The 62,209-nt window shown below is 48.3% G+C and overlaps 1 protein-coding gene across 7 annotated transcripts; it reads left to right on the top strand.

The window, feature by feature from the left end:
• Positions 1 to 2,044: 2,044 nt before the first annotated feature.
• Positions 2,045 to 56,504, top strand: LOC144488332 (uncharacterized). Of its 7 annotated transcripts, none has more exons than XM_078206377.1 (14): positions 2,045 to 2,073; positions 2,786 to 2,850; positions 5,578 to 5,718; positions 9,370 to 9,474; positions 19,430 to 19,538; positions 27,687 to 27,770; positions 28,650 to 28,787; positions 31,706 to 31,758; positions 37,676 to 37,883; positions 40,857 to 41,003; positions 44,546 to 44,666; positions 50,911 to 51,023; positions 51,592 to 51,656; positions 56,163 to 56,504. In XM_078206377.1, exons 2-14 carry the CDS (start codon positions 2,804 to 2,806, stop codon positions 56,239 to 56,241), a joined length of 1,410 nt encoding a protein of 469 aa, XP_078062503.1. In that variant the 5' UTR covers positions 2,045 to 2,073; positions 2,786 to 2,803; the 3' UTR covers positions 56,242 to 56,504. The 7 variants fall into 7 exon arrangements, with proteins under 7 accessions (XP_078062503.1, XP_078062502.1, XP_078062506.1 ...); XM_078206376.1 differs by lacking the exon at positions 2,045 to 2,073 and adding an exon at positions 2,126 to 2,169; XM_078206380.1 differs by lacking the exon at positions 2,045 to 2,073 and having other exon boundaries at positions 2,285 to 2,850; positions 37,676 to 37,844.
• The last annotated feature ends 5,705 nt before the right edge of the window (positions 56,505 to 62,209 follow it).

Genomic DNA, 62,209 nt, shown 5'->3' with positions numbered 1-62,209 from the left:
GTGAGGGGGGGGGGGTGGGTGGGTGTGAGGGGGGGGGGGGTGGGTGGGTGTGAGGGGGGGGGGGTGGGTGGGTGTGAGGGTGGGGGGGGGTGGGTGGGTGTGAGGGGGGGGGGGGTGGGTGGGTGTGAGGGGGGGGGGGTGGGTGGGTGTGAGGGGGGGGGGGTGGGTGGGTGTGAGGGGGGGGGGGGTGGGTGGGTGTGAGGGGGGGGGGGTGGGTGGGTGTGAGGGGGGGGGGGTGGGTGGGTGTGAGGGGGGGGGGGGTGGGTGGGTGTGAGGGGGGGGGGGGTGGGTGGGTGTGAGGGGGGGGGGGGTGGGTGGGTGTGAGGGGGGGGGGGGTGGGTGGGTGTGAGGGGGGGGGGGGTGGGTGGGTGTGAGGGGGGGGGGGGTGGGTGGGTGTGAGGGGGGGGGGGGTGGGTGGGTGTGAGGGGGGGGGGTGGGTGGGTGTGAGGGGGGGGGGGGTGGGTGGGTGTGAGGGGGGGGGGGGTGGGTGGGTGTGAGGGGGGGGGGTGGGTGGGTGTGAGGGGGGGGGGGTGGGTGGGTGTGAGGGGGGGGGGGTGGGTGGGTGTGAGGGGGGGGGGGTGGGTGGGTGTGAGGGGGGGGGGGTGGGTGGGTGTGAGGGGGGGGGGGGTGGGTGGGTGTGAGGGGGGGGGGGTGGGTGGGTGTGAGGGGGGGGGGGTGGGTGGGTGTGAGGGGGGGGGGTGGGTGGGTGTGAGGGGGGGGGGGTGGGTGGGTGTGAGGGGGGGGGGTGGGGTGGGTGTGAGGGGGGGGGTGGGTGGGTGTGAGGGGGGGGGGGTGGGTGGGTGTGAGGGGGGGGGTGGGTGGGTGTGAGGGGGGGGGTGGGTGTGTGAGGGGGGGGGAGGGTGGGTGGGTGTGAGGGGGGGGTGGGTGGGTGTGAGGGGGGGGGTGGGTGGGTGTGAGGGGGGGGGTGGGTGGGTGTGAGGGGGGGGTGGGTGGGTGTGAGGGGGGGGTGGGTGGGTGTGAGGGGGGGGTGGGTGGGTGTGAGGGGGGGTGGTGGGTGTGAGGGGGGGTGGGTGGGTGTGAGGGGGGGGGTGGGTGGGTGTGAGGGGGGTTGGGTGGGTGTGAGGGGGGTTGGGTGGGTGTGAGGGGGGTTGGGTGGGTGTGAGGGGGGGGTGGGTGGGTGGGTGTGAGGGGGGTTGGGTGGGTGGGTGTGAGGGGGGGGTGGGTGGGTGTGAGGGGGGGGTGGGTGGGTGGGTGTGAGGGGGGGGGTGGGTGTGAGGGGGGGGGGTGGGTGTGAGGGGGGGGTGGGTGTGAGGGGGGGGGGGTGGGTGTGAGGGGGGGGGGTGGGTGTGAGGGGGGGGGGGGGTGGGTGTGAGGGGGGGGGGTGGGTGTGAGGGGGGGGGGTGGGTGTGAGGGGGGGGTGTGGGTGTGAGGGGGGGGGTGGGTGTGAGGGGGGGGTGGGTGTGAGGGGGGGGTGGGTGTGAGGGGGGGGTGGGTGTGAGGGGGGGGGGGTGGGTGTGAGGGGGGGGGGTGGGTGTGAGGGGGGGGGTGGGTGTGAGGGGGGGGGTGGGTGTGAGGGGGGGGGTGTGAGGGGGGGGGGGTGTGAGGGGGGGGGGGGGTGAGGGGGGGGGGTGGGTGTGAGGGGGGTGGATGTGAGGGGGGGGTGGGTGTGGGGGGGGAGGGGGAGAGGGAGGAAGGTGGGGTAGGGGGGATAGGAGTTCCGCTGCGCCACTCACTGCAGTATTCGCTCTGCTGTTTGCCGCTTTCTCTCTCACTCACCCGCGCTGCGGACATGATGCCGGGAGCGGGAAGCGCCGCCTCTCCCTTATCGACCTCTCCTGGGGGCCGCCATCTACCCAGAGAGCCCCGCGGCGTCGGACCGCGCAGGCGCACAAGGGACCGGGGCCTGGGTCGAGTCAAAGGCAGACCCCGCCCCCGGCCTCAGAGCCCCGCCCCCGGCCTCTGGCTCCGCCCCCAATGCAGGACTCCCAGAATCCACCGCTCGTGTTTGGAGGATCCACACCAACCAGGGAGGCCCCGGGGGGCGGGGAGAGGCTGCGGGCCGGGGCCGGGGCCGGGGGGCGCTGGGCTGGGGGGAAGATTGGGTGCGAGGCGGTAAAGGAGCAGGGGGCAGGGTGCGGCGGATGGGCCGGCAGGATGGAGCCGCAGGGGAGGCTCCTGGTGATGGAGGGGGATGTGGCTCAGCCTGTGGTGAGGATGAGGGAGAGGGGGGCCTGGGCCTGGGCTGGAGCTGGGCTGGAGCTGGGCAGAGGTTGTCTCTGATGTTACACAGCACAGGGACACTGGGGGGGAATGGGGAGCCTCACTGACACGTGTCAAAGTGGAGCCCAGCTCCATGTGAAGGGCAAGTGTTGCAGAAAGCGCTCTTGCGGCAGTTGAATTGGGGGAGTGTCATGGAGCAGTGCAGGGAGAGGTCTGGTCAGCCATGTGAAAGAGGTTGCGGGACAGTCAATGCCACTGCCCAGCCACACCAAACCCACTTCATTGGAAAACAACTGGGCCAAAATCCCAGAATGCCTGACCAATCTTCCCGCTAAATTGCATAAAGGCATTGGCTGCACAGAAGCCCCATTCCAGGATAAATACAGTGTATGTGACCATGCAATCAAACTTAAAGGGACATACACTGACAAAGCTTTCCCCACACAACTACATTTGAAAGGATACATTACTCCTCATCTATGATTGGAGTACCTTCATCACACTACCTCAAGAAAAAGGTTCACCTTCACAAGACAGCCAGGGCTGGGTAATAATCTGTGCTGTCTGCTGGACTTCTCTTTATTCTGAAATTTATTTTAAATAGGGTTTGAAACCATGATTCATGGCAAATTCTAAAACGGAGAAAGCCTGCAGTGATCGACGGGAAAGGTACAGAAAGTGCTAAAATACAAACCAAAAAACTGGAAATCTGAAATCAAAACAGAAAATGCTGGAAATACTCAGCAGGTCTGACAGCATCTGTGAAGAAAGTGAGAAACAGCGTAAAGCTTTTAATTCAAATCTGACTTCAGAACGGAGTTAGCTTCCTTTCAGATTGACTGAAGACATTAACCCTTTCTCCACAGAGGCTGCCAGACCTTCCAGAACTTTCTGTTTTCATTATAGATTTGATTTATTATTGTCGCATGTATTAGTATACAGTGCAAAGTATTGTTTCTTGCGCGCCATACAGACAGAGCATACCATTCATGGAGAAGGAAACAAGAGTGCAGAATGTAATGTTACAGTCATAGCTAGGGTGTAGAGAAAGATTAACTTAATGCAAAGTAGGTCCATTCAAAAGTCTGATGGCAGCAGGGAAGAAGCTGTTCTTGAGTCGGTTGGTACGTGACCTCAGACTTTTGTATCTTTTTCCCGACGGAAGAAGATGGAAGAGAGAATGTCCGGGGTGCTTGGGGTCCTTAATTATGTTGGCTGCTTTGCCGAGGCAGCAGGAAGTGTAGACCGAGTCAATGGATGGGAGGCTGGTTTGCGTGATGGATTGGACTACATTCACGACCTTTTGTAGTTCCTTGTGGCCTTGGGCAGAGCAGGAGTCATACCAAGCTGTGATACAACCAGAACGAATGCTTTCTATGGTGCACCTGTAAAAGTTGGTGAGAGCCGTAGCTGACATGCCAAATTTCCTTAGTCTTCATAGTAGAGTGCAATGCCTGTCGCGTGGAGAATAATTCACTCTAACTTTCCAGTGTTATTACAAATGGCACTGATGCTGCTGGATTTCATCAGTGCATGTGTGAAACTGAACTGTGTTGTGACCACTCATACTCAGCCTCCACTTCCTCCACCACTACCACGTGGCAGGGTGAATCTCTACCTTATCTATCTGGGATAATTACAGCCTGTTGTTGTCAAGCTGGAGCTTTGCCTGTGTGTCAGCTACATTGTAGATGACCCTGACAGGATATGGGTAGTAGAATACAGTAAATTGCAGAATTGAAGTCACTCATTTCCACAAGAAAGGAGATGGGAGATACCTTTGGCCCTTTCAGAAGTCATCCATTCACAATATTGGGCAAAGAGCTGGAATATGGAATGAGGATAGTTGGGTGGTTTGACTGACCAGCACAGATGCAATGGGCCGAAGGGCCTTTTCTGTGCTGTATACCTCTATGACTCTAATATTATCTGTTAAAGTACTTAATACTTGCCATTTGGTTAGATGCCTACATTATGGATCCAATTCTTTAAATGATGATATGGAAATTTGAGTCTACTTTTAGTGGGCACCTGTCATTTTTAAACTGATACTGCCTTAAGGCCACTGAAACTTTTATCCCTTTCATTTGTCCTTTCTTTCCAAAATGCTTCACTTGCTCTCCTGCTGCCTTGATGCACCGGACTGGCAAATATAGAGTTTCCTGAAGACGTTAGACATTCCTAAACTTTATGTCAGTATTGCTTTTCTATCTTCAACTTAACGTTGAACCAATACAGACTCAACACCCAGTTATATCAAGAGGAAAGAGAACACCATCATATTCAGGGCAAGAATCATCAGAGGAAACCATCTGATAAAGCTTCTCTGCTTGAGAGGAGAGAGGACTGGAATGACAGGTCCTGCAGCCCCCTCTCTCACTGCGGTTGAAGGCTTCTTTGGATTCCTGCACTTTACAATTAATTCATGAAATCTCTCAATAGTCTTGGGAAATAATGTTGGATCTGGAACATTTTCAGACTTTAAAATTAATCTATTTAGATCTTAAAATTGACTTCTCTTTCTTGTTACATTTTCATTCAAGTTATTGTTCTTTGTGGCAACCTTTTTTATTATTTCATGGGACGTGGGCATTGCTGGCTGCACCAGCATTTATTGCCCTTACGGTCCAGAGAATACCTACAGTGCAGAAGAGGCCATTCGGCCCATCGAGTCTGCACCAACTCTCTGACAGAGTATTTTACCCAGGCCCTCTCCCCCACCCTATCGCTGAAATCCCACATTTCCATGGCTAATCCATCTAACCTGTACACCTTTGGACACACAAGGGCAATTTTACCATGGCCAATCCACCTAGCCTGCGCATCATTGGAAACCAGAGCACCTGGAGGAAACCCACACAGACACGGGGAGAACGTGCAAACTCCACTCAGACAGTCGCCCAAGGCTGGGAATGAACCCAGGTCCCTGAAGCTGTGAGGCAGCAGTGTTAACCACAGGGCCGACCTTGAACTGAGTGGCTTGTTTGGTCAGTTGAGAGCCACATTGCCGTGGATCTGGAGCCACATGTAGGCCAGAGCAGATAAGGGATGGCAGATTTCCTTCCCTAAAGGATATTAGTGAACCAGGTAGGCTTTTCAATCGATGACAGTTTCCATTATCATCATTCTAGCCACTGTGGGATTTGAGCCTGGGTCCCTAAGCCTTGCCCTGGATCTCTGGATTACTAGTGCAGTGACAATTCCACTTCACCAGCGGGCTTTAGATCCATACAGCAGTACATCACTGTGAGTGTTGGCTTAGACTTTGCTCAAGTCTTTGGAGTGGCACTCAAACCCACAACCTTCTGACCCCAGCGAAAGGGCTAGCAGCTGAGCGTAGGTTGGTCAGGCAGTGATCCTGCGCAGACTCTGAATACATCGTCTGTTTCTCTGCAGCTTCAATCCCATTCGACAGCAGGTTGGCTTAGTTTCCCGGGCAGGATGGGATGAATATCTGGCCAGAGATCCTCATCGACGTGTCCATTCAACCAGTCAGCGTGACAGGCAGAAGGTGCACTCCCCTTCGTACCTGCCCAGGTAAGCAAGTTATTCAGTAGCTTGGGTCTGGTCCCTCAGTTGATTAGATTGTGGCTGAACTGTATGTCAACTCCATATTCCCGCCGTCACTCCATATTAGAATCAGTGCAGAAGAGGCCTTTCGGCCGATTGAATCTGTACCGATACGTGAGAAACCTGACCTTCTACCTAATCCCATCTGCCCTGAATGTTATGATGTGCCAAGTGCTCATCCAGATACTTTTTAAAGGATGTGAGGCATCCCGCCTCTACTACCCTCCCAGGGAGCGCATTCCAGACCCTCACCACTCTCTGTGTAAAAACGTTTTTCCTCATATCCCCCAAACCTCCTGCCCCTCACCTTATCCACTCTGTCCATGTCTCTCATAATCTTATACACCAAGCGAATCAGGATATATAAATCCCCGGGACCTGATGAAGTGTACCCTCGGACATTGTGGGAGGCTAGGGAGGAAATTGTGGTCCTGTAGCACAGATATTTGAATCATCAACAGTTACAGGTGAGGTGCCTGAAGATTGGAGGGTGGCAAATGTTGTGCCTTTGTTTAAGAAGGGCTGCAGGGAAAAGTCTGGGAACGACAGGCCAGTGAGCCTAACGTCTGTAGTGGGTAAGTTGTTAGAAGGTATTCTGAGAGACAGGATCTAGAGGGGATTTAGAGAGGCAGGCACTGATTCAGGACAGTCAGCATGGCTTTGAGAGAGGAAAATCATGTCTCACAAATTTGATTGAGTTTTCTGAAGGGGTAACCAAGAAGGTAGATGAGGGCAGTGCAGTTGATGTTGTCTACATGGACTTTAACAAGGCCGCATGTTAGGTTGTTGCATAAGGTTAAATCCCACGGGATCCAGGGTGAGGTAGCCAATTGGATACAAAATTGACTTGATGACAGAAGCCAGAGAATATTGGAATAGTGTAGATTAGAGGGGCTTTAGATTGGTACCACTGGTCGGCGCAACATCGAGGGCCGAAGGGCCTGTACAGCGCTGTAATGTTCTATGTTCTAGAGGGTGGTTGTAGAGAGTTGTTTTTCAAACTGGAGGCCTGTGACCAGTGGTGTGCCTCTGGGTCCACTGTTATTTGTCATTTATATTAGCAATTTGGATGAGAATTTAGGAGGCATGGTTCGTAAGTTTGCAGATGACACCAAGATTGTGGCATAGTGGACAGTAAAGAAGGTAATCTAGGATTGCAACGGGATCTTGATCAGTTGCGCCAGTGGGCTGATGAATGGCAGATGGAGTTTAATTATGATAAATGTGAGGTGATGCATTTTGATGGATCGAACCAGCGCAGGACTTACTCAGTTAATGGTAGGGCGTTGGGGAGAGTTATAGAGCAAAGAGATCTAGGAGTACAGGTTCATAACTCCTTGAAAGTCAGTCACAAATGGACAGAGTGGTGAAGAAAGCATTCGGCATGCTTGGTTTCATTGGTCAGAACATTGAATACAGGAGTTGGAATGTCTTGTTGAAGTTGTACAAGGCATTGGTAAGGCCACACTTGGAATACTGTGTACAATTCTGGTCACCCTATTATAGAAAGGATATTATTAAATTAGAAAGAGTGCAGAAAAGATTTACTAGGATGCTTCCGGGACTTGATGGTTTGAGTTATAAGGAGAGGTTGAATAGACTGTGACTTTTTTTTCTGGAGTGTAGGAGGCTGAGGGGTGATCATATAGAGGTCTATAAAATAATGAGGGGCACAGATCAGCTCAATAGTCAATATCTTCTCCCAAAGGTAGGGGAGTCTAAAACTGGAGGACGTAGGTTTAAGGTGAGAGGGGAGAGATACAAAAGTGTCCAGAGGGGCAATTTTTTCACACACAGGGTGGTGAGTGTTGGAACAAGCTGCCAGAGGTAGTAGTAGAGGCAGGTACAATTTTGTCTTTTAAAAAGCATTTAGACAGTTACATGGGTAAAATGGGTAGAGAGGGATATGGGCCAAATGCGGGCAATTGGGATTAGCTTAGTTATAAAAAAAAAGGGGCGGCATGGACAAGTTGGGTCAAAGGGCCTGTTTCCATGCTGTAAACCTCTATGTTCTATGACCTCGATCAGGTCGCCCCTCAGTCTTCTCTGCTGCAACAAAAACAACCCAAGCCGATGCAACCTCTCTTCATAACTTAACTGTTCCATCCCAGGCAGCATCCTGGTGAATCTCCTCTGCACCCCCTCCAGTGCAATCACATCCTTCCTATAATGTGGTGACCAGAACTGCACACAGTACTCCAGCTGTGGCCTCACCAAAGTTCTATACAACTCCATCATGACCTCTCTGCGTTTGTAATCTATACCCCGTTTGATAAAGGCGAGTGTGCCATATGCCTTTTTCACCACCCTATTAACCTGCCCTTGTGCTTTCAGATATCTGTGACAAACATGCCAAGGTCCCTTTGTTCCTCAGAACTTCCCAGTGTCCTACCATTCATTGAATATTTCCTTGTCAATTTACTCCTTCCAAATGCATCACCTCACACTATTCAGTGTTAAACTCCATCGGCCACTTATCTGCCCATTTCACCATTCTATCTCTATCTTCTTGTAGCCCAAGACACTCTGCCTCACGGTTAACCACCCAGCCAATCTTTGTCATCCACAAACTTACTAATCCTACCCCCCACACATAGTCATCAATGTTGTTTATATAAATGATGAATAATAGGGGGCCCAGCACAGATCCCTGTGGTACACCACTGGACACTGGCTTCCTGTCACTAAAGCAGCCTTTTGTTATTACCCTCTGTCTCCTACAACTGAGCCAATTTTGAATCCACTTTATCAAATTACCCTGTATCCCGTGTGTATTTGCCTTCTTTACAAGTCTCCCATGTGGGACCTTGTCGAAGGCTTTGCTGAAATCCGTATAAACTACATCGACTGCACTACCCTCATCTACACACCTGGTCACCTCCTCAAAAAATTCAATCAAATTTGTAGGCATGACTGCCCTCTGATGAAGCCATGCTGACTATCCCTGATCAAGCTTTGCCTCTCCAAGTGGAGATAGATGCTCTCCTTCAGAAGTTTCTCCAATAGTGTCCCACCACTGATGTGAGACTCACTGGCCTGGAGTTTCCCTGGCTTATCGCAACAATTCTTTTTAAATTCTTTGATAGCCTTACCCAACATCTCTGAATGACCAGGCTCTGATTTTCTCCCTGTTCTGAATTGGCTCCAGCTGAGGAAATCATTTCTCTCTATCTAACTGATCAAATATTTTTTTACCATTTTAAACAGGTCAAGTGAAAAACACCCTTAATCTTCTGAAATGAAGGGAATGCGCACCAAGCTTATTCAATCATTCTTCCAATCGGAATGCAAAATGAAGCTTGCTGTTTGGGACAGATGCTGATCATAAACTTCAATTTAAGGAAATGTAAACACTCAACACTCTCAAAGAATGAAGGAAACATGAGACCCAAAATGGTTTTCATATTTGCTATTCCCATGAAGCTCTGAAATAATGCTTACTTCAATAGTGGCTTTCAGCCACATCTGTCTCTCCCTCCCCGCGTAATCCCTGTCTGATGGTTCTGTCTCTCCCATGCCTCCTCCCATTTGGCTTTGCATTTTGCTGAATATTCTCTTGCCTTCCTGGAATTAGCTGGGTGATCTTTTCCTTCTCTGCACTAACTAACTCTCTCCTAGGCTGTTGGTTACACCTGATGGAGTTCCAAACAGACCCATGACTGATCTGAGACGGGGTCCTCGGATAGTTGTCCCTCCATTGCTCAGTGAAAAGGCCAATGGCAGGTAAGGGGCACAGACACTCGGTTTGAAGACAGTCAATATCTTGTTAAAATATTATTGGATCATGATAAGATTTTACATGAAAGAAGTTTCACACTCTGTACGACATTCTTTGGTCGAAGGATGAGAGAAGGGAAAGATCCTGAAGTCGTGAATGTCACAGCTCGTTGAGTTTGTACAGATGAATTCCGGAATTGTCTGGTGTTTCTCCAGAGAGGGCCAGAGGTGAAGTTTCATTCTCACTGAAAACACTTCTCGTTAACTTTCTGCACCCTCTGGTTTTCTGAGGCAAGGAGCCCAGCCAGATCAGTCACCTCTTCGAATATTTCCCCACGTGTAACAATGATGACAAAAGTGTTTCTCTTATCTGTACAACATTCGTAAAAGTTACAGTGTGTGACATCTTGAGTAATGTTGAAGCATCACGGTTGTTATTTATGAAATGCGACAACCATTCTGTAATGAGCTGAACGACCAACCTTTTCGCAAAGGTCGGGGAGTTTAAAACCAGAGGGCACAGGTTTAAGGTGAGAGGGGAGAGATACAAAAGTGTCCAGAGGGGCAACTTTTTCACACAGAGGGTGGTGAGTGTCTAGAACGAGCTGCCAGAGTTAGTAGTAGAGGCGGGTACAATTTTAGAACATAGAACATTACAGCACAGTACAGGTCCTTCGGCCCTCGATGTTGCGCCGACCAGTGAAACCAATCTAAAGCCCCTCTAATCTACACTATTCCAATATCATCCATATGTTTATCCAATAACCATTTGAATGCTCTTAATGTTGACGAGTCCACTACTGCTGCAGGCAGGGCATTCCACGCCCTTACTACTCTCTGAGTAAAGAACCTACCTCTGACATCTGTCCTATATCTCTCACCCCTCAATTTAAAGCTATGTCCCCTCGTGTTAGCCATCACCATCCGAGGAAAAAGGCTCTCACTATCCACCCTATCTAATCCTCTGATCATCTTGTATGCCTCTATTAAGTCACCTCTTAACCTTCTCTCTAACGAAAACAGCCTCAAGTCCCTCAGCCTTTCCACATACGATTTTCCCACCATACCAGGCAACATCCTGGTAAATCTCCTCTGCACCCTTTCCAACACTTCCACATCTTTCCTGTAATGCGGCGACCAGAACTGTACGCAATACTCCAAGTGCGGCCGCACCAGAGTTTTGTACAGTTGCAGCATGACCTCCTGGCTCCAAAACTCAATCCCTCTACCAATAAAAGCTAGCACACCGTACGCCTTCTTAACACCCCTATCAACCTGGGTGCCAACTTTCAGGGATCTATGCACATGGACACCCAGATCCCTCTGTTCATCCACACTACCAAGTATCTTACCATTAGCCCAGTACTCTGTACTCCTTCCAAAGTGAATCACCTCACACTTTTCCACATTAAACTTCATTTGCCAGCTCTCTCAGCCCAGCTCTGCAGCTTATCTATGTCCCTCTGTAACCTGCCACTTCCCTCTGCACTGTCTACAACTCCACCGACTTTAGTGTCATCCACAAATTTACTAATCCATCCTTCTACGCCCTCATCCAGGTCATTAATAAAAATGACAAACAGCAGTGGCCCCAAAACAGATCCTTGCGGTACACCACTAGTAACTGAACTCCAGGATGAATATTTCCCATCAACCACCACCCTCTGTTTTCTTACAGCCAGCCAATTCCTGATCCAAACCACTAAATCATCCTCAATCCCATGTGTCTGTATTTTCTGCAAACGTTTACCATGGGGAACCTTATCAAACGCTTTGCTGAAATCCATATACACCACATCAACTGCTTTATCCTCATCCACCTCTTTGGTCACCTTCTCAAAGAACTCAATAAGGTTTGTGAGGCACGACCTACCCTTCACAAAACCGTGCTGACTATCCCTAATCAAATTATTCCTTTCCAGGTGATTATAAATCCTATCTCTTATAATCCTTTCCAAAACTTTGCCCACAACAGAAGTAAGGCTCACCGGTCTATAATTACCAGGGTTGTCCCTACTCCCCTTCTTGAACAAGGGGACAACATTTGCTATCCTCCAGTCTTCTGGCACTGTTCCAGTAGACAATGACGACACAAAGATCAAAGCCAAAGGCTCTGCAATCTCTAGCCTCCCAGAGAATCCTATGATAAATCCCATCCGGCCCAGGGGACTTATCTATTTTTACCCTTTCCAGAATTGCTAACACCTCCTCCTTATGAACCTCAATCCCATCCAGTCTGTCAGCCTGCATCTCAGTACTCCCCTCGACAACACTGTCCCTCTCCAGTGTGAATACCGACGAAAAATATTCATTTAGTGCCTCTCCTATCTCTTCAGACTCCACGCACAACTTCCCACTCCTGTCCTTGACTGGCCCTAATCTTACCCTAGTCATTCTTTTACTCCTGACATACCTGCCAAAGACTTCTCATGTCCCCTCCTGGCTCTTCTTAACTCTTTCTTTAGGTCCTTCCTGGCTAACTTGTAACTCTCAAGCTCCCTAACTGAGCCTTCACGTCTCATCTTAACATAAGTCTCCTCCTTCCTCTTCACAAGAGATTCAACCTCCTTAGTAAACCACAGTTCCCTCACACGTCTGCTTCCTCCCTGCCTGACAGGACGCGTAGTAGCTGTTCCTTGAACAAGTTCCACATTACAATTATGCCCATCCCCTGCAGTTTCCTTCCCCAACCTATGCCAGCTAAATCTCGCCTAATCGCATCATAATTTCCTTTCCCCCAGCTATAACTCTTGCCCTTCGGTATATACCTATCCCTTTCCATTGCTAAGGTAAACGTAATCGAATTGTGGTCACTGTCACCAAAGTGCTCACCTACCTCTAAATCCAACACCTGGCCTGGTTCATTACCCAATACCAAATCCAATGTGGCCTCGCCTCTTGTTGGTCTATCTACATACTGCGTCAGGAAGCCTTCCTGCACACATTGGACAAAAACTGACCCCTCTAAAGTACTTGAACTATAGCTTTTCCAGTCAATATTTGTAAAGTTAAAGTCCCCCAGTACAACTACCCTGTTACTTTCGCTCCTATCCAGAATCATCTTTGCAATCTTTTCCTCTACATCTCTGGAACTTTTCGGAGGTCTATAAAAAACTCCCAACAGGGTGACCTCTCCTTTCCTGTTTCTAACCTCAGCCCAAACTACCTCAATAGACAAGTCCTCATCAAACGTCCTTTCTGCCACCGTAATACTGTCCTTGACGAACAATGCCACACCTCCCCCTCTTTTACCACCTTCCCTGCACTTACTGAAACATCTAAACCCCGGAACCTGCAACAACCATTCCTGTCCCTGCTCTATCCATGTCTCCGAGATGGCCACAACATCGAAATCCCAGGTACCAACCCATGCTGCAAGTTCACCCACCTTATTCCGGATGCTCCTGGCGTTGAAGTATACACACTTCAAACCACCTTTCCGCCTGCCAGTACACTCCTGCGACTCTGAAACCTCATCCGTGACCTCACTACTCTCAACCTCCTGTACACCGGAGCTACAATTCAGGTTCCCACCCCCCTGCTGAATTAGTTTAAACCCTCCCGAAGAGCATTAGCAAATTTCCCCCCCAAGATATTGGTACCCCTCTGGTTCAGGTGCAGACCATCCTGTTTGCAGAGGTCCCACCTACCCCAGAAAGAGCCCCAATTGTCCAGGTATCTGAAACCCTCCCTCCTGCACCATCCCTGTAACCACGTGTTCAACTGCTCTCTCTCCCTATTCCTCTCCTCACTATCACGTGGCACGGGTAACAAACCAGAGATAGCAACTTTGTTTGTTCTCGCCCTAACCGGATGTGGGCTGCTAAGGAGTCTGGGAAGGGTTTTTTAAGTGCGCGAAGTAAAAGGTCGGCTGCAGTATACAGCGGGCAGCGTCGGGAGCGGGCAGTGGAGTGAGCAGGGAGCAGAGTGTGAGCTATAAGGGCTTTGGCTCACAGGGCTTCGGGGGACTGGGCGAGCAGGGGTGAGTTTTTTCATATTTACTTTTCTCTGTGTACCTTGGTATAAAGGGGCAAATATGAATGTGAAGCCAGTGTGTTGTTCCCAGTGTAGGATGTGGGAGGTCCTGGAGGCACCTGGCCTCCCGGACATCCACAGCTGTGAGGGGTATGTCGAGCTGCGGTTCCTGAGGGACCGTGTTAGGGAGCTGGAACTGCAGGTCGAGGATCTTAGGCTGTTAAGGGAGAATGAGGAGTTGATAGACAAGAGCTATCATCAGGTGGTTACTCCAGGGTCACGGGTGGAGGCCAAGTGGGTGACGGCCAGGAAGGGTAAAGCTCGGGTGATTGAGAGCACCCCGGTGGGTGTGCCCCTACACAACAAGTACTCCTGCCTGAGTACTGCTGGGGGGAACAGCCCGCCTGGGGGAAGCAGCAGTGGCCGTGTCTCCGGAGTGGAGTCCGGCCCTGTAACTCAGAGGGCGAAGGAAAAGAGGAGGAAGGCAGTGTTAATCGGGGACTCGATGGTAAGGGGGTCGGACAGGCGTTTTTGCGGAGGCAGGCGGGAGTCTCGGATGGTGGTCTGCCTCCCTGGTGCCGGGATCCAGGATGTCGCTGGTCGACTCCCAGAAATCCTGAGGTGCGAGGGAGAGGAGCCAGAGGTAGCGGTACATATTGGTACCGCTGATGTGGGGAGGAAGGGGGAAGGGGTCATGAAAAGAGAGTATAGGGAACTAGGGAGACAGCTGAGAAGGAGGAAAGCAAAGGTAGTAATCTCAGGATTGCTGCCTGTGCCACGGGAGGGTGAGGGCAGGAATGAAGTGAGGTGGAGGATGAATGTGTGGCTGAGGGACTGGTGCAGGGGGCAGGGATTCAGGTTCCTGGACCATTGGGACCTCTTTAGGGGTAGGTGTGACCTGTACACAAAAAACGGGTGGCACTTGAATCCCAGGGGGACCAATATCCTGGCGGGAAGGTTGGCTAAGGCTACTGGGGAGAGTTTAAACTAGATAGGTTGGGGGGAGGGGATCGAGACGAGGTGACTGAGAGCGAGGAAGGTAGCTCGCAAACAGAGAAGGGTTATAGGCGGTGCAAGAGGGCGGATGGACAGGGAATAGAGAAGGGGAGAGCTCAGACCAAAGGTTTGAGATGTGTTTACTTTAATGCCAGGAGTATAGTGAATAAAGGGGATGAGCTCAGAGCATGGATCGATGCCTGGAAGTGTGATGTGGTGGCCATTACGGAGACTTGAATGTCTCAGGGACAGGACTGGATACTACAGGTGCCAGGATTCAGATGTTTCAGGAAGGACAGGGAGGGAGGCAAGAGAGGGGGTGGAGTGGCACTGCTGATCAGGAATAGTGTCACAGCTGTAGAGAAGGTGTATGCTGTGGAGGGATTGTCCACAGAGTCTCTGTGGGTGGAAGTCCGGAGGGGGAAGGGGTCGATCACTTTGCTGGGGGTTTTCTATAGGCCGCTCAGTAGTAACAGGGAGGTGGGGGAGCAGATAGGGAAACAGATCCTGGAGAGTTGCAATAATAGCAGAGTTGTTGTGATGGGAGACTTTAATTTCCCAAACATAGATTGGAATATCCCTAGGGTAAGGGGATTGGATGGGGAGGAGTTCGTTAGGTGTGTTCAGGAGGGTTTCCTGACACAGCATGTGGACAAGCCTACAAGAGGAGAGGCTGTACTTGATCTGATACTGACCAATGAACCTGGACAGGTGTCAGATATCTCAGTGGGAGAGCATCTTGGGGATAGCGATCATAAATCTATCTCCTTTATGCTTGCATTGGAAAAAGAGAGGATCAGGCAAGCTAGGAAAGCGTTTATATGGAGTAAGGGGAAATATGAAGACATAAGGCAGCAAATTAGTGGAGTAAATTGGAAGGAGATATTCTCGGGGAAATCTACTGAAGAGAGGTGGCAGTTTTTCAAGGAATGTCTGTCTAGGGTTCTACAGGACAATGTTCTGAGCAGACAGGGAGGTGTTGGTAGGTTAAAGGAACCGTGGTGCACGAAAACTGTGCGGGACCTAGTCGAGAAGAAAAGGAAAACGTACAAAAGGTTCATAAGAACATAAGAAATAGGAGCAGGAGTAGGCCATCTAGCCCCTCGAGTCTGCCCCGCCATTCAATAAGATCATGGCTGATCTGAAGTGGATCAGTTCCACTTACCCGCCTGATCCCCATAACCCCTAATTCCCTTACCGATCAGGAATCCATCTATCCGTGATTTAAACATATTCAACGAGGTAGCCTCCACCACTTCAGTGGACAGAGAATTCCAGAGATTCACCACCCTCTGAGAGAAGAGGTTCCTCCTCCACTCTGTCCTAAACCGACCCCCCTTTATTTTGAGGCTGTGCCCTCTAGTTCTAGTTTCCTTTCTAAGTGGAAAGAATCTCTCCATCTCTACCCTATCCAGCCCCTTCATTATCTTATAGGTCTCTATAAGATCCCCCCTCAGCCTTCTAAATTCCAACGAATACAAACCCAATCTGCTCAGTCTCTCCTCATAATCAACACCCCTCATCTCTGGTATCAACCTGGTGAACCTTCTCTGCACTCCCTCCAAGGCCAGTATATCCTTCCGCAAATAAGGGGACCAATACTGCACACACTATTCCAGCTGCGGCCTCACCAATGCCCTGTACAGATGCAGCAAGACATCTCTGCTTTTATATTCTATCCCCCTTGCGATATAGGCCAACATCCCATTTGCCGCCTTGATCACCTGTTGCACCTGCAGACTGGGTTTTTGCGCCTCATGCACAAGGACCCCCAGGTCCCTCTGCCCAGCAGCATGTTGTAATTTCTTTCCATTTAGATAATAATCCAATTTGCTATTATTTCTTCCAAAGTGAATAACCTCGCATTTGTCAACGTTATACTCTATCTGCCAGATCCTCGCCCACTCACTCAGCCTGTCCAAATCTCTCTGCAGACCTTCTATGCCCTCCACACGATTCACTTTTCCAGAGCTTTTCAGAGAGCTTGGCGAAGATAGGGATCTAGATGAGTATACGGCTTGTAGGAAGGGACTAAAGAAGGAAATTAGGAGAGCCAGAAGGGGTCACGAGAAGGCCTTGGCAAGTAGAATTAAGGAAAACCCTAAGGCGTTCTATAAATATGTGAAGAGTAAAAGGATGAGACGTGAAGGAATGGGGCCTATAAAAGGTGAAGGTGGGAAAATCAGTACGGAACCAGTAGAAATGGCAGAGGTGCTTAATGAGTATTTTGCCTCGATTTTCACAGAGGAGAAGGACATGGGTGGATGTACTGTGGGCGTGCGGTGGACTGAAAAGATTGAGTATGTGGACTTTAACAAAGAGGTTGCGCTGGAATCTTTGAATGGCATCAAGATAGATAAGTCTCCGGGTCCAGATGGGATGTACCCCAGGTTACTGTGGGAGGCAAGGGAAGAGATTGCAGAGCCTCTGGTGATGATCTTTGCGTCGTCGATGGAGACGGGAGAGGTGCCAGAGGATTGGAGGATTGCGAATGTGGTTCCTATTTTCAAGATGGGGAATAGGGATAGCCCAGGAAATTACCGACCGGTGAGTCTAACCTCAGTGGTTGGTAAGCTGATGGAGAAGATCCTGAGGGACAAGATTTATGAGCATTGAGAGAGGTTTAGTATGCTCAAGAATACTCAGCATGGCTTTGTCAAAGGCAGATCGTGCCTTACAAGCCTGGTGGAGTTCTTCGAAAATATGACTAAACACATTGACGAAGGGAAAGCGGTAGATGTGGTTTATATGGATTTTAGCAAGGCGTTGGATAAGGTCCCCCATGCAAGGCTTCTGGAAAAAGTGAGAGGGCATGGGATCCAAGGGGCTGCTGCCCTGTGGATCCAGAACTGGCTTGCCCAAAGGAGGCAGAGAGTGGGTATAGATGGGTCTTTTTCTAAATGGAGGTCGGTCACCAGTGGTGTGCCCCAGGGATCTGTTCTGGGACCCTTGCTGTTTGTCATTTTCATAAATGACCTGGATGAGGAAGTGGAGGGATGGGTTGGTAAGTTTGCCGACGACACGAAGGTTGGTGGGGTTGTGGATAGTCTGGAGGGATGTCAAAAGTTACAGAGGGACATAGATAGGATGCAAGACTGGGCGGAGAAGTGGCAGATGGACTTCAACCCAGATAAGTGCGTAGTGGTCCATTTTGGCAGGTCAAATGGGATGAAGGAGTACAATATAAAGGGAAAGATTCTTAGTACTGTAGAGGATCAGAAGGACCTTGGGGTCCGGGTCCATAGGACTCTAAAATCGGCCCCGCAGGTGGAGGAGGTGGTTAAGAAGGCGTATGGTGTGCTGGCCTTTATCAATCGAGGGATTGAGTTTAGGAGTCCGGGGATAATGATGCAGCTATATAAGACCCTCGTCAGACCCCACTTGGAGTACTGTGCTCAGTTCTGGTTGCCTCATTACAGGAAGGATGTGGAAAAGATTGAAAGGGTCCAGAGGCGATTTACAAGGATGTTGCCTGGATTGAGTGGCATGCCTTATGAGGATAGGCTGAGGGAGCTCGGTCTTTTCTCCTTGGAGAGACGTAGGATGAGAGGAGACCTAATAGAGGTATATAAGATGTTGAGAGGCATAGATCGGGCGGACTCTCAGAAGCTTTTTCCCAGGGTGGAAATGGCTGCTACAAGAGGGCACAGGTTTAAGGTGCTGGGGGGTAGGTACAGAGGAGATGTCAGGGGGAAGTTTTTCACACAGAGGGTGGTGGGTGAGTGGAATCGGCTGCCGTCAGTGGTGGTGGAGGCAAACTCAATAGGGTCTTTTAAGAGACTCCTGGATGAGTACATGGGACTTAATAGGATGGAGGGTTATAGGTAGGCCTAAAAGGTAGGGATATGTTCGGCACAACTTGTGGGGCCGAAGGGCCTGTTTTGTGCTGTATTTTTCTATGTTTCTAAGCTTCCACCCTAACTCCCTGAATTTCTGCCTTACATCCCCAGCCCTTTTCCTACCTATGTCTTGAGTGCCTATGTGAACCACAACTTGGGGCTAGTCCCCCTCCCCCTTAAGGATTTCGAAAACACGATCCGAGACATCGTGGACTCTGGCTCCTGGGAGGCAACACACCGACCGCGAGTCTCTCTCGTTCCCGCAGAATCTCCTATCCGTCCCTTTAACTATGGAGTCCTCAATGACTAATCCTCTACTCCTCTCCCCCCTTCCCTTCTGAGCCACAAGGACAGACTCTGAGCCAGTAACCTGTACACCATGGCTTACCCCTGCTAAGTCGTCCCCCCCCCCAACAGCATCCAAAAGTGTACTATCCCCAATTTCTACTACATTTCTTGTTTCTCCCCCCACTTGGACGGCTCCCTGTACCTTGGTGCTGTGGTCAGTTTGCTCATCCTCCCTTTCCCTCCCCTTCTGAGCTGCCGGGCCGGACTCTGCGCCGGAGGCACGCCCACTGTTGCTTCCCCCAGGTAGGCTGCTCCCCCCAACAGCACTCAAACAGGAGTACTTATTTGTAAGGGGCACAGCCACTGGGGTACTCTCTAGTACCTGACCTTTCCCCTTCTCATTCCTAACCGTGACCCACTTGTCTGTCTCCCGTGGCCCCGGTGTGACCTCCTGCCCGTAGCTCCTAACTATCACCTCCTCACTCTCCCTAACCAGACGAAGGTTATTGAGCTGCAGCTCCAGTTCCCTAACGTGGTCCCTTAGGAGCTGCAGCTCGACGCACCTGGCGCAGATATTTTGTCTTTTAAAAAGCATTTAGACAGTTACATGGGTAAGATGGGTATAGAGGGATATGGGCCAAATGCGGGCAATTGGGACTAGCTTAGGAGTTTTAATAACAAGGGTGGCATGGACAAGTTGGGCTGAAGGGCCTGTTTCCATGCTGTAAACCTCTATGACTCTATTTGTATTTCGAGGGTGCAGGGTGAGAGATCTTTGTCACACTTGGTGAAGAATGACTCTCGTGGCGATATAGTTCAGCCTGATCCTGTGATTCTTTTCCATCAATCTGCTTTTTGAACAGAAAAGAAACTCTGAGGAAGTCGGTGAACTTTCCGCAGTTTGTCACTCGATCAAAATATTCCAACATGGTGGCCACTGCTGGGATTCTCTCCTCGGGCCTCACACTGCCGGTAAGATTCTGCTAGAGGAGGCTGATAGAGATTTTTGGATGTGTGTTTTTGTTGATTGTTATTTTCTCGGAGATGGTTCTTCTTTTCAATGTTGAAGGGTTTGGTTTTGCTGGGGACAGTTCCACAGTGTGGATCCCTCGTTAGTGCCTCATTGAATGGCTATTCTCTGTAAGTGGCACAGGGTACTTAGACCATAAGATCATATAGGAGCAGAATTAGGCCACTCGGCCCATCGAGTCTGCTCCGCCATTCAATCATGGCTGATTTTTTTCTCATCCCCATTCTCCTGCCTTTTCCCCACAACTCCTGATCTCCTTATTAGTCAAGAGCCTATCTTTCTCTGCCTTAAAGACACTTAATGACCTGGCCTCCACAGCCATCAGCGGCAAAGAGTTCCACTGATTCACCACTCCCTGGCTGAAGAAATTCCTCCTCATCTCCATTTTAAAGGATCGTCCCTTTAGCCTGAGGTTGTGCCCTCTGTTTCCACTAGTGGGAAAAACTAGAACCATTCTCTCCATGTCTACTCTATCCAGGCCTCGCAGTGTCCTGTAAGTTTCAATAAGACCCCCTCTCATCCTTTTAAACTCCAATGTGCATGGAGTCAGAAGAGATGGGAAGAATATCAACTCCTGATTGATATCAACTTGACTTCTGCAGGTTACTGAGTGAGGTTAGTTGATCAAATCACCCACACTGACTCATCTGAAGGTTGACTTGCCCCATGTTTGGGTCATTGTACTAGATTTCTTGGGATTTAGTGTTACCAGTCACTTCAGTGGACAGACTTGGCATCTGCTATAACAAAAACAGAAAATGCTGGAAAATCTCATCAGGTCGGCACGGTAGCACAGTGGTTAGCACTGCTGCTTCACAGCTCCAGGGTCCCGGGTTCGATTCCCAGCTCGGGTCACTGTCTGTGTGGAGTTTGCACATTCTCCTCGTGTTTGCGTGGGTTTCCTCCGGGTGCTCCGGTTTCCTCCCACAGTCCAAAGATGTGCGGGTTAGGTTGATTGGCCAGGTTAAAATTGCCCCTGAGATGCGTAGGTTAGAGGGATTAGCGGGTAAATATGTGGGGGTAGGGCCTGGGTGGGATTGTGGTCGGTGCAGACTCGATGGGCCGAATGGCCTCCTTCTGCACTGTAGGGTTTCTATGATTTCTATGGGAGAGGCGATGAATGAATACTTTTCTTCAGTGTTCACCAAGGAGAGGAGCCATGTTTTTGAGGATGAGAGTGTGATACAGGCTGACAGGCTGGAGGAGGCAGATGTTCTGAGGGAAGATGTATTAGCAATTTTGAAAAACCTGAAGCTCGGTAAGTCCCCTGGGCCAGATGAGATATATCCTAGGATTCTTTGGGAAGCAAGGGATGAGATTGCAGAGCCTTTGGCTTTGATCTTTCGGTCCTCACTGTCCATGGGGATAGTGCCAGAGGACTGGAGAGTGGCGAATGTTGTTCCTCTGTTCAAGAAAGGAAATAGGAATGACCCTGGTAATTATAGGCCAGTTAGTCTTACTTCCGTGGTCAGTAAGTTAATGGAAAAGGTCCTGAGGGATAGGATTTACGACCATTTAGAAAGATGCAGCTTAATCCAGGATACTCAACACGGATTTGTGAAGGGTAAGTCTTGCCTCACAAATTTGCTAGAATTTTTTGAGGAGGTAACTAAGTGTGTAGATGAAGGTAGAGCAGTTGATCTCGTATACATGGATTTTAGTAAGGCGTTTGATAAGGTCTCCCATGGTCGGCTCATGAAGGAAGTAAGGAGGTGTGGGATAGAGGGAAACTTGGCCGATTGGATAAGTAACTGGCTATCTCATAGAAGACAGAGGGTGGTGGTGGATGGAAAATTTTCAGACTGGAGACCAGTTACCAGCGGTGTACCACAAGGATCAGTGCTGGGTCCTCTGCTATTTGTGATTTTTATAAATGACTTGGAGGAGGGGGCTGAAGGGTGGATCAGTAAATTTGCTGATGACACCAAGATTGGTGGAGTAGTGGATGAGGTGGAGGGCTGTTGTAGGCTGCAAAGAGACATTGATAGGATGCAGAACTGGGCCGAAAAATGGCAGATGGAGTTTAACCCTGATAAGTGCGAGGTGATTCATTTTGGTAGGACAAATTTGAATGCGGATTACAGGGTCAAAGGCAGGGTTCTGAGGAATGTGGAGGAACAGAGAGATCTTGGGGTTCATATCCACAGATCTCTAAAGGTTGCCACTCAAGTGGACAGAGCCATGAGGAAGGCCTATAGTGTGTTAGCGTTTATTAACAGGGGGTTTGAGTTTAAGAGCCGTGGGGTTATGCTGCAACTGTACAGGACCTTGGTGAGACCACATTTGGAATATTGTGTACAGTTCTGGTCACCTCACTATAAGAAGGATGTGGAAGCACTGGAAAGAGTGCAAAGGAGATTTACCAGGATGCTGCCTGGTTTGGAAGGTAGGTCTTATGAGGAAAGGTTGAGGGAGCTAGGGCTTTTCTCTTTAGAGCGGAGGAGGTTGAGAGGCGACTTAATAGAGGTTTATAAGATGATGAGGGGGATAGATAGAATGGATGTTCAGAGATTATTTCCTCGGGTGGATGGAGTTATTACAAGGGGGCATAACTATAAGGTTCGTGGTGGAAGATATAGGAGGGATGTATGAGGTAGGTTCTTTACTCAGAGAGTGGTTGGGGTGTGGAATGGACTGCCTGCTGTGATAGTGGAGTCAGACACTTTGGGAACTTTCAAGCGGTTATTGGATAGGCACATGGAGCACACTAGAATGATAGGGAGTGGGAAAGCTTGATCTTCGTTTCGGAAAAGGTTCGGCACAACATCGTGGGCTGAAGGGCCTGTTCTGTGCTGTACTGTTCTATGTTCAATGAGTACAGACCCAGAGTCCTCAACCGTTCCTCATGTGACAAGCTCTTCATTCCAGGGATCATTTTGTGAACCTCCTCTGGACTCTTTCCAAGGTCAACACATCCTTCCTTAGATATGGGGCCCAAAACTGCTCACAGTATTCCACATCGGATCTGACCAGAGCCTTATACAGCCTCAGAAGTACATCCCTACTCTTGTATTCTAGCCCTCTCAACATGAATACTAACATTGCATTTGCCTTCCCAACTGCCGACTGAACCTGCACGTTAACCTTGCTGATCCAACATGGCAGCAGAGCTGAGTGTGATCACCTTTTCTCCTGGCACTCTAACTCCCCAGCCCGACTCCCTGGATAGTGACTGGGAGCAGGAATGTTTTTTGGTTTTCCCATTCCATTATTTATGGGCACTGCAGCCAATCAGTATTAATGTCAACCCTACACCCTTACAGCTTGGATTAGGAGAAATACGGAGAGATTACGGTCAGCTCAATTCTTGTTCAAAAGCTTCAGAGTTAAAGAGAGATTGTATTTCTGTAGTGTCTTTCACAACCTTGGCACGGTGGCACAGTGGTTAGCAGTGCTGCCTCACAGCGCCAGGGACCTGGATTCGATTCGCAGTTTGGGTCACTGCCTGTGTGGAGTTTGCATGTTCTCCCCGTGTCTGCGTGGGTTTGCTCCGGATTCCTCCCACAGTCCGAAAGACGTGCTGGTTAGGTGCATTGGCCATGCTAAATTCTCCCTCAGTGTACACAAACAAACGCCAGAGTGTGGCGACTAGGAGATTTTCACAGTAACTTCATTGCAGTGTTAATGTGAGCCTGCCTGTGACACTAATGAATAAACTTAAACTTAAAACCTTAGAATGTCCTAAAGTACTTTACAACCAATGAAATCTAAAAAATGTAGTCACTGTTATGATGCAGGAAACACTGCAGCCAATCCGCTTACAGCAATCTTCCAGAGGCAGCAATTGGATAACCTGTTTCTGGGATGCTAATGGAGGAATGGGTGTTAGTCCAGCACAGCTTTGAATGTTGCAGTAAGGTCTTTTCTATCCTCCTGACAGGACCTCAATTTAATATCACATCTGACAGGTGACACTTCATATCGTGCATCACTCCCTCAGAGCTGAGACTTGAACCCACAAGCTTCTGATCAAGCAGGGAGAGTGTTACCACAGAGTCACAGCTGATATCTGTTGTATTATGTTTGATTCACTCATAAACAGTTACTTCCCATGAAGTTTAACACCTGCAGTAGAGTCACAGAGTCATAGAGGTTTACAGCATGGAAACAGGCCCTTCGGTCCAACTTGTCCATGCTGCCCCTTTTTTTTTAACCACTAAGCTCATCCCAATTGCCCGCATTTGGCCCATATCCCTCTATACCCATCGTACCCATGTAACTGTCTAAATGCTTTTTAAAAGAAAAAATTGTACCCATCTCTACGACTACCTCTGGCAGCTTGTTCCAGACACTCACCACCCTGTGTGTGAAAAAATTGCCCCTCTGGACCCTTTTGTATCTCTCCCCTCTCACCTTAAACCTATGCCCTCTAGTTTTAGACTCCCCTACCTTTGGGAAAAGATACTGACTATCTAGCTGATCTATGCCCCTCATTATTTTATAAACCTCTATAAGATCACCCCTCAGCCTCCTACGCTCCAGGGAAAAAAGGCTCAGTGTATCCAGCCTCTCCTTATAACTCAACCATCAAGTCCCGGTTGCATCCTAGTAAATCTTTTCTACACTCTTTCTAGTTTAATAATATCCTTTCTATAACAGGGTGACCAGAACTGTACACAATATTCCAAGTGTGGCCTTACCAATGTCTTGTACAACTTCAACAAGATGTCCCAACTCCGGGATTCAATGTTCTGACCAATGAAACCAAGCATGCCGAATGCCTTCTTCACCACTCTGTCCACCTGTGACTCCACTTTCAAGGAGCTGTGAACCTGTACCCCTAGATCTCTTTGTTCCATAACTCTCTCCAACGCCCTACCATTAACTGAGTAAGTCCTGCCCTTGTTCAATCTACCAAAATGCATCACCTCGCATTTATCTAAATTAAACTTCATCTGCCATTTGTCAGCCACTGACCCAGTTGATCAAGATCATGTTGCAATTCTAGATAACCTTCTTCACTGTCCACTATGCCACCAATCCTGTTGTCATCTGTAAACTTACGAACCATGCCTCCTATATTCTCATCCAAATCATTTATATAAATGACAAATAACAGTGGACCCAGCACTGATCCCTGAGGCACACCGCTGGTCACAGGCTTCCAGTTTGAAAAACAACCCTCTACAACCACCATCTGTCTCCTGTCATCAAACCAATTTTGTATCCATTTGACTACCTCACCCTGGATCCCGTGAGATTTAACCTTATGCAACAACCTATCATGTGGTACCTTGTCAAAGGCCTTTCTAAAGTTCATGTCGACAACGTCAACTGCACTGCCCTCATCTACCTTCTTGGTTACCCCTTCAAAAAACTCAATCATATCTCACAAATTTGATTTTTCACTCACAAAGCCATGCTGACTGTCCCTAATCTGTCCTTGCGTCTCTAAATGCCTGTAGATCCTGTCTCTCAGAATACCTTTGAACAACTTACCCACTACACATGTGAGGCTCACTGGCCTGTAGTTCCCAGGCTTTTCCCTGCAGCCCTTCTTAGACAAAGGCACAACATTTGCCACTCTCCAATCTTCAGGCACCTCACCCGTGACTATCGATGATTCAGATATCTCGGCTAGGGGACTCGCAATTTCATCCCTAGCCTCCCACAGTGTCCTGGGATACAATTCATCAGGTCCCGGGGATTTATCTACCTTGATGCGCTTTAAGACTTCCAGCACCTCCTTCTCTGAAATATGTACACTCCTCAAAACATCACTATTTATTTCCCCAAGTTCCCTAACATCATGCTTTTCTCAAAGGTAAATACTGATGAGAAATATTCATTTAGGATCTCACCCATCTCTTGTGGATCCGCACATTGATGACCTTGTTGATCCTTAAGAGGCCCTACTCTTTCCCTTGTTACTCTTTAGCCCTTTATGTATTTGTAGAAGCTCTTTGGATTCTCCTTTGCCTTATCTGCCAAAACAATCTCATGTCCCCTTTTTGAAGGTGATATAGTGCAGAAAGAAATTCAGCATGAGAACAGTAAGTATTTGTGTCGGGCAATAATTTGTAGGATATTAAGTGAATTAAACTACTTATTGTACTTGGCATTTTACTGATTCTACACAGAGCATTTGGAATACTGCGCCCAGTTCTGGTCGCCACACTACCAGAAGGACGTGGAGGCTTTAGAGAGAGTGCAGAGGAGGTTTACTAGGATGTTGCCTGGTATGGAAGAGCTTAGTTATGAGGAGAGATTGGGTAAACTGGGGTTGTTCTCACTGGAAAGACGGAGGATGAGGGGTGACCTAATAGAGGTGTATAAAATTATGAAAGGCATAGATAGGGTGAACAGTGGTAAGCTTTTTCCCAGGTCGGTGGTGACGTTCATGAGGGGTCATAGGTTCAAGGTGAGGGGGGGGAGGTTTAACACGGATATCAGAAGGACGTATTTTACGCAGAGGGTAGTGGGGGCCTGGAATGCGTTGCCGGGCAAGGTGGTGGAGGCGGACACACTGGGAATGTTTAAGACTTATCTAGATAGCCACATGAACGGAGTGGGAATGGAGGGATACAAAAGAATGGTCTAGTTTGGACCAGGGAGCTGCGCGGGCTTGGAGGGCCGAAGGGCCTGCTCCTGTGCTGTATTGTTCTTTGTTCTTTGTACACCATCCGTAGGATCTATGATCAAAGGAATCAGTAGATATAGAAACGGGAGTAGAACATACAGCCCATCGAGCCTGGCTCAGCCTTTGTCTGATCATGGTTGATTAGGGATTTGAACCTGGCTCCCAATGGAATTAAGAAGTTTAACAACACCAGGTTAAAGTCCAACAGGTTTACTTGGTAGCAAAAGCCACACAAGCTTTCGGAGCTCTAAGCCCCTTCTTCAGGTGAGTGGGAATTCTGTTCACAAACAGAGCATATAAAGACACAGACTCAATTTACATGAATAATGGTTGGAATGCGAATACTTACAACTAATCAAGTCTTTAAGAAACAAAACAATGTGAGTGGAGAGAGCATCAAGACAGGTTAAAAAGATGTGTATTGTCTCCAGACAAGACAGCCAGTGAAACTCTGCAGGTCTAGGCAACTGTGGGGGTTACAAATAGTGTGACATGAACCCAATATCACGGTTGAGGCCGTCCTCGTGTGTGCGGAACTTGGCTATCAGTGACGGGCCCGTCACGGGCATTCGGCCTCTGATATTCGGGTAAGCGTTCTCCAAGGCGGCCTTCACGACACACGACAGCGCAGAGTCGCTGAGCAGAAACTGATAGCCAAGTTCCGCACACACGAGGACAGCCTCAACCGGGATCTTGGGTTCATGTCACACTATTTGTAACCCCCACAGTTGCCCAGACCTGCAGAGTTTCACTGGCTGTCTTGTCTGGAGACAATACACATCTTTTTAGCCTGTCTTGATGCTCTCTCCACTCACATTGTTTTGTTTCTTAAAGACTTGATTAGTTGTAAGTATTCGCATTCCAACCATTATTCATGTAAATTGAGTCTGTGTCTTTATATGCCCTGTTTGTGAACAGAATTCCCACTCACCTGAAGAAGGGGCTTAGAGCTCCGAAAGCTTATGTGGCTTTTGCTACCAAATAAACCTGTTGGACTTTAACCTGGTGTTGTTAAACTTCTTACTGTGTTTACCCCAGTCCAACGCCGGCATCTCCACATCATCCCAATGGAAGCACAGAGTTAACGAATTCACCGAGCTGCCTGAGGCGCTGCAGTGATAAAATTCAACTTTATATCATTCCTGGAAATCTTTCAACTTTCCAGCACAACTCCAGAGATTAATTTGTTTTTGGAAATTGTTCCCAGCGGACACACGACGTTTATTCCTGGGCATGGGTTTTGAGCAGGAATGTGCAATCCCAAAAACCTTACATTTTAAGTGCGATTGGCTCAGTTCCCAACTTGAAACTTGTGAATTCAAACTCGAGAGAAGCAGTGAGGGATACAGAGCCTTTGCCTGAAGAGGAGTGACAAAGGCTCCCGGTGTCCCGTAAACACTCTTCCCCCAACAAACTGCACAAAAACCAGACTAATTTCATTTAATTCTCTTAATTATTTCTAATTAAGATGGAAGAACGGGACTATTTGATTGATTGTTCTTGTTTTTAGAGCAGTGCCTCGGTTAGACAACAAGGACTCAAAGACGGGACAGGGTCATCAGGAACCTGGAGCCACCACCCAGGGCTTCAGCGGGTAAGAGAGTGAAGGATTGTGATCCCTGGTTAATGCTGACCTCAGGAGGAAGTCCTGCTTCTTGTCTCAGTTTCCAAGGAGGCAGGCGGGGAGAACAGAATGAGGTCCACCCCTATGTGTTCGCCAATCCAAAAAATACAGCTCTTTGGAGAGCAGCTGAGAGTCAGACCAGTATTGGCTGGGTTCCCTGACAGCTCTGAGTGCCATCATGTCCTGTGATAAAGCAATTCCCCAGGGGGAATAGAGGAAACGTCCTGCATCGTAGATATCATAGAATCCTACAGTGCAGAAGGAGGCCACTCGGCCCATCGAGTCTGCACCGATCACAATCTCACCCAGGCCCTATCCCCGTAACCCCATGCATTTACCCTGCTAGTCCCCCTGACACTAAGGGGCAACTTATTATGGCCAATCCACCTAACCCGCGCATCTTTGGACTGTGGGAGGAAACCGGAGCACCCGGAGGAAACTCACACAGACACGGGGAGAATGTGCAGACTCCACACGGACAGTGACCCAAGCCAGGAATCGAACCCAGGTCCCTGGCGCTGTGAAGCAGCAGTGCTGACCACTGTGCCACCGTGATTCCAACTTCAGCAATGTGTATTTTCTCCTCATATTCCTCTTTTGACTTCCTGGGGCCTGGGGCATCCACTTGACCGATAGAGAAACATTCCACCTCAGGCTTGTTACCAGAGTCTCTGTTCTGTTTGCTGGGGTATAGTTTCCCAGGAACGGAGTCAGTCCCAGGTATTCTTACTTTCCCCACAGTGAAGTATTAAACTACAACATATTCAGGCACTGGGGAGATAGTGCCACATTGGCTAACCCTGAGCAGAGTACTGACATGTGAATTTATTCCAACCGCTCTGCTTATAGGAACTTGCAGCGTGCAAGCTCTTCAGAGAAAACAAATCGTTTGCCTGGAACTTTGTGGACTTGTTCATTTTGGAGGTGCTTCGAGATGAGTTGGTGCCTGATATCTTGATGGAAGTGCTGTCGCGTTACCACACACAGGTACTGCGCACATCGCTGCTACTCGACAGTGCACAATCCATAAAGGGATGATTGTCACCTAATAATTTGTGTAACTTCCACAGAATTTGCAGCATTAACTGATCCATGCCGGTGTTTATGCTCCACATGAGCCTCATCCCATCTTTGTCTGTCTCCATTCCCCCTTGTGTGTTTATCTAGCTTCCCCTGTGTTACTGCTCTCAACCCTGTGGTAGTGAACTCCACATTCTCACCAATCACAGGCTAGAGAAGTTTCTCATAATTCCCTATTCGATTTATTAGTGACCATTGTACATTTATGGCCCCTAATTTTAGTCTCCCCACAAGTGGAAATATCTTCTTTCTGTCCACCCTATCAAACCCCTTCATAGTTTCAAAGACACCCCATCAGGTCACTCTTCAGCCCTTTCCGCAGAAATAATTCTTCCTTTTTTCAGAATTTCCTGACACTTAGAACTTTACAGTCTGTTATCGTTCTTGGTAAATCTCTATTTCATTTTACCTGGTGTCTCTACATCGCTTTTCATGCACAGTATTTCAAATGCAGTGTAACCAAGCCCAATGGAGACCAGAACTATACACAGTGCTCCCCGTGCAGTTTAACCATTAGGCGGTTGGGAATTTTTCTTGGTTGTCAGCTCGTGGTAAACGTATAGAAGAGCAAGTTTGAAAGAAAATTAGAGAGATGTAAGAACTATGGATTTGTTATAATGGGAGACTTTAATTAACCTAATCTAGACTGGAATTGTAATCGAGTAAATGGCAGTTAGGGGTAAAAATTTCAAAGATGTGTTCAGGAGACATTTCTAGATGAGTCTGTTTCCAACCCAACAAACACGGAAACGTTACTGGATCTGTTTCTGTGGAATGAGTTGGTTCAAGTGCCAATAGGGGCAAATTTAGGAAACAGTGATCATAACATCATAAGTTTTAGTTCAGCTATAGAGAAGGACAAGCAGTAATCCACAGTAAAAGCAATCAACTGGCGGAGGGTCAATTTTAGTGGATGAGAACCGATCTGGCCCAGGTAAATTGGAATCAAAGATTGGCAGGCAAATCTGCAGTGGAACAATGGACTGCCTTTAAAGAGTAAATAATCCAATAGTCTGGGTACACGGGTGGCACAATGGTTAGCGCTGCTCCCTCACAGCGCCAGGGACCCGGGTTCGATTCCCGGCTTGGGTCACCGTCTGTGTGGAGTTTGCACGTTCTCCCCGTGTCTGCGTGGGTTTCCTCCGGGTGCTCCAGTTTTCTCCCACAGTCTGAAAGACGTGCATTGACCCGAACTGCCACCGGAGTGTGGCGACTAGGGGGAATTTCACAGTAACTTCATTGCAGCGTTAATGTAAGCCGGCCTGTGACTAATAAATAAACTTTATTTTACAGTCAAGGTATACTTTCACGAGAGAGAATGGTGGGACAGACACCTGTCCTTTGCAGACCTCTGGAGAGAGATATCTTAATTTCTAGCAGGTCCCGGACTTTAGTTTGCAGAGAGATGGACAAAGAGCTGCCCCCGATCATATTCAGACATCTACTGCCTACCTGTCTGTCTGTAAGCATAGCTCCACCCATGAGCACATGACACATGTCAATCAATCTAATCAAATCCTACTCTGAAACTCCAGCTCAGTTACAATCCAAAAAAGTAACAAAACTGATTAACTCAGGTTAAAACCAACACCCTAATAATTTTGAGCAATTACTGTTCTTTTTTTAAAAAAGTTTATTTATGAGTGTCACAAGTAGGCTTACGTTAACACTGCAATGAAGTAATTCCATTAACTTCATTGCAGTGTTGGTGTAAACCTAGTTGTAACAAATAAATAAACTTTACTTTAAAAGTTACTGTGAAAATCCCCTAGTCGCCACTCTCCGGCGCCTGTTTGGGTAACACTGAGGGAGAATTTAGCATGGCCAATGCACCTAACCAGCACGTCTTTCAGACTGTGGGAGGAAACCGGAGGACCCGAGGAAACTCACGCAGACACGGGGAGAAAGTGGAGACTCCACACAGACAGTGACCCAAGCCAGGAATCGAACCCTGGTGCGGTGAGGCAGCAGTGCTAACCACTGTCCCACCATAATGCCCTTGCAGGCTCGGCATGTGGACTGCCAGTTGTAGACAATCGGCACCTTAATCAGAGCTGCAGTTTAAGACAGTCCCCTCACAAAAAACTTGACACAAATACATTTCATAAAGGCACAGTATCGTTACGCATCATTATCCAAACGAAACAAAAAGAGCAGCTCTGGTGAAAGGGACTGGTATTGCCTGAGTTACTCTGGCAGGGAGCTGACACAGAAATGAAGGTCTGAATGTCCATCTATACTGTAATCATTCTACAATTTTATATGGAGCCTGGGATTGTGCACAGTGCTTTAACTGGGATTGTCGATCCTCGGACTGTATACCTTCCTTCAAGTGTAGCCTTTCCCAGAGGCTGAGTGGGTAACATGAATAGGTTTGGTGACTGCTGAATGCTTGACCTACACTTGACCTTAGGAGCCCTGATCCAGAATGTTCTGTCCTGCTGAATATCGTTTACATTAGAAATTCATCTGCTGATGAGATTGGGCTCACCCTGTAAGTGTGTTGTTTAGAATTCAGTCCCAGGGAAGAGGCCCAGACAATCTAGCAGGAACTGGAAGAAGTCAGTACTCCAGGGGAACACCGCAGAGGTGTTACTGTAGATGCCACATCCTATAACAAATTCATCTGTCGCTTGCCTCTTATGTTGATTATGATTGGAGTCTTCCAGTTGGGACTATGTACGAACTTTGTACCTTACCTAATTCTATGAGTGACTTTCAGCAGAGTTCGTTAGTGCTTGACTGCAGAAGCTGCTGTTTATTTCAGACATTGGGAAGATTGCAAAAGGTGCTGTTTTTAATTAAATGTAATTGTTTTTTCCCAGGGTCCTATACATCCACCGACTAGGATGATTTTCCACACCAAGAGTAAGCTACAGTAAGTATAATGAAAGAAAGACTTGCATTTACTTAGTGCCATTCAGGACCTCAGGAAGTTCCAAAGCACCAGATCTGATTTATTATTGTCACATTATTAACATACAGTGAAAAGTATTATTTCTTGCGCGCTATACAAAGCATGCCATTCATAGAGAAGGAAAGGAGAGAGTGCAGAATGTAGTGTTACAGTCATAGCTAGGGCGTAGAGAAAGGTCCATTCAAAAGTCCGATGGTAGCAGGTGTGATGTTAGTATTCCTTTAAGAATTTTTTAAAAATCATGATCTCTGCAGCTCTCACAGCTTCAGTGTTGCCCATTGTTTCTGGGCTGTCTCTGAAAGTCCTTTTATTGCTCCTTAAGTGGCTTAAATGGGGGCCTCAGGTACTTTCTGAGATCAGTTTTATGGCCCTGCATTGTTAGGAGGAAAGCTGGTTGGCTGGGTAGGTGACAGCAGCTCTTTCATTTTCAGTTCTGAGCTGCAGGTTAGTTTGAGTTTTAGAAGGGGCAGCAAGTTGAAAAGAAGTGTTTCTCTCTCTCCCTGTTTTATTTGGAAATTCTGCGGGTTATCTGAAAACAAAGTCTTGCCTTCCTGGAGTAGAAAATCTGCTGTTGGTGGCTTGACCAGAGTCTACCTGGGTTCTGGGAAGCTGTTCTGACTTCAAACTGTTCAGAGTTTCAATCACGAGGACTACTAGAACTTACAAGATTGAGAGTTTTCAATTCTCCAACCAATTGGTTAAATTCCAGTAAAACGTGAGCTTTAGTCTTTGTTATGTTGAACCTGTTTAAAGGGTTTTGTCTATGGCAGGGGTTTTGTTTGATTGGAATATCTTAGATATATTTGTTAAGGGTTACACATTATTGTGGTTGTTTTGTTTTTGTTTATAATTGATAAAAGTTATTGCTAATTTTCTAACTATACATATTAACTATATTCTTAATTAAACTTTGATGAAAGCTCCCTCGTGGGTCATTTGAATCATACCTGAAGTGAAACCTATCATGCGCATCCTAGCCAAATTCAAGATGCAACACTTATGATCCAACACTTATGATCCAACACTTATGATGCAACACTTATTGAGTTTTTTGAGAAAGTGACCAAGGAGGTGGATGGGGGCAGGGCAGTGGACGTGGTATATATGGATTTTAGTAAGGCGTTTGATAAGGTTCACCATGGTAGGCTTCTGCAGAAAATGCAGATGTATGGGATTGGGGGTGATCTAGGAAATTGGATCAGGAATTGGCTAGCGGATAGGAAACAGAGGGTGGTGGTTGATAGTAAATATTCATCATGGAGTGCGGTTACAAGTGGTGTACCTCAGGGATCTGTTTTGGGGCCACTGCTGTTTGTAATATTTATTAATGATCTGGATGAGGGTATAGTTGGGTGGATTAGCAAATTTGCTGATGACACCAAAGTCGGTGGTGTGGTAGACAGTGAGGAAGGGTGTCGTAGTTTGCAGGAAGACTTAGACAGGTTGCAAAGTTGGGCCGAGAGGTGGCGGATGGAGTTTAATGCGGAGAAGTGTGAGGTAATTCACTTTGGTAGGAATAACAGATGTGTTGAGTATAGGGCTAACGGGAGGACTTTGAATAGTGTGGAGGAGCAGAGGGATCTAGGTGTATGTGTGCATAGATCCCTGAAAGTTGGGAATCAAGTAGATAAGGTTGTTAAGAAGGCATATGGTGTCTTGGCGTTTATTGGTAGGGGGATTGAATTTAGGAGTCGTAGCGTTATGTTGCAACTGTACACAACTCTGGTGCGGCCGCACTTGGAGTACTGTGTGCAGTTCTGGTCCCCACATTACAGGAAGGATGTGGAGGCTTTGGAGAGGGTGCAGAGGAGGTTTACCAGGATGTTGCCTGGTATGGAGGGGAGATCCTATGAGGAGAGGCTGAGGGATTTGGGATTGTTTTCGCTGGAAAGGCGGCGGCTAAGAGGGGATCTTATTGAAACATATAAGATGATTAGAGGTTTAGATAGGGTGGATAGTGATAGCCTTTTTCCTCTGATGGAGAAATCCAGCACGAGGGGGCATGGCTTTAAATTGAGGGGGGGTAGTTATAGAACCGATGTCAGGGGTAGGTTCTTTACCCAGAGGGTGGTGAGGGATTGGAATGCCCTGCCAGCATCAGTAGTAAATGCGCCTAGTTTGGGGGCGTTTAAGAGATCCGTAGATAGGTTCATGGACGAAAAGAAATTGGTTTAGGTTGGAGGGTCACAGTTTTTTTTTAACTGGTCGGTGCAACATCGTGGGCCGAAGGGCCTGTTCTGCGCTGTAATGTTCTATGTTCTATGTTCTATAAGCGGGCTCCATAAAACACTTTGGAGTTTCTGACCTGAACCATAACACAGGGAAGAAGCTGTTCTTGAGTCGGTTGGTATGTGTCGTCAGACTTTTGTATCTTTCCCCCAACGAAAGAACGTGGAAGAAAGAATGTCCGGGGTGCGTGGGGTCCTTAATTATGCTGGCTGCTTTTTCGAGGCAGCGGGAAGTGTAGACAGAGTCAATGGGTGAGAGGCTGGTTTGAGTGGTTTGAATGGGCTGGGCTTCATTCATGACTCTTTAGTTTCTTGCGGTCTTGGGCAGAGCAGGAGCCATACCAAGCTGTGATACAACCGGAAAGAATGCTTTCTATGGTGCATCTGTAAAAGTTGGTGAGAGTCGTAGCTGACATGCTAAATTTCTTTAGTCTTCTGAGAAAGTAAAGGCGTTGGTGGGCTTTCTTAACTATAGTGTCAGCATGGGGGATCCAGGACAGGTTGTTGGTGATCTGGACACCTAAACACTTGAAGCTCCCAACCATTTCTACTTCGGCCCCGTTGATGTAGACAGGGGCATGTTCTCCTTTACGCTTCCTGAAGTCGATGACAATCTCCTTTGTTTTGTTGACATTGAGGGAGAGATTATTGTTGCCGCACCAGTTCACCAGATTCTCTATCTCATTCCTGTACTCTGTCTCATCATTGTTTGAGATCCGACCCACTACGGTGGTGTCATCAGCAAACTTGAAAATCAAGTTGGAGGGGAATTTGGCCGCACAGTCATAGGTGTATAAGGAGTATAGTAGGGGACTGAGAACACAGCCTTGTGGGGCACCGGTGTTGAGGATGATCGTGGATTGAATCACCTCTTTGTAATGTAGGTAACACAGCAGCCAATTTAAACACAGTCAGGCCCACAAAAGGAGATACTCAGTAGATTATCTGTTTTAGCGTTGTTGGTTATGCATTAAAATTCGGGCACCAAGCCATGTAATGGCATCTTACAACCAACTTAGATGGGAGACAAGACCTTGACTTTAACACCTTATCTGAAAGACAGCACCGCACTGAAGTTTCAACCTGGATTGAGTCTCTGAGTGGAACTCCAATCTTTCGACTCAGATGAGAGTGCGCCCACTGAGCTGGTACCTCGGACTATCCAAGCTCTAATCTGTAAGCTCTTACAGTGCAAATACTTTCCTGCAGTGCTGGTGAAGTTACAAGATTTCCATTAGAATATAATTCCCGAGTTGGCAATTCTGCCTGAATTGAGAGCAAACTGAAGTGAGGCTCCCTCCTCCAAGGACTCCAGATGACTGTGACTCTGAGGATGTGGGCTTTACCTGAATTATAGCTTCTGCCTGTGTGTGAAAGGGTCTGCTCAGGTATTGATACAGCACCTTGATTTTCAAATTCCTGTCAAATCCTTTGCTGACCTCACTACTCCCCATTTTTCAGTCCTGTTACCCTCCTCCCCGTGATACCTGTGATCCCCAATTCTGGGCTCTTGAATATCATCGATTTTGATTGCTCCCATACTGGCGGCTATGCGTTCAATCATCTCGGCCTAAGCTCTGGAATTCCCTCCTTCACCTCTCTGTAACACTTTGTGCCTGATTTTAACATTGCGTCTCGCCCGTTTTCGGGCGCAAAAACTTGGTAAAGTCGGGCGTGAGGCCATTAACGTGATCCGCGCCTACGTCCGCGCAGATGCCCACTTTACCAAGGCCCGAAAATGGTCACGATCCGAACCGCCCCCAAAACGGGCGCAACGGCGATTTAAATGCATTTAAATTGAATTAATGAGCTGCCTGCCCAACTTTACCAGCATTTCCCCCTTTACCATCGCGTTCGCCCGTCCAGATTCGGCGCAAAACAGACATGCTCGGCAAAGGTCTGTTTCGGGCGCTCCAGCTGCTGAAGAGGTGAGTTCAGAGCTTCCGGCGGCTCTCTGACTCAGATCGGTGGTGGTGGTGTGGGGGGGGGGGGGGGGGGGTCAGATCATTCTCTGGTGGGGGGGAGGGGGGGGGAGGAGAGAGGTGGGTCAGATCATTCTCTGGTTGGGGGGGGGCGGGGCGAGGAGAGAGGTGGGCCAGATCATTCTCTGGTGGGGGAGGGAGGCCAGATGGATCTCTGGTGGAGGGGGGAGGGAGGCGGGTCAAATCATTCTCTGATGAAGGGGGGGGGGGAGGTGCAGGCGGGTCAGGTGTATCTCTGGTGGGGAGGGAGGAGGGAGTCCCGATTATTCTGTGGGAGGGGAGGGGGGGGGGGAAGAGGAGAAGGCCTGATCATTCTCTGGTCGGGGGGGGGAGTGGGGGAGGCCCGATCATTCTCGGGAAGGAAGGGTGGGAGGAGGCGGGTAAGATGCATCTCTGGTGGGGGAGGGAGGCCTGATTGCTCACTGATGGTGCGGGTAGGGAGGCCAGATGGAGCTCTGGTGGGGGGCAGGGGGGGGTACGCTGCCACTCTGCGTGCGATCGGTGGGGGGGAAGGGGGCCAGGGGCCGTGATCGGTGTGGGGTGGGGGAGGGGGGGGGGGTTGGATAAGGGGAGGACAGTTGTGTTGTGGGGGTGGGGCGATGTCTGTGGGGGCCATCGCTCCCGCTTTTCGCTCCTGGGTCGCTTTATCCGCTTCTTGTGGCCCAGGAGCGATGTGACAGGGGAATGTTTTTCACATTATATTCTCACTGCGCGTGCGCAGCTCAAAGCTCCGATCGGAGCTGTAGCGACAAGCCCCGCCCACAGCGCGATTCAGACCCGTGATTTTGTTTTCAGGCTAAGTGCGTATGGGGGCGCCTGGGAACAGTTTTACAAGTCGGATCTGAATTGCGCCCAGATTCAGCACTTAGAATCAAAATGGTAAAATCAGGCCCTCTATCTCACTTTCTTCTTTTAAAATGTTTCTTAAAACTTACCTCTTTGACCAAAATTTTGATCGCCCCTCCTCATACTTCCCTATGTGACTCTGTCAATTTCTGTCCATTAATACTTCTGAGAAGCAACCAGGGTCATTTTACTGTCTCAAAGGCGCTATGAAAATGCACATTGTTGTTGCTGTACTCTGTATGCAGCGTTAGTATAATAAAGCCTTATTTCATTAACCCTAAGCTTATGTGGAAGAGTGTGCAATCAGTTGTTAACTCAGTCACTTGTTTCAAGTATCGGAAACATGCAATTATTTTCACATGAAATTTCCACTTTGCTTTTCTATTGCTTAATCCAAATGGTTGAGAAATGTATTTCTTTGGCACAAAGAACAGCTGTGACTTAACAAATGTAAACTGTGTAAAAGGAATCAGTTTCCCATGCATATAATGTACATCCCACAGCTCAGTATGTCTTCATTGGAACTCTCTGTACAACCTGCCTCAGGGTACATGATATTCCTGTGGAATATTGGCTCTGACACGCTGGAACTGGTCTGGTGGATACTTATCTTTATTTTCAGTGTGTGGCCAATCCTGGCAAGACTGTTTAAATAAGCCCGACTGCCTTGAAAAGGTATTAGTGAGTCTCCTGGAAAACTGTTCCGCTCACATTGTAGCTGGCACAAATCTCTCTGGATAGATGAATCCCTCACATGGCGATCCATCGTTTGTTGTGTGATGTTCTGGTATAATTTCACAAACTGCTATTTGTATCTTTCAGACAGATGGTTAAACTGGATGTATTCAAGCAGCAACCAGCTGTGGCAGTATTAGACACAGCCCTGGAGGAGGTAGTCAGTGAGCTGACCTTGGGATTGATCCGAAGCGTTGTTGAGGAGTTTGTCGGCAATCACCTGACCTCCGCAGCCATCAATGAATCTCTGACAGAAGTAATAGTGGAGACCATTCAGCCAATGGTGCCACAGCTTGTGGGTGTCACTGAATAACCTTGTTCAAGATTATTACATTTCCTGTTTAAAATGAAACTCATCTCACAATGAAACCTTGATCTGTCCCGAATGAAAGTGTAGAAGAATCATTGACAGCCAAGCAACATGTTAAAGAAATGAGTTTGGCCTCACTTGTCCGACACAGTCACAATAGTACCTGGGGGCATTTTCCCTGGACACAGTCAGTGTGCATGTTGTACTGTAGTAAATGTAACAACACATTTTGGGCATTATGCCAGCATTAGCTTCTTTAAGACATCAATCCACAGTTCATTGATACAGTTACAGTAGCTGTACACTTATATCCCCAATTACTGTTCCAAAATAGGGAAATACAGCAGCCAATTACACACAGCAAGGTTCCACAAACAATCAGACAGGATTGCTGGCTGAGAGAGAAAGATTAGCCAGAACTCCCAAGTCAAATACTGCCATGGGATTGTCCCTATTTACCATACATTAGATATCTGGTGTGTGTATAAATATGTATGTGTATATGGAGTGTGTATAAATATGTATGTGTATATGGAGTGTGTGTATATATGTGTATATGCTCATGTCTCCAGAGTGGAGCTCAAACCAGTCTCGGGCGGCACGGTAGCACAGTGGTTAGCACTGCTGCTTCACAGCTCCAGGGTCCCGGGTTCGATTCCCGGCTCGGGTCACTGTCTGTGTGGAGTTTGCACATTCTCCTCGTGTCTGCGTGGGTTTCCTCCGGGTGATCCGGTTTCCTCCCACAGTCCAAAGATGTGCGGGTTAGGTTGATTGGCCAGGTTAAAATTGTCCCTGAGATGCATAGTTAGAGGGATTAGCGGATAAATATGTGGGGGTAGGGCCTGGGTGGGATTGTGGTCGGTGCAGACTCGATGGGCCGAATGGCCTCCTTCTGCACTGTAGGGTTTCTAAGTTTGATTCAGTGCTGAGATTGTTCGAGGCTGATACTTAAACATTTCCTGGCACTGTTTTAGGCGGAGGAATTTAAAGTTTATTTATTAGTCACAAGTAAGCTTATATTAACACTGCAATGAAGTTACTGTGAAAATCCCCTAGTCGCCACACTCCGGCATCTGTTCGGATACACCGATGGGAGAATTTAGCATGGCCAATGCACCTAACCAACACATCTTTTGGACTGTGGGAGGAAACCGGAACACCCGGAGGAAACCCACGCAGACACTGGCAGAATGTGCAAACTCCACACAGGCAGTGACCCAAGCCGGGAATTAAACCTGGGTCCCTGGCGCTGTGAAGCAGCAGTGCTAACCCCTGTGCCACCTTGCCACCCTGAATTCTCCTTAGCCTAACATTCTTCCTCTAACCAACACTCTCAGAAGCAATAGAACTGACCGTTCATTATTGCAGCTTGTAGGATGTTGTTGATGCAGAATGACTGCAGTGTTTTCCTACATAATAACTGTCGCTGCGGTTCAGAGTATAACGTCATATTGAAGCTGTTTGAAACATTTCCAAGCAGCTTGAAAGATAAAAGTCTTTCTTTAGCCTGAGTCCTTGCTCACCGGGTAAATCTGTTCTGGGGCGGCATGGTAGCACAGTGGTTAGCACTGCTGCTTCACAGCTCCAGGGACCTGGGTTCGATTCCCGGCTTGGGTCACTGCCTGTGCAGAGTTTGCACATTCTCCTCGTGTCTGTGTGGGTTTCCTCCGGGTGCTCCGGTTTCCTCTCACAGTCCAAAGATGTGCGGGTTAGGTTGATTGGACATGCTAAAATTGCCCCTTAGTGTCAATGGAAAATTTTCGGATTGGAGGCAGGTTGCTAGCGGAGTGCCGCAGGGATCAGTGCTTGGTCCTCTGCTCTTTGTGATTTTTATTAATGACTTAGAGGAGGGGGCTGAAGGGTGGATCAGTAAATTTGCTGATGACACCAAGATTGGTGGAGTAGTGGATGAGGTGGAGGGCTGTTGTAGGCTGCAAAGAGACATAGATAGAATGCAAAGCTGGGCTGAAAAATGGCAAATGGAGTTTAACCCTGATAAATGTGAGGTGATTCATTTTGGTAGGACTAATTTAAATGTGGATTACAGGGTCAAAGATAGGGTTCTGAAGACTGTGGAGGAACAGAGAGATCTTGGGGTTCATATCCACAGATCTCTAAAGGTTGCCACTCAAGTGGATAGAGCTGTGAAGAAGGCCTATAGTGTGTTAGCTTTTATTAACAGGGGGTTGGAGTTTAAGAGCCGTGGGGTTATGCTGCAACTGTACAGGACCTTGGTGAGACCACATTTGGAGTATTGTGTGCAGTTCTGGTCACCTCACTATAGGAAGGATGTGGAAGCGCTGGAAAGAGTGCAGAGGAGATTTACCAGGATGCTGCCTGGTTTGGAGGGTAGGTCTTATGAGGAAAGGTTGCGGGAGCTAGGGCTGTTCTCTCTGGAGTGGAGGAGGCTGAGGGGAGACTTAATAGAGGTTTATAAAATGATGAAGGGGATAGATAGAGTGAACGTTCAAAGACTATTTCCTCGGGTGGATGGAGCTATTACAAGGGGGCATAACTATAGGGTTCGTGGTGGGAGATACAGGAAGGATATCAGAGGTAGGTTCTTTACGCAGAGAGTGGTTGGGGTGTGGAATGGACTGCCTGCAGTGATAGTGGAGTCAGACACTTTAGGAACATTTAAGCGGTTATTGGATAGGCACATGGAGCACACCAGGATGATAGGGAGTGGGATAGCTTGATCTTGGTTTCAGATAAAGCTCGGCACAACATCGTGAGCCGAAGGGCCTGTTCTGTGCTGTACTGGTCTATGTTCTATGTCCTGAGATGCGTAGGTTAGAGGGATTAGCGGGTAAATATATCGGGATATGGGGAAAGGGCCTGGGTGGGATTGTGTTCGGTACAGACTCGATGGGCCAAATGGCCCCTTTCTGCACTGTAGGGTTTCTATGGTTCTATGGGTGTTCCAAAGAATTTATAATTATGTTTTTAATCCCACAGGTGAGAGAAGCTGTAAGTGAAACATTGCTGGAGGAAATCCTACAGGAAGCAATCCTGCCAGAGGTACTGGAAGAGGAAATGAGGAACGTTGCAGTGTCACTGTTGAGGGAATGTGACACTGAGATATATGAACAGGAGCAGCAGGCAGTAAGTGAAGAAGCAGAGAGTTGTCTGCTGGTCACGGTGATTGTATCACATTCCAGTGACTACCATAAAAGTATTTATCAAGAAGTTATCTAGTGTATTGTTGCCCTGATTGTGGGTAAGTGGTCAGCCGCGTTTAGCACAGTTACAGTCAGCATTTCAGCAGCTTGTTTGGTACAGGTTGTCTCAGTGTTTCCATTCCTTCATCTCTATTGGCAAAGATGCACGTGTGGTTGTCAGCACATTTGGGCCTCACTGTGGTCAAATAATTGGTCATTTCTGAAAGGCTCAGGTGTGAAGAATAGTCTTTTGAGTGCGGTACTATTTATCAGGCAGTATCCGTGGAGGGAGAAACAGAGTTAACATTTAAGGTTTGTGACCTTTGGTCAAAATTGGCAAAAGTTCAAGCCTGACCAGTTTTAAGCGAATACAGAAGCAGAGAAAAGCCAGAGGGTGATGATGGAACGAAAGGGAAGGTCTGTGGTCGGGTGCTAGACAGGAGAGGTTAAATGACAAAGAGGATGATGGTGCAAGGCTAATCATAGAATCCCTATGCAATGTGGAATCCCAGTGCAGAGGAGGCCATTTGGCCCATTGTGTCTGTACCAACCTGCTAACCAACCATCCAACCCAGGCCCTATCCCCGTAACCCCACCTATTTATCCCGCTAATTCCCCTAACCTACACATTTTGGGACACTAAGGGAGAATTGAGCATGGCCAATCCACCTAACCAGCACATCTTTGGAGTTTGGGAGGAAACCAGAGCACCCGGAGGAAACCCACGCAGACACGGGGAGAACGTTTTCCGGTTTCCTCCCACATTCCAAAGATGTGCGGGTTAGGTTGATTGGCCATGCTAAAATTGCCCCTTAGTGTCCCGAGATATGTAGGTTAGAGGGGTTAGTGGGTAAATATGTGGGGGTAGGGCCTGGGTGGGATTGTGGTCGGTGCAGACTCGATGGGCCGAATGGCCTCTTTCTGTACTGTAGGGTTTCTACGATTTCTAACGTGCAAACTCCACACAGACAGTGACCCAAGCCGGGAATGGAACCCAGGTCCCTGGCGCTGTGGGGCAGCAGTGCTAACCACTGTGCTACTGTGACAAAAAATAGAAACAGAAGATGTGTCTGGATGATCCCATCTGAAAAAATGGTATCCTGTTCCTGACCTGCTGTTGAGTTTCACTGTCAGTGAGTCAGCATGAGACTGTGCCTTTAAAAGACAGCAGGGTGAAATTAAGAGGGAAACAAAGAGATGAGAGAGGGTGAGCATTGAAATCATTTGATATGGATCACAAATTACTCAGTGAGGAAGGAAACAGGAGCAATGCTCAGAAAGAATGAGAGGCAGCAGGAAAGAGCAAAGCCATGGAGAATTGGAGATGAACTGAACCCAACAGGTTTGTATCCCAGTGTAAATGCCATGATCACTGGAGTGCTGACTTGGCCAGTATTTGTGGGGTTAGTGTAAGAACATCTATTTTAAATAAACTGGGTGCCCATTTCACTGGTAGGTGATCATCAGGGTTGCTGCTGTAAGACAGAGGCCTCACAAGCAGTCAGTGATGCCAGGTCAGTAACTGGAGAGGAGAGAGAGTAAGGGCTCTCGAGCTCTTGTAATGATACGGTGCTGTTGATATGTTTTATTTTTAAGGGGAATGTTTTAAGATACAGCTTTAATTTTACAGGCAGTCGGTATGTCTGGGAGGAATACAGCTCAGATGCTGGAAAAACAGGATAATTGCTCATTTTAGCCATGTAGTGTTTACTTAGGATAGAGCTAATGGACTCTTGTTTTTAGATAAAAAGATCCCCTGGGATTTTTTTGAATAAAGGAATGGAGGTTGGGTTTAGGTATGCAGTGTCATGTGGGTAATGGGAGGAGCCTAAGGGATTTTCAATTTCAGTTTGGAGTTAACCTGGCTGGGGTTGTTTTAATGAGAGAGTCTGCAAGCTGCTCTGAAAATCAAAACCTCTCTGAAAGCTTCATGGCTGTTAACCTAATTTATAGCAAGTATGCCTGGGTTTGTTAACTGTATTTAAGGTGGCATTTGAGTTTAAGAGCACTGTTGCTTGTTTTGAACCGAAATAGTGATAAGTTAGAAATTGACGTTGTTTCATTTCATATTTTAACCATTGTTCAGCTGTTTCATTTTGTTCGAGTTATAGTTAAACTGTGTTATGAATAAAGCCTGTTTTGATAAAAGATCCCTAATTTGTCAATGGAATCACTCCTGGAGTGAAACATCCTAACCCTGCATTTATGCCAAAATAGAAAATTGTTGGGGTCTGGCTTCACAATATACCATGGGGTTATATACCATCCTCATGGGGTTATATACCATGGGGTATATACCATGGGGTATATACAATATACCATGGGGTTATATACCATCCTCATGGGGTTATATACCATGGGGTATATACAATATAACATGGGGTTATATACCATGGGGTATATACAATATACCATGGGGTTATATACCATGGGGTATATACAATATACCATGGGGTTATATACCATGGGGTATATACAATATACCATGGGGTTATATACCATGGGGTATATACAATATACCATGGGGTTATATACCATGGGGTATATACAATATACCATGGGGTATATACAATATACCATGGGGTTATATACCATGGGGTATATACAATATACCATGGGGTTATATACCATGGGGTATATACAATATACCATGGGGTATATACAATATACCATGGGGTTATATACCATCCTCATGGGGTTATATACCATGGGGTATATACAATATACCATGGGGAATATACAATATACCATGGGGAATATACAATATACCATGGGGTTATATACCATGGGGTATATACAATATACCATGGGGTTATATACCATGGGGTATATACAATATACCATGGGGTTATATACCATGGGGTATATACAATATACCATGGGGTTATATACCATGGGGTATATACAATATACCATGGGGTTATATACCATGGGGTATATACAATATACCATGGGGTATATACAATATACCATGGGGTATATACAATACACCATGGGGTATACACAATATACCATGGAGTTCTCATCCAGAATCCTAACACACTTTTCGTTCTCTTCCTCAAAAGCATAGTGGAAATCTGGAGCTCTCCGTTTCAAAGGCTGTTGATTCTGGGAGTCAGTTGATTTGAAGGGGATGGAAAGGTGCAGGAATTATTTTGAAAATCTTCAGGGATCCAGTTGGGCCGCACCTTAGCTGTGGTTTATTGATGGACAACATTTGGGCTGGAATTGTACTGCCCTGCCCGTCACGGGAATCGGAACGGGCGAAGGGCGGACAATGGGAAGGTCCGTTGACCTCAGCGGGATTTTTCGGTTTCCGCTCTTGAACTCTGTTGGCTTGTTGAGTTGGAATTAGCTTTGGCTGGGGAAGGACAAGCTCGAAAAACTGAAAGGAGATGAAAATGAGATCGAGGTACATCAGTGATTTACAGTGATTAATAAAATAAACACTTTGATGCCTAATAATTTACATCTATTTTCTTGCAGGTCAGAACATATGCCGGCAAGCGACTGATTGACCTGTTCTTCCTGGAGAACCTGTTGAAGATGATAGGGAGCCAGGGGAGAGAATTCTTTGGAAAGGTTGAACTGGACAGGCTATTAGACAGTGAGTTGTACTCTGTGTATCCTCACACTGAGCAGCGTGGACAAGTGTACTGAGCAGAGGACATGCCTTGTACTTCTCCCCCACTCGCCCCCCCACCGCACACTCACTCACACACTCACTCACTCACTCACTCACTCACTCACTCACTCACTCACTCACTCACTCACTCACACACACACACACTTTCACACACTCACTCACACACACACACACTTTCACACACTCACTCACTCGCACACACACTCACACGCACTTTCACACACTCACACGCACTTTCACACACTCACTCACACTCACACACACTCGCACACACACACACACGTTCTCACTCACACTCACACACACTTTCACACACTCACTCACGCACACGCTCACTCACACTCACACACACTCACACACTCTCACACACACTCGCACACACTTTCACACACTCACTCACACACACACGCTCTCACACACTCTCACACACACTCTCACGCACACTCACACACACTCACACACACGCGCTCACACATGCTCTCACACACTCTCACACACTCTCACACACACACTCTCTCACACTCTCTCACACACTCTCACACACACTCTCACACACGCTCTCACACACTCTCTCACACACTCTCTCACACACTCTCTCACACACTCACTCACACACACACACGCTCTCACACACACTCTCACGCACACTCACACACTCTCACACACACACACACACACACGCTCTCACACTCTCACACACACTCTCTCACACACTCTCTCACACACTCTCACACACACACGCTCTCACACACGCTCTCACACACTCTCTCACACACTCTCTCACACACTCTCTCACACACTCTCTCACACACTCTCACACACGCTCTCACACACGCTCTCACACTCTCTCACACACTCTCACACTCACTCTCACACACACACACTCTCACACACTCACACACACGCTCTCACACGCTCTCACACGCTCTCACACACACTCTCACACACACACGCTCTCACACACTCTCTCACACACTCTCTCACACACTCTCTCACACACTCTCTCACACACTCTCACACACACTCTCACACACACACTCACACACACACTCACGCACACTCTCACACACTCAGTTTTTCGAGGAAGTGACGAAGATGATTGATGAGAGTAGGGCAGTGGATGTTGTCTACATGGACTTCAGTAAGGCCTTTGACAAGAACCCTTATGGCAGACTGGTGCAGAAGGTGAAGTCGCATGGGATCAGAGGTGAGCTGGCAAGGTGGATACAAAACTGGCTCGGTCAAAGAAGACAGAGGGTAGCAGTGGAAGGGTGCATTTCTGAATGGAGGGCTGTGACAAGTGGTGTTCCTCAGGGATCAGTGCTGGGACCTTTGCTGTTTGTAATATATATAAATGATTTGGAGCAAAATGTAACTGGATCGATTAGTATGTTTGCGGACGACACAAAGGATGGCGGATTTGCGGATAGCGATGAGGATCATCAGAGGATACAGCAGGATATAGATCAGTTGGAGACTTGGGTGGAGAGATGGCAGATGGAGTTTAATCCAGACAAATGTGAGGTAATGCATTTTGGAAGGTCTAATAGGAAATATACAGTAAATGGCAGAACCCTTAAGAGTATTGATAGGCAAAGGGATTTGGGTGTACAGGTACACAGGTCACTGAAAGTGGCAATGCAGGTGGAGAAGGTAGTCAAGAAGGCATACGGCATGCTTGCCTTCATCGGCCGGGGTATTGAGTTTAAAAATTGGCAAGTCATGTTGCAGCTTTATAGAACCTTAGTTAGGCCACACTTGGAATATAGTGTTCAATTCTGGTCGCCACACTACCTGAAGGATGTGGAGGCTTTGGAGAAGGTACAGAAAAGATTTACCAGGTTGTTGCCTGTTATGAAGGGCATTAGCTATGAGGAGAGTCAGAGAGGCATAAAGGTTTACAGCATGGAAACAGGCCCTTCGGCCCAACTTGTCCATGCCGCCCTTTTTTTTTAAAACCCCTAAGCTAATCCCAATTGCCCGCATTTGGCCCATATCCCTCTATACCCATCGTACCCATGTAACTGTCTAAATGCTTTTCAAAAGATAAAATTGTACCCGCCTCTACTACTACCTCTGGCAGCTTGTTCCGGACACTCACCACCCTCTGTGTGAAAAAATTGCCCCTCTGGACACTTTTGTATCTCTCCCCTCTCACCTTAAACCTATGCCCTCTCGTTTTAGACTCCCCTAACTTTGGGAAAAGATATTGACTATCGAGCTGATCTGTGCCCCTCATTATTTTATAGACCTCTATAAGATCACCCCTCAGCCTCCTACGCTCCAGAGAAAAAAGTCCCAGTCTATCCAGCCTCTCCTTATAACTCAATCCATCAAGTCCCAGTAGCATCCTAGTAAATCTTTTCTGCATTCTTTCTAGTTTAATAATATCCTTTCTATAATAGGGTGACCAGAATTGCACACAGTATTCCAAGTGTGGCCTTACCAATGTCTTGTATAACTTTAACAAGACGTCCCAACTCCTGTATTCAATGTTCTGACAGATGAAACCAAGCATGCTGAATGCCTTCTTCACCACTCTGTCCACCTGTGACTCCACTTTCAAGGAGCTATGAACATGTACCCCTAGATCTCTTTGTTCTGTAACTCTCCCCAACGCCCTACCATTAATTGAGTAAGTCCTGAGGAGAGGTTGGAGAAACTTGGTTTGTTCTCACTGGAGTGACGGAGGTTGAGGGGAGACCTGATAGAAGTTTACAAGATTATGAGAGGCATGGACAGAGTGGATAGTCAGAAGCTTTTTCCCAGGGTGGAAGAGTCAATTACGAGGGGGCATGGGTTTAAGGTGCGAGGGACAATGTTTAAAGGAGATGTTCGAGGAGGATTTTTTACACAGAGAGTAGTGGGTGCCTGGAACTTGTTGCTGAGGGAGGTAGTGGAAGCAGATACGATAATGACTTTTCAGGGGCGTCTTGACAAATACATGAATAGGATAGGAATAGAGGGATATGGTCCCCAGAAGGGTAGAGGGTTTTAGTTCCGACGGGCAGCATGATCGGTGCAGGCTTGGAGGGCCGAAGGGCCTGTTCCTGTGCTGTAATTTTCTTTGTTGTTCTTTCACTCACACACACTCACACACTCTCACACTCACACACACTCACACGCACACACACTCACACACTCTCACACTCACACACACTCACACGCACACACACTCTCACAGACACTCACACACATACACTCACACACATACACACACACTCACTCACACTCACTCACTCACTCACACACACACTCACTCACACACACACTCACTCACACACACACTCACTCACACTCTCACACACACACACACTCACACTCTCACAGACACTCACACACACACATACACACGCGCACACACATACACACACACACACACTCACTCTCACACACACACAGATGCACACACACACACACAGATGCACACACACGCGCACACACACACACGCTCGCACTCACGCTCGCACTCACGCTCGTACTCACGCTCACACTCACACGCTCACTCACTCACACACACACTTTCACAGACACACACACACACACTCACACTCACTCACACACACTCACACAGACACACACTCACATGCACACTCTCACATGCACACACACGCTCGTACTCACACACACTCACTCACACACACACTCACTCACACACACTCACTCACACACACACACACACTCACTCACACACACTCACTCACTCACTCACACACACTCACACACACACTCACACACACACACACTCACACAGACACACACTCACATGCACACTCTCTCACGCTCGCACTCACACTCACTCACACACACTCACTCACTCACTCACTCACACACACTCTCACACACACGCACACTCACGCACACACACACATGCTCTCACACACACTCTCACACTCTCTCACACTCTCACACTCTCACACACGCGCGCACACACGCAGGCACACTCACTCACACACTCAAATTCACATTCACACAAGTGCGCACACACACTCTCTCACTCACTCACTCACACTCATGTACTCACCCCCCCCCACCGCACACACAAGCGCATGCACACTCACGCACACAGACACACACGCTCACACACACACACACGCATGCGCATTAGGGAAGATGGTAAAGGTTTTCCGAGAGAGGAGGAAATCCCATGAGTTGATGAATCTCTCCTGCTGTATCGGCAACCAATTACAAAGCAGCATTTGCAAAATCCCAAGAAGAGCGCTGAGGTCCAAACCTCTGAATTGAGTGAAAAGGAAGAAACGGGGAGAGATTTCTGTTTAAACAGATGCAGACTGGGACACTGCTGTGTGTGTGCAAGTTTGTGTTCTAAATAAACTTGGCATAAAGCCTGGTATCAGTAACTACTCAATTCTCATCAAACTCACTGCTGATCTTTAGGGAAGAAAATTTATTGTCCCTAATTTTAAAGATAATTTCTGTTTGTTTTTCTGTTTCCATTATAAATTCCTATGGAAATAGAAAATAACCAACAGAAATCATCTTTAAAATTAGGGTTTAATTGTTTTGTGCAACTTGGATATCGTGCATGCTCTAACTCCACTTGTCCTTGGCTCAGGACTCGTAAGGATAGGAGCAGGAGTAGACCATTTGGTCCCGCGAGCCCGCTACAGCCTTCAATGTAACCATTGGCATCGACTGTGGCCTTAACACCACTTTCCAGGCAGCCCCACAACCCTCAGCTCCGTGTAATCCATGTTGAGGTGAAACTTGCATCCACATCACACTGGTTCAGAGATGAGAGTGCAACTCTCAGACACGCAGCTGATACCAGGTGGATTCTCGAGCAACTTTGCAATGAATGTTCGATTCATTTCATAACAAGAGTGCCAGTTATTAATTCAGAACAGAGAAAACACTGGAAAACCTCAGCGGGTCTGGCAGCATCTGTAAGGAGAGAAAAGAGCTGACGTTTCGAGTCCAGACGACCCTTTGTCAAAGCTAAAAGGCATAGAAATCATAGAATCAAATCATAGAATCCCTACAGTGCAGAAGGAGGCCATTCGGCCCATCGAGTCTGCACCGACCACAATCCCACCCAGGCCCTACCCCCACATATTTTACCCACTAATCCCTCTAACCTACGCATCTCAGGACTCTAAGGGGCAATTTTTAACCTGGCCAATCAACCTAACCCGCACATCTTTGGACTGTGGGAGGAAACCGGAGCACCCGGAGGAAACCCACGCAGACACGAGGAGAATGTGCAAACTCCACACAGACAGTGACCCGAGCCGGGAATCGAACCCGAGACCCTGGAGCTGTGAAGCTGCAGTGCTAACCACTGTGCTACCGTGCCGCCCACTGTGCTACCGTGCCGAAAGTGGGAGATATTTATACTGCAGGGTGAGGGAATGAAAGATGAGTCATAGCCACAGAAATCGGAGAGACCAAGCGTAGACTGGGTGATTGCTGTGTACAATCAGGATCCTGACCTTCCTGTCGCTGCCATTTTAACACGATCCTGCTCCCGTGCCCACATGTCTGTCCTTGGCTTGCTGCAATGTTCAAGTGAAGCTCAACGCAAACTGGAGGAACAGCATCTCATCTTCCTGCCTGGACACGTTACAGCCTTCCGGTCTCAACATCGAATTCAACAACTTCAGATGATTCTCTCTACCCCACCTCGGCCCCTTTGTTTACATTCTATTCTATTTAATTTTTTACTGTTCTCTACCTTTTATTTCTTTATTGTCTTTCTTCATTTTTCTTCCCCCCACTCTTTCCTTCCCCCTACTTCATCCCCCTTCCCTTACCTTTTCTCCCCCCGCTTCCCCTTTTCTACATTCTACCTCTGTCCCATTCTCTCTTCCCCCCCCCCCCCCCCCCCCCCCCCGCCCACCCACCACACATCTCCATCTGTCACAGTTTACAGCTTCTCTGCCATTTGGCCATTCACATCCTTTATTCTCTCTATGGGCCGCCATTAGCAGCCTTTCCTCTTGTTTCTGTGGCTATGACTCATCTTTCATTCCCTCCCCCTGCAGTGTTAATATCTCCCACTTTCTCTGCCTTTTAGCTTTGACAAAGGGTCATTTGGACTCGAAACGTCAGCTCTTTTCCCTCCTTACAGATGCTGCCAGACCTGCTGAGATTTTCCAGCATTTTCTCTTTTGGTTTCAGATTCCAGCATCCGCAGTAATTTGCTTTTATTAATTCAGAACATACTGAACATCCCCTTTTGCAGGTTGGATGCTTGATATCTTACTGGGACAACACCTTAACGTTACACAACACATTCAGTTAACGGTTGAAAACATGGCGCTGAGGGATTACCACACCAAAGCTTTTACTGATGTGGTGAGTGCAAATTTCACACAGTTTATTCCCAATATTCCCTGTTTGACTCTCCTGCCTTCAGCAAGCCCAGCTTTTTCTCCGAGTAATTTATTTTTTATATCTGTGACTTCTGCATTTCTCAGGTTACAGAGTTTAAGACCACTTTCACCTATCTTCGTGTCATCCACAAACGTACTAATCAAGCTAGTTTTATGTGGTAAACTCTCATTACTATGCAAGCATCTCAACCAATCTGAAGTCATTAACCTCTTCATACAGAGAACTTAAAGCTATATCTTATTTCTAATACCCACAAATACATATATAAGTTATTTTAAAATGCCCTATTAGGATGCTAAGAAATATTATTTGTCCTATTCCGGCATTGCTAACTGGCAGACAATATCTACTGGCAGTCCGCTCAATCTGATTCTTCCACTTCCTTTCCCTAATTGATGAAATTATTCAGAATTCCAAGGGGAATGGTGGAGAGATGAAGTATCCACAGTAAAATTCAGACCTCACCCCACACGTCGACAGCTGGGCCGCTATCGTTGAATCAATAATGACACATTTCTCTCTTCTGCAGGTGCTAGACATGGTCTTGACACAGATGAGTGAGCACATCGATGAAGACTTAGCTGACCTCTCCCAGTACGAACGACAAATGGAGGAAGCAAACTTTATTGTGGATTAGGACTTCGGAATGACCCGGAGCGTGGATATCGGGGGGGAATGGGAGCGTGGATATCGGAGTGAACGGGAGTGTGGATATCGGAGTGAACAGGACGTGGATGTCGGGGGGAACGGGACGTGGATATCAGAGTGAACGGGACGTGGATATCGGGGGAATGGGAGCGTGGAAATCGGAGTGAAAGGGAGCGTGGATATCGGGGGGAACGGGAGCATGGATATCGGGGGGAACGGGAGCGTGGATATCAGAATGAGTGGGAGCGTGGATATCAGGGGGAACGGGAGCGTGGATATCAGAGTGAACAGGAGTGTGGATATCGGGGGGAACGGGAGTGTGGATATCAGAGTGAACGGGAGTGTGGATATCGGGGGGAACGGGAGCGTGGATATCAGAGTGAACGGGAGTGTGGATATCGGGGGGAACGGGAGCGTGGATATCAGAGTGAACGGGACGTGGATATCGGGGGGAACGGGAGTGTGGATATCAGAGTGAACGGGAGTGTGGATATCGGGAACGGGAGCGTGGATATCAGAGTGAACGGGACGTGGATATCGGAGTGAACGGGAGTGTGGATATCGGAGTGAACGGGACGTGGATATCGGGGGGAACGGGAGTGGATATCGGGGAACGGGAGTGTGGATATCAGGGGGAACGGGACGTGGATATCAGGGGGAGCGTGGATATCGGGGGGGAACGGGAGTGTGGAAATCGGGGGGAACGGGACGTGGATATCAGGGGGAACGGGAGCGTGGATATCGGAGTGAACGGGAGCGTGGATATCGGGGGGAACGGGAGCGTGGATATCGGGGGGAACGGGAGCGTGGATATCGGAGTGAACGGGAGAGTGGATATCGGAGTGAATGGGAGCATGGATATCGGAGTGAACGGGAGAGTGGATATCGGAGTGAACGGGAGCGTGGATATCGGGGGGAACGGGAGCGTGGATATCGGGGGAAGGGGAGAGTGGATATCGGAGTGAACGGGAGAGTGGATATTGGAGTGAACGGGAGCGTGGATATCGGGGGGAACGGGAGCGTGGATATCGGGGGGAACGGGAGCGTGGATATCGGAGTGAACGGGAGCGTGGATATCGGGGGAAGGGGAGAGTGGATATCGGAGTGAACGGGAGAGTGGATATTGGAGTGAACGGGAGCGTAGATATCGGAGTGAACGGGAGTGTGGATATCGGAGTGAACGGGAGAGTGGATATCGGGGGGAACGGGAGCGTGGATATCGGGGGGGGGAACGGGAGAGTGGATATTGGAGTGAACGGGAGCGTGGATATCGGAGTGAACGGGAGCGTGGATATCGGAGTGAACGGGAGCGTGGATATCGGGGGGAACGGGAGCTTGGATATCGGAGTGAACGGGAGCGTGGATATCGGAGTGAATGGGAGCGTGGATATCGGGGGGAACGGGAGAGTGGATATCGGGGGGAACGGGAGAGTGGATATCGGAGTGAATGGGAGAGTGGATATCGGAGTGAACGGGAGCGTGGATATCGGGGGGGGGAACGGGAGAGTGGATATCGGAGTGAACGGGAGAGTGGATATCGGAGTGAACGGGAGCGTGGATATCGGGGGGAACGGGAGCATGGATATCGGGGGGAACGGGAGCGTGGATATCAGAATGAGTGGGAGCGTGGATATCAGGGGGAACGGGAGCGTGGATATCAGAGTGAACAGGAGTGTGGATATCGGGGGGAACGGGAGTGTGGATATCAGAGTGAACGGGAGTGTGGATATCGGGGGGAACGGGAGCGTGGATATCAGAGTGAACGGGACGTGGATATCGGGGGGAACGGGAGTGTGGATATCAGAGTGAACGGGAGTGTGGATATCGGGGGGAACGGGAGTGTGGATATCAGAGTGAACGGGAGTGTGGATATCGGGGGGAACGGGAGCGTGGATATCAGAGTGAACGGGACGTGGATATCGGAGTGAACGGGAGTGTGGATATCGGAGTGAACGGGACGTGGATATCGGGGGGAACGGGAGTGGATATCGGGGAACGGGAGTGTGGATATCAGGGGGAACGGGACGTGGATATCAGGGGGAACGGGAGCGTGGATATCGGGGGGAACGGGAGCGTGGATATCGGGGGGAACGGGAGCGTGGATATCGGAGTGAACGGGAGAGTGGATATTGGAGTGAATGGGAGCATGGATATCGGAGTGAACGGGAGCGTGGATATCGGGGGGAACGGGAGCGTGGATATCGGGGGCAGGGGAGAGTGGATATTGGAGTGAACGGGAGAGTGGATATCGGAGTGAATGGGAGCATGGATATCGGAGTGAACGGGAGCGTGGATATCGGGGGGAACGGGAGCGTGGATATCGGGGGAAGGGGAGAGTGGATATTGGAGTGAACGGGAGAGTGGATATTGGAGTGAACGGGAGCGTGGATATCGGGGGGAACGGGAGCGTGGATATCGGAGTGAACGGGAGCGTGGATATCGGGGGAAGGGGAGAGTGGATATCGGGGGGAACGGGAGCGTGGATATCGGGGGGAACGGGAGAGTGGATATTGGAGTGAACGGGAGTGTGGATATCGGAGTGAACGGGAGCGTGGATATCGGGGGGAACGGGAGAGTGGATATTGGAGTGAACGGGAGTGTGGATATCGGAGTGAATGGGAGCATGGATATCGGAGTGAACGGGAGCGTGGATATCGGAGTGAACGGGAGTGTGGATATCGGAGTGAACGGGAGAGTGGATATCGGGGGGAACGGGAGCGTGGATATCGGGGGGGGGAACGGGAGAGTGGATATTGGAGTGAACGGGAGCGTGGATATCGGAGTGAACGGGAGCGTGGATATCGGGGGGAACGGGAGCGTGGATATCGGAGTGAACGGGAGCGTGGATATCGGAGTGAATGGGAGCGTGGATATCGGGGGGAACGGGAGAGTGGATATCGGGGGGAACGGGAGAGTGGATATCGGAGTGAACGGGAGAGTGGATATCGGAGTGAACGGGAGCGTGGATATCGGGGGGGGAACGGGAGCGTGGATATCGGGGGAACGGGAGCGTGGATATCGGAGTGAACGGGAGCGTGGATATCGGGGGGAACGGGAGCGTGGATATCGGAGTGAACGGGAGAGTGGATATCGGAGTGAACGGGAGAGTGGATATCGGGGGGGGAACGGGAGCGTGGATATCGGGGGAAGGGGAGTGTGGATATCGGAGTGAACGGGAGCGTGGATATCGGGGGAATGGGAGCATGGATATCGGGGGAAGGGGAGTGTGGATATCGGAGTGAACGGGAGCGTGGATATCGGGGGAATGGGAGCATGGATATCGGGGGAAGGGGAGTGTGGATATCGGAGTGAACGGGAGCGTGGATATCGGGGGGAACGGGAGAGTGGATATCGGGGGGAACGGGAGAGTGGATATCGGAGTGAACGGGAGAGTGGATATTGGAGTGAACGGGAGCGTGGATATCGGGGGGAACGGGAGAGTGGATATCGGGGGGAACGGGAGCGTGGATATCGGGGGAAGGGGAGTGTGGATATCGGAGTGAACGGGAGCGTGGATATCGGGGGGAACGGGAGCGTGGATATCGGGGGAAGGGGAGTGTGGATATCGGAGTGAACGGGAGAGTGGATATCGGAGTGAACGGGAGTGGATATCGGGGGGAACGGGAGCGTGGATATCGGAGTGAACGGGAGCGTGGATATCGGGGGGGAACGGGAGCGTGGATATCGGAGGAAGGGGAGCGTGGATATCGGGGGGAACGGGAGAGTGGATATCGGGGGGAACGGGAGAGTGGATATCGGGGGGAACGGGAGCGTGGATATCGGAGTGAACGGGAGCGTGGATATCGGGGGGGAACGGGAGCGTGGATATTGGGGGGGGAACGGGAGCGTGGATATCGGAGGTAGGGGAGCGTGGATATCGGGGGGAACGGGAGAGTGGATATCGGGGGGAACGGGTGCGTGGATATCGGGGGGAACGGGAGCGTGGATATCGGAGTGAACGGGACGTGGATATCGGGGGGAACGGGAGTGGATATCGGGGGGAACAGGAGTGTGGATATCGGGGGGAACAGGAGAGTGGATATCGGAGTGAACGGGAGCGTGGATATCGGGGGGAACGGGAGCGTGGATATCGGGGGGAACGGGAGCGTGGAACGAGCATGGATATCGGAATGAATGGGAACATGGATATCGGGGGGAACGGGAGAGTGGAGATCGGCGAGCGGGGGGGACTCAGTTTGTTGGTGTTTTAAATTCCAGATGGCCATTTCAATGAAATAAGAAGTCTCACAACACCAGGCCAAAGTCTAACAGGTTTATTTGGTAGCAAAAGCCACTTGCTTTTGGAGCGCTGCTCCTTCGTCAGATGGATATCCACTCCATCTGACGAAGGAGCAGCGCTCCGAAAGCTAATGGCATTTGCTACCAAATAAACCTGTTGGACTTTAACCTGGTGTTGTTAAAACTCTTACTGTGCTTCATTTTACTCCATAGGACAGTGAGAACACAGCACTCCCTCACTGTGCTGTTAACTTCATCAAGACAAGTGTCCACTTCTCACAGGACTTGGTAGCTCCATAAGGTTATTTGGGCATCGTTTCACTTTCCTCTTACAGAGGTGTCCGTGTGAGTGAAGTCTTTCGCAATAAGAATGGTATCTGTGCAGCAACAATCAGAATGACTGAGGAAGCCAATCTTTCCTGAAAGGCTCATGATTTCCTCACCACACATCTCCAGATTTCAAAAGAAGAACTCTGAAAGATCTACATTAGAATACAATGATTGGTTCAACTTTAAATTCAGTTCCCCAGTGAATAAACAATTCGAATATCTGGACTTGGATTTGTCTTCATGGAGAGTGTGAACATCAGGACCCATTCATGGGAGCATCACAGTGCGGAACGCTGCGGACAGAAATCATTGTGAGCTATGGGACTGATCAGCAGAGGAAACCCTTTTGCGATGTACTTTAGATGTCGAGGTTATTTGTACTACTTGCTTTGAGTGGATTACATTTGGTTCTACAAAGGAAAGTCTCGACAAGTGTCTACAGTTTGATGAAGAAGTCGATAGAGGTGCAGATTAACTGTCTCCAAATGACAGGCTACAATCCAATCCAGTGTTTCAGGTGGTTTATATATAGAATACCAAATCCCCGGGAGTGAGTTACAGACTGGAATCTAATCGAGGGGTTCGGGGTGGTTTATATATAGAATAACAGATACCCAGGAGTGAGTTACAGACTGGAATGTAATCGAGGGGTTCAGGGTGGTTTATATATAGAATAACAGATACCCAGGAGTGAGTTACAGACTGGAATGTAATCGAGGGGTTCGGGGTGGTTTATATATAGAATAACAGATACCCGGGAGTGAGTTACAGACTGGAATCTAATCGAGGGGTTCGGGGTGGTTTATATATAGAATAACAGATACCCTGGAGTGAGTTACAGACTGGAATGTAATCGAGGGGTTCAGGGTGGTTTATATATAGAATAACAGATACCCGGGTGTGAGTTACAGACTGGAATCTAATCGAGGGGTTCGGGGTGGTTTATATATAGAATACCAAATCCCCGGGAGTGAGTTACAGACTGGAATCTAATCGAGGGGTTCAGGGTGGTTTATATATAGAATAACAGATACCCGGGAGTGAGTTACAGACTGGAATGTAATCGAGGGGTTCAGGGTGGTTTATATATAGAATAACAGATACCCGGGTGTGAGTTACAGACTGGAATCTAATCGAGGGGTTCGGGGTGGTTTATATATAGAATACCAAATCCCCGGGAGTGAGTTACAGACTGGAATCTAATCGAGGGGTTCGGGGTGGTTTATATATAGAATAACAGATACCTGGGAGTGAGTTACAGACTGGAATCTAATCGAGGGGTTTGGGGTGGTTTATATATAGAATAACAGATACCCGGGAGTGAGTTACAGACTGGAATCGAATCGAGGGGTTCGGGGTGGTTTATATTTAGAATAACAGATACCCGGGAGTGAGTTACAGACTGGAATCTAATCAAGAGGTTTGGGGTGGTTTATTTCATAGAAAGAATCATAGAAACCCTACAGTACAGAAAGAGGCCATTCGGCCCATCGAGTCTGCACCGACCACAATCCCACCCAGGCCCTTGCCTCATATCCCACCCACTAATCCCTCTAACCTACGCATCTCAGGACACTAAGGGGCAATTTTAGCATGGCCAATCAACCTAACCCGCACATCTTTGGACTGTGGGAGGAAACCGGAGCACCCGGAGGAAGCCCATGCAGACACGAGGAGAATGTGCAAACTCCACACAGACAGTGACCCAAGCCGAGAATCGAACCCAGGCCCCTGGAGCTGTGAAGCAGCAGTGCTAACCACTGTGCTACCGTGCTGCCCCTGTTATAGAATAACAGATACCTGAGAGAGAGTTACAGTCTGGAATCTAATCGAGGGGTTTGGGGTGGTTTATATATTGAGTAACGGATACCCGGGAGTGAGTTTGAGTCTGGAATCTAATCAAGGGGTTTGGGTGGTTTATATATAGAATAACAGATACCCGGGAGTGAGTTACAGACTGGAATGTAATCGAGGGGTTTGGGGTGGTTTATATATAGAATAACATACCTGGGAGTGAGTTACAGACTGGAATCTAATCGAGGGGTTCGGGGTGGTTTATTTATAGAATAACAGATACCTGTGGGTGAGTTAGACTGAAATTTAATTAAGCTAATTGTCAGACTGTGAGAACAAAACTCAGGTTTTGATCATTACTTTATGGTCCTTCCAGGGAATCTATTTTTTTCATGCAGTTCATTTAATGGGGTTAAAATTGTGGGGTGTTAGTTGTCAATAACTATCTGATGTTGGATATACGAATACTTGCAGAAACTGAGGAGGGATTCATTAAAGAGTGCTTCTAGCACCTTAACATCTCCCCCAGAACTGCAGCCCAGCAGTTACTGTAGGCATCAGCAGTGACTCAGTGGCGAACACTCTTGTCTACTTGAGTACAAAGGTCACAGATTCAAGTCCCACTTGAGCGATTTAAGCAGTTAATCCAGTCACACTCGACAGTGAGAAGCTGTCAGGGCTGCCTGTGTGAATGTTCAATTCAGGATGTAAAATATCCTACAGCACTTCTAAGGTGAAAAGGTCGTCTGGTCTGGACGGTGTATCTCCGAGGACACTGAGAAAAATACAGGTAGAAATTGCAGAGGCTCTTGGACAATCTTCCAAACCTCCTTAGGTACAGGGCTGGTGCCAGAGGATTGGACAATTGGAAATGTTCCATTCCCGGTTAAAAATTGGGAGCGGGATATGCCAAGTAGCTACTTGCTAAGCAACCTCACTTCAGTGATGGGAAGTTTTAAGAGGCAGTAAATAATCTGGAGCAAAATTAATTGGCAGAAGGAAAAATGTGAAATATTAAATGAAAATATCGACACACATTTGTTAAAAGCAAATCTTGCTTGACTATTGATGGAGTTCTTTGATGAAGTAGCAGGTTAGAATTGAAAAATATGGTTAATGTTATATTTGCGGACTCTGAGTGTTTGGTAAAGAATCACTCAGTAGATTTATTAACTGAAAAAGTTTAGTCTATGAGATTGCAGAGGCAGTATGAATATGAAATAGAGAATAACAAACCTAACAGCAGCAAGCTGTGGCTCTAAAACTAGACTCGGTGTGACTGGGATGGAAATCAGCCAGCATATCCATTCTTCATCAGTCTCCAGACCTGCTGCAAGGTTCCTGTGCCTGAAGGAAACCTCCACTCTGGTGCCGTTCCTATTCAGTTGCTTTCTGGCACACACTGATAGGCTCACTGCATAAAAGGCCGCTTTTGCATTCAAACCAATAACTAGGCACATGTCAGCAAGATTGCTGGCTCTCCTTTACTTAAACTCAGGAAAACCAGGCTCCTCTGGACTGTGTGCCTGGCATTGCAGTCATCAGTTATTCCACCAGCAGACTAAGGAGGGTCTCTGGTTTTATCATGGCCTAAACACCTTCCCTGCAGTTAACCATTCTGATTGAGTTCCTGTGCTATCAGTGTTTGCTATTCAGGTTTGGGAAAGCATCAAAAATGACATGGAACGGGTTAGGCTGCATCAAAGCATCCAGACTTTAATCAACATTCACTGATTTCAATTATTCATCGCAAGCAGGGTGTAAGTACCACAATCTGTCAGTGGCAATGCCCAGTCCACATTCATATTGGCCACTCTTTCCAAGGAGGGAATAGTTATCCTCCAGATGTTCGGAGCAACAGCCATTCCTGAAATAATTTCACTGAGGGAGCTTTAAAAAAATGGTTACAGATTTTAATCCAAAAATTCCAGGGAAATTAAATATTAATTTTTTTTCTTTGGTTTGAAACAAACCTCACAAGAAACACAAGTAACGGAAACCACTTCATTTATTGTGGTTCTGAGCTTCGGAAGACATCTGACAGCTGCTCTTGAAGAGTCTGGAATACTGCAGGTATCTTTTTGAGTTGAGTGGACACATATTCCCTGAAAAATAAGAGGCAGTTATTTAGGCAATGTACATGGGACAGTGTAGAACAAACTTTACTCTGTATCTAACCCCGTGCTGTACCTGTCCTGGGAGTGTTTGATGGGGACAGTGTAGAGGGAGCTTTACTCTGTATCTAACCCCGTGCTGTACCTGTCCTGGGAGTGTTTGATGGGGGACAGTGTAGAACAAACTTTACTCTGTATCTAACCCCGTGCTGTACCTGTCCTGGGAGTGTTTGATGGGGAGTGTAGAACAAACTTTACTCTGTATCTAACCCCGTGCTGTACCTGTCCTGGGAGTGTTTGATGGGGACAGTGTAGAACAAACTTTACCCTGTATCTAACCCCGTGCTGTACTTGTCCTGGGAGTGTTTGATGGGGAGTGTAGAACAAACTTTACCCTGTATCTAACCCCGTGCTGTACCTGTCCTGGGAGTGTTTGATGGGGACAGTGTAGAACAAACTTTACCCTGTATCTAATCCCGTGCTGTACCTGTCCTGGGAGTGTTTGATGGGACAGTGTAGAACAAACTTTACTCTGTATCTAACCCCGTGCTGTACCTGTCCTGGGAGTGTTTGATGGGGACAGTGTAGAACAAACTTTACCCTGTATCTAACCCCGTGCTGTACCTGTCCTGGGAGTGTTTGATGGGGAGTGTAGAACAAACCTTACTCTGTATCTAACCCCGTGCTGTACCTGTCCTGGGAGTGTTTGATGGGGACAGTGTAGAACAAACTTTACCCTGTATCTAACCCCGTGCTGTACCTGTCCTGGGAGTGTTTGATGGGGACAGTGTAGAGGGAGCTTTACTCTGTATCTAACCCCGTGCTGTACCTGTCCTGGGAGTGTTTGATGGGGGACAGTGTAGAGGGAGCTTTACTCTGTATCTAACCCCGTGCTGTACCTATCCTGGGAGTGTTTGATGGGGACAGTGTAGAGGGAGCTTTACTCTGTATCTAACCCCGTGCTGTACCTGTCCTGGGAGTGTTTGATGGGGACAGTGTAGAACAAACTTTACCCTGTATCTAACCCCGTGCTGTACCTATCCTGGGAGTGTTTGATGGGGACAGTGTAGAGGGAGCTTTACTCTGTATCTAACCCCGTGCTGTACCTGTCCTGGGAGTGTTTGATGGGGACAGTGTAGAGGGAGCTTTACTCTGTATCTAACCCCGTGCTGTACCTGTCCTGGGAGTGTTTGATGGGGACAGTGTAGAGGGAGATTTACTCTGTGTCTAACCCTGTGCTGTACCCGCCCTGGGAGTGTTTGATGAGGGACAGTGTAGAGGGAGCTTTACTCTGTATCTAACCCCGTGCTGTACCTGTCCTGGGAGTGTTTGATGGAGACAGTGTAGAGGGAGATTTACTCTGTATCGAACCCCGTGCTGTACCTGTCCTGGGAGTGTTTGATGGGGACAGTGTAGAGGGAGCTTTACTCTGTATCTAACCCCATGCTGTACCTATCCTGGGAGTGTTTGATGGAGACAGTGTAGAGGGAGATTTACTCTGTATCGAACCCCGTGCTGTACCTGTCCTGGGAGTGTTTGATGGGGACAGTGTAGAGGGAGCTTTACTCTGTATCTAACCCCGTGCTGTACCTGTCCTGGGAGTGTTTGATGAGGGACAGTGTAGAGGGAGTTTTACTCTGTATCTAACCCCATGCTGTACCTATCCTGGGAGTGTTTGATGGAGACAGTGTAGAGGGAGATTTACTCTGTATCTAACCCCGTGCTGTACCTGTCCTGGGAGTGTTTGATGGAGACAGTGTAGAGGGAGCTTTACTCTGTATCTAACCCTGTGCTGTACCTGTCCTGGGAGTGTTTGATGGGCACAGTGTAGAGGGAGCTTTACTCTGTATCTAACCCCGTGCTGTACCTGTCCTGGGAGTGTTTGATGGGGAGTGTAGAACAAACTTTGCTCTGTATCTAACCCCGTGCTGTACCTGTCCTGGGAGTGTTTGATGGGGACAGTGTAGAGGGAGCTTTACTCTGTATCTAACCCCGTGCTGTACCTGTCCTGGGAGTGTTTGA

Source organism: Mustelus asterias, unplaced genomic scaffold, assembly GCF_964213995.1.
Source record: "Mustelus asterias unplaced genomic scaffold, sMusAst1.hap1.1 HAP1_SCAFFOLD_1470, whole genome shotgun sequence".
In the NCBI taxonomy this organism is placed as follows: Eukaryota; Metazoa; Chordata; class Chondrichthyes; order Carcharhiniformes; family Triakidae; genus Mustelus; species Mustelus asterias.
The sequence above is the reverse complement of the archived record's forward strand: the minus strand, read 5'-3'. Positions and strand labels throughout refer to the sequence as shown.

Bases quoted from the DNA above. Each gene is read 5' to 3' on its own strand.
- LOC144488332 (XM_078206377.1), top strand. From the start codon at position 2,804: ATGGCAAATTCTAAAACGGAGAAAGCCTGCAGTGATCGACGGGAAAG. The intron at 31,759-37,675 runs GTAAGTATAATG...TGTATCTTTCAG, and splicing joins CACACCAAGAGTAAGCTACA to ACAGATGGTTAAACTGGATG. The intron at 44,667-50,910 runs GTGAGTTGTACT...CCCCTTTTGCAG, and splicing joins ACTGGACAGGCTATTAGACA to GTTGGATGCTTGATATCTTA.